Source organism: Acanthaster planci, linkage group LG06 (assembly GCF_054643075.1).
Source record: "Acanthaster planci isolate LZ-2023a linkage group LG06, COTS_SCS, whole genome shotgun sequence".
NCBI lineage: Eukaryota > Metazoa > Echinodermata > Asteroidea > Valvatida > Acanthasteridae > Acanthaster > Acanthaster planci.
The window spans coordinates 16,867,758-16,928,705 of record NC_141782.1 but is presented as its reverse complement, the minus strand read 5'-3'; the positions used below and the strand labels follow the sequence as shown (position 1 = coordinate 16,928,705).

The following is a 60,948-nucleotide window of genomic DNA, read 5'->3' as shown; positions in this document are numbered from 1 at the left end:
TTTCCTTTCAATTTTCGGGGGGTTGACCAATGAATTTTTGAGAAATTTTCACCAGAATCAGACCACCCCTAAAATGCAGAAAATGTCCCTGTCCAGAAAAGTAGCCATTTTGAAAAACCCTCCCTCAGCAAAATGGCTCAAATAGTGCCACTTTCAAACCCGATTGCATCCAAAGTGCTCAGAATTGGAAGTCCTGAGTCCGGCCCAGAGGTCCAGTCTCATATTTCTTCAATTCCTCAGTTCCATGGCTCTCAGGACCCTCTAATATAGAATATTTTGAGTCTATAACTTTTATTAATGAGCTCGGCAGACATATTTCTGGCCTAAATACGAGGGTGCACCCTTATTTGTGGCAAGTCAGATAACTGGGCTAAGTTCTTTTCCATGAAAAAAATTCACTCCTGTCATGGAAAATTCTTAATGTTAATTTTGCAAAACGTTCCATTGTCTCCGGCTTTGTAAGCCATATAGGCACTTTTTGCGGCTGTTCAAAAATCAAATCTCACGAGTTTTCCCTGAGTTCGTGTAAAATCCTGATGAGGAGGTGGTGTGTGATTCTGTTCCAAGAACAATGTTCTTGGGTCGTGTTCCCGCCGTTCGAGCGTGAGAACACGAAACCTGTGTCGACTCAAGCACAGGCCGCCACTGCAGAACTTGACCAAGTCCGACTTGACAGATAAGCCAACTTATCGGATCCTCGTCGTGAATATGTAGTTATTCGTAATTGAATTTGAACGACATGATCTTGCATAATGTATACAGAATTTTCACCAATCAAAGTAGTCAGACCTGTAGCCGTTCATTAAATGCAGACATAACGACGTAAAAACAAGTCCGGCAATATGATTGGCTGCTACCACTTTTGGTAGATAAGCCCATTGCTGTGCACAAACGGTTGGCAGACTCGTCGTCGAGTTCGGGCGGCCTGTTCTTGACACGGGTTTCTTATTCTCGCGTTCGAAAGGCGGGAACACGACTCAAGAACACTGTTCTCGGAACAGGACCACACACCATTTCCTCGTCTGGGTTTTATAGGAACACACAGAAAAAATCGTGAGATTTGATTTTTGAACAGCTGCAAAAAGTAGAGAGATGGCTTCCAAAGCTATAGTCAATGTAGACAATAGGAAGTTTTGCAAAATTAACATTAATTATTTTCCGAAACACAGAAATGAATGTTCCTGTTTATATAGTGAAGTCGGGATTTCTGAACTGAACTCTCGTAATAAGTGGACACAAGAGGGCGCGAAGCAAGAAACGGTCTCCACATATGAAATCAAAGTATAACAGATCCCGACTTGAGTCGACTCTAACATTCGTAGAATGGCTCAAGACTTGAAAATAGCTGCCCTTAATATGTTGTATTAAGGGCCCAGATAAAACTTAGGAAAAAATCAATAGAAACGAATTTAAAACAATTTAAAACAGATTAACTTAAGTTAATAATGGAGAAAAATAAACCAGAAACTGAATAGCAGTCGCTTTTTGAAGGAAGGAAAAGGAAGTACCCTAAGTTCGCCTTTACCCCTCCCCCAGAATACCCCACTCTAAACTCTATTCACTTTTGCAGTGGTGAATCCCCGACCTCTGGTCTGTATTTCACGAGAAAAAAGGGTGTGTCACGATATACGGGTGGTTGACCTCCATCTCTCATAAAATTAATGGGGGCGCTATGATCCACAACCGTGCGTGACTCTACGTGTTGGAATTTGAACCCGCTCCACCCATACTAATCCCAAACACATTACATTGTCACTTAAACTACTTAATAAGTTATGTTTATAATAAGGTCCTTTTTCGTTTCACCAGTTCTGAGGATCTATTCGTGAACGGTGAAGTACAAATGCTCTTCCATGGGAAGAATTCTGTATCAATTCTTTTTTTGCACGAGCCACGCAATTGACCTGCAACTGGTCTCATATATCAATTTGACATTTTTGGTGTCTCAAAGTGTGTATCAACTACTACAGGGCACCAGTGATTCAGTTCATCGAACAGGTGTGTGTCGTGCCTGTACGTACATGTACGTAAATGTATACATATGCGTGCGTGATACGGGTGACTGATTATGTTGACGTCGGATTCCCGAGAAGCGGTCGGTGTAGTGTCTGTTTTGTGCACTGTCTTGCCTGCATGTATCCTACTTCGCTACGGATGACTTCCGGAATTCTTGAGGTTAAAGCTGAATGTTAGTGCAGCCACGTCTCAAATAACATCATCACTTGTCATGTAGCGACGTGCCAAATTGCGTCCGTATCGCACTGGGTCTTTTTACAATAATATTTGGCTGTATAATTTCGTGAGAGACCACGGCGTTAAGCCTAAACGCCAAATCTGATCACCAAGGATTCCGAGTGGAGGGGACGGAAAGATTTCGGCTGCCGAGATGTTGGAGAACGGTGGCTCGGAAAATAAGGACACCGGTCCACGAAGAAAGGTACTGTTTGTTTATCTGATTGTGTCCACTGTGACTTACTTGCCTCCTCTTACAGTGTTTTACGGCAGCCACCACCAACTACGGTAGGCCTATGGCCCACAGTGATTTGTAAACAATGAGTTGTCAAACTGTACTTTGATTTTTACATGGTGAAATATTGTACGTGGCTGAGATATCCTTTAACATGCAACCCTTCAGTACCAGATTACTGTTGCTGTTGCAAAGATTGTTGCATATCTCCTGTGTTGTTACTACCATATTTTCATTTAGAAAAAGAACATATTTGGGATACATAGTTACTTTAACATGTAATGTATGCCACATGTACACACTAATTGGTCTTTCAGGTTTCCACATACTCTTTTCAACGAGATAATTTCATAGTGCCTGCTTATTACACACATGTACATGTACACATGTACGTACATACTGCGCATACATGAACACTGGTACATGTGTATGTACCATACATTTGCTGGTACCAATATGTACTCTTTGCAGGTAATAATATTGCATTGGGCACATATCAATTACATGAAGCACCTGTTCATTTGCACATCACTAAAGTTAAACGCACCATGAAAAATTCTTCTGTCATTTGCGTCCATTACCACTGCTTTGACCAAAGTAAAAATTCAGAGCCGCAAAGTGACAGATGGTAATTTTCATCACAGCGTTGGTAACTAAGGCACAGAAGGATCTGACAACATTGTTGTAGAGTTTGCTTTTCACCCTTTAGGTGGAAATTTATGACTTTAAAGGGCTTTCCACACGACAAATTTCGAGGTCAACGCAGGGTTGAAAACTGGCTACCATTCACACCTGACAATTTTCAACCTTGCGCCAACCCTGCGCAAGGGTTGGCGCGAGATTGATTTCACCCCGGGTTGAACTCAACCCTGCTCTGGACCAGGGTTGACAATTTTTCACCTGGGTTGAAAATTTTTTTCGTGCTCATTTCCGGGTTGAACTCACCCTGGTAAGTTCAGTTCTTACTAAAAAAGCATGAAACAACACCAGGTTGAAAGTTGGCTTGAAAAGTCAAATTTTCCATCCAGGGCAGTCATAGGTTCACCCAAGGTTGAGTTCATCTGAGTTGTGAGGTTATAGTGTGAAAAGGCCAGAAGAGAGGTTTGCTGGGTGCTGAGCCTGCTGGGGGGGGAGGGCACTTGGTACCCAGGGGTCCACAGAATGCTGTTTACATTTGTAAGCATAGTGAAGCTGGTCCTGATTGCTTACATTTATCCTAATCTGATCTCCCAGGTCCTTCAAAATCTACGAGTGCATTATGGGGATTTTTCAAAATGTTGGAAGACATACCGTATTTAGCCGACTATTTTTCATGTGGCTTGGTGCCCCTAAATTCCCTGGAAAGTCTAAAATGCCAGTTGGGTCTAGCAGAATGGGTTCGATAATACGTATTTGGAGGATGCAGGAAGATACAGTACACATACATGTACCTTGTTAAATTGCCGGGTACATGCATTCTTCTTGTAGGCTATGTTGGTGGTTCGACTTGTACACAAGTGCACACACCCACATTAACTCACTGCATGTCATGTTCAAAGTCCTCAATCACAAGAGTAAGTGTTGAACAGTTTGTGTGCGGCAAAGATTTATGTACCGGTAGAAGCTCATCATTCACAGGCATTCATTCACAGGCATTAGACATCAAGCATGATTTACTGCACTTGGACATGTACAATGTATGTAATTTAATCATCTACCGGTATTATCGTTTAAAACATGGGCACACCATGTACAGTGTGTAAATAGCATAGTGCCATCCATTTTCACAAGAAAAAAAATCATCAATCTAATAAAATGAATTTGCCTATCATGATCAAAGCTCAATAAGCTAGAGTGAACAGAAGAACCATAAACTCACCAATATATCCCATAGGACCTTATCTGGCTTCATCTGGCAAGGTCACTAATTACAAGTTTGCAGATTTCAAGGGTCCGGTTGTTTGACTTGTTGCAGTCCAATGAGAGTTATGCACATGGTATGAACAGGAACCTGCCGTCTCCGGTCATGCCGGTCCCTACTGAATAAGTGTGAACAATTACTGATATGTTTAAATGACAAACATTCTAAATTTATTCAGAAAATTCATTCAAATATTATGGGTTTTTTAAAATTTATTTTATTCCCACAAGTTAACATATCCGGTTTTATTGTCAGTCAAACAGTTCAGTTAAAAAAAACAGTTCTTGATCACCTGTTAGGGCCAAAGGGGGCTTGATATTTGAAGTAATCATGTGTTAATTTCTTTTATTGGGCATCTACATGGTATGTTATTGTAGTTTGTTGCCATTTTCTGATTCTAATGTACATTTCATCTGGCAAAGATATGTACACAATGCATTTGCTACATGCACAGGCACATGTATCCGTGTGCAGGAAACCAAATTGACGCATACTCATGGTACAGGTACATTGTAGCTATGAGATCAATCAATCAAGCAAGCAATTAAGGAAGCCATTGATTTTTGATTAATACAGGCTTCTGGTTTCATTTGCTGCACACATGTACATGTACCTGTGGTCTTTTACATGTGAAGCTGGTTGTACCCAAGAAGAGAGTAAATTTGCGGAACTCTTAGAAACAGAAGCGGATCTTTCTTTGTGTGTGCATTGTACACAAAGTTTGCAGTGCATACATGTGCATTTACCTTGTGCAAATAGCCCAGATGTGTGATAGCATTGACAGTTTGGGTCAGTTTCTATAATTTCTTGAATATTTTTGATATTAGACATGTTTCACTATCTGCCTTGGGGAAAAGTGACTTTTTTAAAGTACAGATCTGTACCGGTACCTTTCTGGGGTTTGTTAGTTTTCATTCCACTAACAGACAAGTTTGATTTTTATCACGTTGTGTCAGGTTGTGTCCGGCGGTTCTCCTTGGCGCTGTCATGTTTAATTTAGATTAGTTTTGCTGATCTTTGAAAGGACTGTTCGAGTCATTACTCTCCTAGTTCCGACAGATACAGAATTTAAATTTTATTTTTTTGTATTGACCGGTAGATTAAAGTACATGTACATACATGTACATTATATGCACAAGTACATGTACTTACATGTACAGTAGGTTTGGCATTTTGTTTAACGTGAAGAGTTGAGTATGTCCGTGTTTCTGCATAAAGTATTGAAGATGCAAATTAAATGTAATTTATTGTAGAAAAGTCTTTAACTAAAGATATGGGTTGAATGAATAGTAATAAAACTTCCATCATGAGACTGACTTTAAAAATTACCAAGTATGCACAAATGTGTATGACATCAGCTACATGTACAAGCAAAGTAGCAGTCTGTCCTGAGCCAGTGTCTGTCTCTAGTTTCCTTGGCCGAGAAGATTTCTATTCTCCTGGATGGGATGCCAATCCACAGTTTGATGCCAACTCCCCAGCTAATGCCAGTGCCTTTGTACTGTACAGGTACATACATGTATGTATCTTGTCAACTCATGGGTGGAAAGAGGCAAGTACTAGCATTGTGCTTGGTGAAGTGTCTTGCCCAAGGCTATAACACCCCAGCAGCTGGACTTAAACCCCTGACCCTTTAACCACTGGTGGCAGAAGCCACTGTCCCCCTTCCATCCCACTTTGAGAGGTGGTCCTGCCTCCACTTTTGGCATGTCCCATAATAGGGCTGGGTTAATGGATCGACCTACGTATTAATGGCTGATGCCTCATGCCTGATGATGGTCTCACAACTCCCCTCCCCCCCCATTGAAAATCTTTATGCCACTGCTGCCTCTAACCATCAGTCAAAAACTGTAATCACTGGGTCATATGCCCTTATATGTCATCAGCTTGATGTACCGTACTGTACCTGGTGCATTTAAGCTGTGAATGTCAAAAGGTATTTCTATAACTTGGTCTGTTGTCATAAGGACACTGAAGGATGAAGTGCCTTAGAAATGTTCACAGGATCTTTCCACTCATTATACCGGTATGTATAACGTGTACTCTAGATGTACGAGTGCTTAGCAAACTTCTTTTCATTTTTCATCTTCCCTGCTAGGGATGCGATCCTCTAGCACAAACTGTCAGAGGCAAACTGCAGAACAGGAGGCAAAAGCTGAATGGTCAGATCAACAAGGAGATGCGGATGAGGGCTGGGGCTGAAAACCTCTTCAGGTAGGTTTGGTTTCAAGGTGTTAAATCATGTCCCAGTCCAGTACCTCAAGGGAATTTAAAAGCAGAGAATGTTTCTTATATTTACTGTTTTGCTTTGCTCAGTGTGCATGATGAACCTGGCTTCATGCAGATTGCTGGTGGATGAGCAGGTGCTGAGATTTCTGATGTGCAGTAAAAAAGTTTTATCAGAGATGCATGTACAATTTTTGTACATGTACGGTTTCACTGTAACCAAATTGTGTCACTTAAATTACCTGACAATATCAAACATGTGATTTGCAATGAAAGAAAATTTCTAGCGTCACTGTGAAGCCCATGCCTGGACGGATGGATGGTAAATTGGAAACAGTGTTAATCTATTCTGAAATTCACCCTACCCTACCCGGTACACGTATGTACAGTAAGTCGATACTAGCGTTGCCTGTACCCATAGTTCCACTTTAAAAGATGTGATTGATTAAGAGGTAAATTTACACCGGCAGTGCATGTATACCGGTAGTACTCAACTTGAACACGTCAGTCAATCTGTTGTTTTCTAATCTAAGGACCTTTGAGCTAGCTGGTGAAATAAATCCAGAGGTGCATCTGATAATCAAGAATAGAATGCCATGGAAGCTTGCAGAGCAGATCAAACTGCAAGATAACTCACAACAAATGGTTACATGTGTATACACGTACATGTATGTACATGAACATGTACAGTATTTGCATGCCCAGTGGAAGCTGCGTGCTTCAGTAGAGGTGATGCACACAAGATTGCTTGTATCGATTTTTCTCATTTTGAGCTATAAAATGTAGTTGGACGTTCTCTGTGTGATTACTCAGTGCTGAGTGAAGTGTTTCCTACCTTCATGATTTTAACTGATTGGTTCGACTCAAAATGCATGGTGACAGTGCTAAAGCCTTGACGCTTCAGATTCTGTTATACAGCTCCCGTACATTTTAATTTTCACGAGTGCTGTTTTCGATATTGATGTTTGCACAGTTTTTACTAATGGTCTATAGAACAAATGAACGAAACCAAACTAAATGAGGATATGGCTATTTGAAATGGATGTGAAAATGTCCCAACTGAAGCTTTCTCTGAGAACATGCCTAGTTACCGGTTACTAGCATTACGTACAGTGTATTACATGTGTATTTTGTACATATGTAACTAATACTTTCACTAATACTAGTATAGAAAACCTCTATGTTCATGTACAAGTGAAATCTGTAATTCAACAAAACATACAAATCTGCATGTACTTGTACTAATAGGTATGGAAAGCCCTGCTTTTGGCTTCGAGTTGACCTTGAAATCTCTCTTTCAGGGTACTTTTTTTTTATTAAAAATAAAAAAATTGGCCCTGGCCCTTCAAGAACAAAATATTTCAAGTGCACAAAAAATTGCTTTGAATGAATCACTTTGTGAAATTTGGGGACTCCTGATAAGCATATATAAATAAGCATATATGTAAAAAATGGATTGAGCCTGTTGGCTTGTAAACAGTGTGGACTGTACGTGTATGGGTACGGTACATGTGTTCTTTTTATTTCTTCAGTTTATTTATTTTATTACACTTTCCACTGGCCGACAAAAATAATATTATTACAAAATATATATAGTATCAAAATTACATTTGTAAGCTTTTGTGCTGATATATTTGATAAAGTGCCTGGCATAAACAGCCACAGTGTACATTTGAAAAGATTGATAAAACCCACTTGCACTGAAAACACCTGCTACCTTTGGTTGACCCACCTCCATGGCAACCAAGGCTACTTACTACTTGGTTCTGAAAACACCTTTGGACTGTAAATTATGATTTTATGTTTTCTTCACCTAAGAAATAGGCTAAAATGGTTGTTGCAAGTTGGTGACGCATGCAGTAACAGTTAATGGAAGAGACTCAACCTGATAATTAATGTAGCGTTTTCAGGTTTCCATTGTGCGCCGGACCAAAAGTGAAAAAAATAGTACCATACCATACGTATTTGGCATTTCATATAACTTATAAGTCAGCTTTATGGGTCTGAGTTACTGGGAAGTTTTCCTTTTTTCGTTGACGTTTCAGTTTTACTCACATTCCTGTCAGGGATTGAGGGCACTTGCATTTATCAATGCTTCCTGTGTTTCATCACAGAGCCAGTGGTTTGTGGGTCAATAAACATTAGGTGGTAGTGCCATACATGAAGACAAACACAGGAGGAATGCCTACATGCCCAACATGACTGAGGGGCATTATACACTGCTTAGGGCCTATTCATTTACGGTTTGTGGTGAGACATTAGTCATTCACAAAGGAATTTTATTTTCGTGGAATCTGAGCGGAAGGAACCTGTCCTCACAGATTTTATGACAAGAAATATAAGAGACCATGCACATGTAAAAGTACAGTACATGTACATGTATTGGTACACATGTACATGTACTGTACATGTCACAAGTGCAAGGTACTAGAACAGACATGTTCTTTGGTGAATTTAGTACACTTGTACATGTATGTCTCTGCACAGTGGATGTACATAAATTTGTTGCTGTACTGCATACATACATGTACATACATGAATTACAGGGCATGCCTGCGTGGTTGAAAAAAAAATGAATTTTTGTTGTTCATATACATGTATTGTAGGCCTGTATACATGTACCGGTACGGGCACTTAATGATTGGTACATGTACATGTACATATCAAGCAGCATGGTGCTTTTGTGTGGGATGGTTATGGTTGGACCATAGAGCTACAATGGTTGGACATACCTGTACATGTGTTACCACCACCATAAAAATCGTGGTTGGTAAATGTAAAGTTACCCGGTTGATTTTCCCATTTCTGGAAGGTGTGGGGAGGAACAGTGCCCTGACTTTCCACAGAAAAATTAAGGATAATCTAATAAGACTATCTAAAGCCTGATGTACATGTACAGTGGACTTGCACCGGTATTTGGGAGTTTAAAATGGGAAATGTTGGACTTAAAAAAAAATTGACCGTACTTCTAAATTTATGTGTGTACCGGTACTTGGCTGGCTCCTGTGGATGAAAACTCATTTTACACTCAAGTAAATCTGTTCAGTTGTCCTGGAATTTATTGAGCCCCCCGCAACCGTTGTTCTCCTTGTATACGGTATTTTCTGCCACATATTTTTCATTGTCATCATGGACCCTCCCAATTGTTGGGCCTAAGGCAGACGTGAAATCACACAATAGCTCTGAGTATTGCTCCAAGTATTACTGAGAATCACCCAATGTCAGCCAAGGTCTCTGGCCCATAGACATATGCATTTGGCCAGGGCTGTGTGAAAGGATGTCCTTGATAATGCCAACCTGATAACAAGAGCTTTTTGTGATGTCATATAGCTCTTTGTTGATTTGATTTCCATGGGAATCAAAGAATAATAATTATTTGGTGTTATTAAAACTTGCACCCCCTCCTTTTTCAAGTTGAAGCCATGATGAACCAGAACCAGTAAGATTAAACTGGAAGGTCTGATTGTTGGCGTAAATGTACAGTACGTACATTGTAATCAGAAAAAGACGGTTGCAAAAAGTGTGTTCCCAAGGGAAGTTCTCATGACTGCACTGGGTTCGATGGTAGAGAGTGTGATTCTTCCCTGATTTAAATCAGTTCAGCTTCTATCTTAATTCATCATGAAAACCAATTAAATTTTCTTTAAGTGTCTTGCTTTTTCTGCCATATGGGTCTATATTCTCCTGTTTTCAGTCTTTCTTCATAGCATGCAGAAGTTAAAAGCCTTGACTGAAGCTCAAATAATTAGGCCTGTATTAATATGTTAATTTATCACATGTAGATCAACTAAAACACTAAATTTAGAAAATGTTTTCTTAAAAGTGCGTTCCTCAAAACAGCTTGTACATGTTCGACATTAAATGTTAAATTGACTCCAATACATACATTTAGAGCTTCAAATGTATTTCGCACTGCTTCCTTGCATTTGTCTGATTTGCACACATGCTTCTGCCTTCTGAAAATCTCGGATCTGCCTCTAGGGTTATTTTCTGCTGGGCCCAATGTACATGTAGATTTTACACTTGAACCTTGTGGCCAGACAGGAATGTGAGAAGTGCACATTTGTTTGGATTGCCAAGTTGAGAAGGTCTTGTGAGTAAATGGTCCTTGGTGAAAACTAGGCGCTTACAGACACCCTCCCTGTGTGACCTTTAGGCCTTTGTGACCTTGTATTCTTGTGAATAGAGAACAACTTTCCGATGCAGTACATGTACGTGAACCCCCAGAAGCCAAGGGTCAAGTTATAAATTTTATGAACCAAGCTACATGCAGGTGTTGTTTCCTGTACCAGGCCCCATCAGTCAGAAGCTCTCCTCTGGGATTCATTGTTGACTTCCCCAAATGCCTACAGTTACCTTCTTTGGATGATTTGTTTTAATTTGAAGCTTGTGGTACTGCGCATGTCTAAGGTGCTTACACTACATTGCAAATTTGGAAAGTTAACACTACATGGGAAAGTTAACTCAAGTTAACACTTTTGTGAAAACAATTAGCGTTCACGTTCGCATTTTGCAAGGCATTAAAATCTTTTCCCACTGGTGTGAAAAAGGTATGGAAATGTTTCCCGCTGTGGGAAATAGTTTTCACATTTCTTGAAAATGAATTCCCTGAGAAGAGATAAAGAGTTGAAGCATTTCACTTTCCCAGGCAAACTTTCAGTGTAGTGTACATGTATGCCTGAACATGTATGCCTGAACATGTATGCCTGAACATGTATGCCTGAACATGTATGCCTGAACATGTATGCCTGAACATGTGTGCCTGAACATGTATGCCTGTACATGTATGCCTGAACATGTACATTACACAACCTGTTCACATACAGTGTACCTACATGTGTATTGTGCACATTTGGTATGTTACAATCATCACCCATGTTTCAAAGGATGTGTATAGTGCTAACTTTCTCAAATTTGATTTGGTAAATACTGCACATCCATGTTTATACATGTATACTATAAGGCTTAGGTTCTTGATTTAGTTCTTAAAAATTTGTTAAGTTCCAGTTAACAGTTTCAATATGATTAGAATGTGAGTGTGTGTCATTGGGTACAAACCGGACAGCATGGTACCGGTACATGTATGTACAGGTGTTGGACCACCATGTGTTTTGTACAGCAGTTATTGTGGGAAAAAGAAATGTAGTGGGATTATTTGAAAGCTACGTGTATCACAGCTCAGTCCAGATTTTCCTAACAATAGAAATCACCACACAGGGCGGGCCTATTTAGAGCATAAATTAGTACAATGTACACAGTTTGTGTATACATACATGTACATGTACTAGGCCTTGAATGTGTTGTTTGCTGTATTGTTGGGGGCAGAAGTTACTAGCCATGCTTGTGAATTTCCAAAATGTTCCTGTTTGCTCAGATGGCAAGAGAAAACGCAGATTACGCTATTGATTCTGAAATGAAGACAGGGTAAAAAAGGGTTTCTCCCTGAAGTTTACGGTAGTTCAGTACTTGGTCATTGAGTTTTGGGGCTCTGAACTTGTATGGAAATTACTTCTGCAGACAAAAAGGAGCAGCACAGACAGTGTAATTGCTCCCGTTGAGTTGACCTCAATTTTGAGTCTCAAGTGTGCATGTGGGTCCTATATTTGTATCATAGTGCTGCTTATGTAATGCAGATCATGCAAACTTGCTCCGGAATTGTGGGGACAAACACGCAATGTTTCACCTATTTTGTGGGGACCGCACAATGTTGTGAGGACAGAGAAATGTCCCCACAACTTGCCTAATTTGCCTTACCAAAGAAACAGTCCCTGAAGCTGTTGAAAGCCGACCCAGAAATTCAAAGTTTATGTGTGTAGTGATATCAGGCCCATATGTGGGCTTTGTATACTGCATTATATGATGCATAGCCACCCACTGGGGTACGTACATGTACATGTATATGGGCTCACATGTACAGAACAAGTCTGTGTGAGGTGGAGCGTAATCCTATTTATAAATTTGGAGTGAGATGATCTTTATAAGCAATGCTTATTGTGCATGTACATTTACATGTGTGTGTGTTGATCTAAAAGTAAAAAGATTTATTGTTTCCCTCATGAGAACATGGAGCTAGGTATGTACATGTACAATGTACTGGTACTGCACCTGCATCTGCATCTACATGTACATGTAGGCCTATGTGGACCGGTATCAAACTAGATCCTGTAACTGGGATGTTATGCCGTTTTTACAGTTTTTGACTTTGACGGTCTTACTAGCACCGCAGTGAAAAAAAGCAGTTTTTCGGGCAATGTTGCTGTTGCAAATGCCTCTCGAAAAATATAGGTTTGAATATAAAGGTTCAAAAAAGTTAAAATACGTCATTGTTGAACCTATCATTACTTTTGACTCCTTGCTATGGCCCCTTGTTAATTCAGGGTCATCAGGATGAATGGAAAGAGCCCAGACAGTATAATTTTGATTTAGTTCTTGCTGATACGGGTACATATTCCTGTTTGTCTCATTTAACCAAATTTTCACTTTTGTCATGCCATTAACAGCACTTACCAGTAGGTATCCTGATTTTAATGGTAATTAATACAAATTTGCATATTTTATGAGCTAGTGATGTCATTCAAGGCAGAAACCTCACTGTGACATTTGTTTCTGTTGTAAAATTTGGCCAGATTTAGGATATGTTGCTTTCCTAAATTTTGTTTTCTTTGATGACGTGTTGTTGAGCCGAGGGGAGGGCAAGATTTACTCTCCAAATTTTTTCAGTGAGCAAATGTTGTGTTCACAATTTAAACAGAAAACAGGAGATGCTGTGTCTTCCCTTAATGACAATGCAGCAACAGCACCCTAATAATTGCCATGAAAAGCATCCGTGGAATTGTTTTAATTTTTTAAAAGTGATCTTTTCATTGAGAGAAACCAAAAACGAAATGTCAGTTCTCTTACATTTAAGAGGAGTTAAAAGTTGCACAAAATATGTTCCCAAGAAAAATTCAGCTGAAAGACCATTTATTAAAGATATAATTGTTCAGAAGACTTCACCCATCATGGACATGTACATGTAGGACATGAATTTCGAGGGCATATTATATAAACCTGCCATACTGTAGTTGCGTTGTGTTCACATACATGTACAGTGTACGCTGTACAATCCAAAAGTACTTGTCAGTGCTGTTTTCCTTGATGTTTGGATTGATTGAGCATTTCTTTTGTCATTTTTCTGTCTGGTACCTTTGCTTTAGATTGCTGTATACAGTGTCAAGCACCAGTGATTGCATGTACACATACATGTACCGGTATATGTCTCACGTACATGTGCTTGTTCCAGTATGTGAACTGTTACGTTTGGGAAAGTGAAAAGCAGTGTGCAGAAAAGTACATGTTACTGGATGTGTCAAGAAATTGACATTCCAAAATGAACAAAGTCACGAGCAAGCTGTGCATTGGACATCAAGCCTTTGTAGGCCAAACTTGCATGTGTGTTGTGCCAAAATGGGAACAGTACATTTTTAATCTACTCATGTATTTGCCTATGAACAGTGCACTGGTGTCTCCCAAATCTTGTTCCTTTCTTATAATAATCAGTTAGCAGTTGTATACAGGTATGGGTGCGTTGCTCAAAAGTTAAAAAATTCACATCTATCCAAATTGATTGCAGTAAACTTAAGAAAACATTAAACACATTTGATTGCATTCATGCGCATGTACGTGGGTGTACACTTCACATGAAGTACATATTGGCTTTTTCTAAAGGGCAGTGTTTCCTAAGCTGCATTGTGGCTGGTCTCAAGTTTAATCTTGTGAGCAAATGTTGTTCCCGTGTGGCATATTGTATTCGATTTCTAACCATCAACAGCACTTCAGTGTCCCTTGTGCATTGTTCATGTACCAATAGGTTTGACATTTGATGTAGGCATATTCTGAAGAAGTCCGTGTGTAATGTTATTTTGTCAGTGTTGGGCCCGTGGGCAGGATGGGTACACCATACTCGCTAGGATGATTTGGACATTTGCCTGCATCTTCCTTTTTCAAAAATTCATGTTAGCGTGGGACTGGATAGCAGGGGATGTCAGCTCTAAGTGACACTCGGGTGGATTAACGCTGTGTCAAAACCGCATGTTTTATTCAGTGGAAAGCTTCAGCTATCCCTCCTCGTAAGTCCCAGTCCTGGGGGATTGGGAATAAATGATGGAGCCATTTATCCAGCACTTTGAGGTTTATTCACGTATACATGAAAGCAGCATCTTACTTTGCCGATTTTCTTTGTGACTGGATTTTGTTTGACTAGATGAATATAAGAAGTAAAAACCGTCATCTAAATGTCAGTGATTTGTTTTGTGAACGTAATCCTCTATGGAAACTGTCCTGAATGTTCTTTTGCCTCACAGTACACGTGTGACGCTGTATTACAATGTACGTGAGCAGTAAGAAACATCCATGTAATGTGTGACACTGTCTTCATGCTAAGTGCTCATACAGGCATAGGGCCTATACACGTACATGTACATGTACCATATGTGTGTTTACGTTACATACCTAATGTGGATGGTCCTTTCCTCTTGTGTCGTTAAGAGAACTCAGTGAAATTAATAATTTTTCTCAGATCTTTTTAAGCTGGATTTTTGATGCTGGTTTCCAGAACTGTTTCTCTTTTCCTTTTTTTGAGTAACCCCGCCGACCTCAAAATGCCTCTTACTTACATAAGTGGACCTTGCTTAGTCCCGTACCAGTAAGGTTCACACAACCCGCATTGTCATGATTGTGTGGGCTGGTTTTGTTCTCATGTCAAAGCCAAGCAGAGACGACAAGGTTACCAAACCTGTACCCAGGCTCATTGAAAAGCAAAGCTTGGTGTTATTTCCTGGTGGTCTCACTGTGCACCCTTATCCTGAGTGTTTGGTAATTGTTATTTTTATCAAAATTATCATTACATGTGCTGTTAGTTTTTAGTTCAATGAAAACACCAGGGAGGGGGGAGGGATAGCTGTGTGTTCTTAATTCCCCCCTCCCCTCCCAGCTCTCTTTCAGGGCAAAAATTTTGGCGATACCATCTCCCCCTCCCATTTCCCCCAGTTTTGCTTTGGCATCAAAATTATTCACATCCAACATACCGTACATGTATACTGTCTGTGCTAGGTTTTAAATAGTAACACAGAGTCTAACGAGCTGAAACTCTAGCTTGGCTATGAACATATACATGTGCAAACAGAGACAAGTCTTTGTGGGCCTGATAGCAGACTTACAGTCAAGTGCACCCAAGCAAAGATTCAAATTACACGAAGCATTTTCTCCTCCCTCCTTTTCTCCACCTTTGCAGGGCGGCCAGCAATCGAAAGATCAAGGAGCAGGTGGCCATGGAGCTGAGCTTTGTCAACTCCAACCTGCAGCTGCTCAAAGAGGAGTTGGCGGAGATCAACAGCGAGGTAGAGGCCTACCAGAATGACACGCTGCTGCGGAGTGTGCCCCTCATCCCACTGGGCCTGAAGGAGACCAAAGAGATTGATGTCAAGTTGGTGTTTCAGGTATGTGTAAAAATACGCATAGTAAAATGTTAGAATGGCTTATACAGATACTCAAAGCAAAGGATGCACCTGCCATGCGCCTCATTGTCATTCAAGAATAGTCTGGAGAATTCCAATTGTCATGTTTATGTGAACTTAAAGAACTCAGTGTACCAGATTTTATTCAAATTTAACTCGCAAAAGGCTTATTGATCCTTATGTCCCTGAGTTCAAATTGTTGATTTGTTTCTGACCAGAATTTCTGTATGGATGTTCACATACCCTACATATTCACTTACCCTATGCCAAGCAAGCAGCATGCTAATTGTGGGCAGTGGTGGGACTGTTTTTCAACAGAATGTGCACAATACTGTAGTGAAGATGTGCATGTACATGTATGTATGTGGTTGGAGAGGCTTGTACATGTACATGTGCATTCAGAGGCCAGGCCTTCTATTCATGGACAGTTGTTGCTCAGAAGAACATTGGTTTGACTCTAAGGCCCCCCAAAAACCCACTTCGGTTTCTGGTCACGGGCTTGGTCCAAAAGTGGTGCAGTGACGCAGCTTCTTTTTTTTTTTTTCCTTAGAAGTGACGTACTTGCAAATATACTTTAGAGCTCATGGCCTTGTAACTTGGAGAAGAGTGAATTAGCAGCTTTGAATTAATAAAAAAGACCATAAAATATGACAAGGAAGAGGCAATGGTTTCAGTCATCTCACTCAAATAAGAGGCTTCTATTCTTAGCAAGATTGAGCTTGTTAAAATACAGTAGCACAACCATGGAAATATTAAATGTGAAAAATAAATGTTCAGCTCCAGTTTCTGGTTTTAAATGAAACTCTCATGAGGTGACATTCTTTGTACATAGTTTTCTGCTTTAGCTTAGAGGAAACAAGTTGCACGTCAAATAGCCTATGAAAAAAATAAATCAAAACACTTCAGCTCCAGAGTCCAAATGAAAATAAAATTCTCATGAGGGAAATGATGTTCTGTGCTCATTGTTTTCTGTTTCAGCTTATTCGAAACAAGTTGCATGTAAAATATTTGGGAAAAAATTCAGCTCAGAAAATAAAATCTCCTCTCACTCTAATCTACCTTTGTTCTTTGCAAGTGATGATGCATGAGTTGTTACATGTGTTGTCATAATGCGATGTCCATTGCCACTGCATGCGATGTACCGCCACTGCCTCACTGACACTGAAATAGACTGGCTCCTTATGGTTTGTTGCTTAACGAGCGTTTTCAATTAGTATATGTAAGCAGGACGTAAGACTGTTTCGTTTTTCTGGTTCACAGACGTGGGCCCAGGTCCGAATCAATTGGCTATGGCCAGAATTCTACCGAGTATTTGGCAGCATCCGCAACCAGTTCCCATTAATCATGCATAATATCAAGCCGCAGCCAACTGATTCGGACACGGCCTTCGTGTAAAGATACACGAATGATGTCATCTGTTAAGAGTGCCCGACTGAAATGTATGGAGGCCTAGGGGGATTCCTTCACCGTACATATTACTCAACCTCACCCATTAAAAACATTCTTTATTTTGCCAACGCGCTGGTCTACAGTGACGCACGCGGTGACCAGAAACCGGAGACTTTTTGGGGGGGCCTAAACCACCTGATCATTGGCATACTTCATCGTGTGCCCAGCGAAAGGTCGTAAGCGCGTGCGTGGAAGCATGATCACAGTAGAAAAAATGTCCCCAGTAAAAGGGCGTAAGAAACATACTCTCTTTATTTAGTAAAAACGGATAAAATTTACTACAAAATCAACAAAGGCTGTGCAAAAAGGCACCTTTGAACAACTTATCAAACGACTTGGGAAATTGTTTTGGAACTACATGTATGTGCAAAGAAATCTTTATATTTCATTAAAATGAAACAGTTGCATAAATACATCCTTTTGCCGGAAAAAAATTTTTTTTTTGGTGGCGATTATGCATCCCAGCAAAAGGTCATAAGTGCTTACAGCCTTCTTCCGGGCACACGACGACTTGCGCTGTGCCTTGTGTGTGCCTGCCAAATGATAAACAATATTACACCATTCAATATGTACATGTACATTGAGAAATATTGTGTCTTTTTATCAGTGCATATCGTTTTGACATTCCAAACGATTTAACAACACAACAGAAGCATGATGGCTAGGTGACTGCACTGTATTTTACAAGTTAATGATTTTCCAGCTGCTTACACTTGTTCGCTCGCTAGCGAGGTATTGATTTTCAGTTAATTTGTGGTGGGCTCAATTTTTTTTTTTTCCATGCGTGTTAGAAAGGTGAGGCTATTATTAACTTTCTGTGTACGTCAAGCCTGATACATGATATACATGTTTTGGCTAGACATGTTCCTAAATGGATTCGTGTGTTTTCCTCATGAGATTGCACCATGTACATGTACGAGTACATGTCATGTTCTCTGGAGTCACTTCAGTCATAGGCTGATTATTTTGTTAAAGTGTGCATGACATAAGACTTGATTTGGAATTGTTGGACCTCTCAGGGACTTTAAGTTTTCAATCTTTGGTTAACCTCAGAGCATAACTCAAGTTTCAGAAATGGTAAACATGCATAGTGATGGAAAATTGCAAACTGAAGTTATGTGTGTGTCCGTCCTTGGAACCAGTGCATTTGAAAAGGTACATGTGCACATTCATGTAACAAATACTGTACATAAAAAGTGTGAGGCAATTGTAAATCAAAATAACATACCCGGTAGTATGTTTTACAGGAAGTTTTTTTCATTTCACAACCTGGTTGGTGATTTCTACGGAGCCTTCTTATTGCCAACTTTTGATTTGTTTCAAATTGATGCATACATGTAACCAATACTGTTCACGTAAGCTGACCTCTTTTTTACAAACATAATTTATCAATAATTTATAATGGAATCTCATTTGTTTGTTGTGTCCTCTATTCTGTCAACTGGTCTTTACTGTAAACATACACGTAAGCATTACAGTCAATGTAGGTGTGCCAATATATGGGAGTATCTTGTTAGATTCTGTAAAGGACAATATATACAGTACGTGTACAGGTGTATTTAACAGTAAGTGTTAGTATCAGTTTTAAGGGTTGGTTGTTACAAAAATCAAGATCTTTATCGTAATGTTTAAAATCTTGTGATAATGTCCTGTAGATTCAGAACTTGTTACTCGGAGTCCCAGGGGATACTTGGATGGAAGAAATATGTGGTTAGAATCCAGCTAATCTCAGTAATTCCAAACAGTGGTTGTTTTCAAAACGTCCAAGACTCAAATAATGCCATGTTTTTAAGCAAAAGAAGTTTGTTATCTTGTGTGCTTTGTGTGTATTTTCTCCTCGGAAACAGTCCTATCTAATTCAACCCTAACCCTACCGGTAACCGTAACACCTTTCAGAGTTTTTCTTGGCACTGTGCTGAACCAGATAGAATCCAACAACAGAAAAAGTGTGAAGCCTGCTGAATCCTACAGAATCCTGTAGCTAGAGCAAAAGACCTTTTGTTCACTGCTTACATTCACAAAACTGGACAGAAAGTGACCTCTGTTGGATATCCTTGGGTTTTGCTTGGTTAGGGTTAACCTACCCGGCAGAAATTTTGTCTGTTTAGCATGGTGTTAATAGTTGTGATGATAGGAACAATATTTTCATGTCATTGTGAAATTTATATACACTGTACATGTAAAGCTGTTAAAGTAATGCAAGAAAAGTAGACATCAATCATTGCAAAGGTTTAAAAAGACTCTGGAAGTGTGTAATTTCCCCCCAACAGAATTTAACAATAGCATTGTGAGAACAGTACAGAAACACACACCGGTAATAGGCCATGTGTATGACGTCATATACGAGAACTTTGAGTGGATTGCCATCTGAATCGAAAAAGTCAAGCACACTCAAATGTCAAAATGTCCAAAACAAAAACCCTTGAAAAGCCATCCGCAGTCTTTCCTGTTCAAGATGACCCCATTTATTATTGAGTCTGCCACAGTTTTCATGTGCAGGCACAGCTTGGTAAATGTTCATCTTCCAACTCCAATAATCTCAAGAGGGCTTGACTTTTAAAAATAGCACCAGGTGGGCAGAGCTCTGGCCCATGGCTGTTTATTTATAGCTGAAATTATGCCCTGTCGGACTGTGCATAAAATCTAAAAGCATCCTCATTGATTTATAGATTCAGTCGGGTGTGGTGAAATTTGGATGTGTTTCATAGTGTCACAAGGTTTTTTTTTTGTAATTTTTCAGGGACAGGTGTTCCGAAATCTTGTATAAAAAATCTGAGTACAAGTACACTTAGCTTCCTCAGAATTTTTGCTTCCTGTGATTTTTCTTTTTGATCTTTCAACGCTGAAGTAGTGCAAGACCTTTACTTGTTTGAGAAAGACCAAGAAATTTGCTGTGCTTGTTTAAACGTAATCAAGAGCGAGATATTTGTGTTCATTTGTATTTATAAGGTACTGTGTGATACTGATCTGCATTGGCCCGTCCTGTTTTTTACACTGTTTACACAGGATTACATTCTGGAGCATTACAGCGAAGACGGTGCCGACTACGAACAGGAAATTCAAGAATTTATGGAGCTGAGACAGGTACTGCTGTGTGGCAAGTCTTACTGACTGCCCGAGACTAGACATTGATGCATAATCATATGTACGCGCCGCTGGCAAGGAATTCAGAGAGCACAATACAGCTTATTGTTATGCGCTGAATGAATTCCCTTCGCTGCCTGTGCACACACACGCACACATTTTATCAGCCTCTGTGCCTTTTCTTGGCCATTCAACTGAAAAGTTGATATATATGTTTGAGCAATGGCTTTGAAGAGCTCATGTTAGCAATTTTTTTTTTTTTTTCATTTGAGTCGTACTGCTGCTGTCTTACCTTTATTGTCAGTTGTTTCCCCCTCGTATATTGCGTCTCTTTGGAATCCCTTCTCATATCCACCTGTTTCTCTTCCACTAATTGTCTTTCACAATTTAAGCGAAATGTGAAAAGGTATCTTCAGTCCCCGTAAATTCTGTTTTGTCTTGCGACACGGAAGTGATGAATAAAGTTTGTGATCTTAAATCAGGGACCCGAACTCGCATCGGGTTGTCTGTGGACACCCTGCTGAATGCAACCAAATACAGCTGAGTAAATGAGAACCTTGTTGATTGTAACGGGATGCAACAAGATGCAACACGGTGTAATTTAGTGTCGTGCGCTGAATACACACGAGCCACTGTGCAGTTACACATCGCAACCTACATGTACATGTATGACAGTGGTGTTGACTGCAGATATGTTGACATTGTACATATATGCAACAGCCTTTGACCGTTCTTCTAGTTGATGGCATTTCCTGCATTTAGCGGGGGATAGGGTTTTGAACCTCCTCTTCCTGTGGTCTCTTGTTTGCGCCGAAACCTGGGGAGGATTAAAAGGGGGGATTTGGTTCCATGCAGTGCTCGCAGACCATGAACCTACTGGTACCTAGCGATCAGCGATCCTGTAAATATCGTTGGTGGAGTGCAATCGCCCTTTTGTGCTGGAAAACGTTAAATGCTAAAAGGGTAAACTACTCAGCAGTTCTGGGAGGAAATATCACACTTGGATGATTCCTTTTATGCAAGTGTTGACTTTCTGCAATGGCAAAGTACTGAGCAATTTATGGGCGCTGAGTTGAAAGGTTCAGATAGGTCAGGAAATGCACACACTGTACACTGATGTAAATATTCTGAAATTTTTCTTCTTCTTTTCTCTTTCTCTCTCTTTTTGCTTTCCACTTACCTTCAGGCCATGCGAACTCCCAAGAGGACCAGTGAAGGGGTGGATTTATTGTTTGAATACTACAACCAGCTTTACTTTGTAGAAAACAGGTTCTTCCCGCCAGACAGGCACACCAGCATATACCTGACATGGTGAGGCGGAGAAAAATGTCTAAAAAGAAATACGTCCCCCAAACTTTGTGCCAAGTGCCTCCTTTTCATTTCTATTTACTTCATTTCTTAGGTTGTCACACGTAAAAGACAGATTGTTCAGTGCATAGGGGTAATTCGAGAAAGGAGGGGTCCAAAAGTGGGACATTTTGGTGTCCCCGTTACATCTGATCTTTGTTATTTGACATGGAAATATCACCAGAATCCATTTTAAAAAATGACATGGAAATATCACCAGAATTGATTTCAAACTATTACTATTTGTTTGGCAGGTCATTTGCATTGATTCATCACTCTTGGAAATTAGAAAATAAGTTCTGAACTTACAAAATCATATGTCAGATGTGACAGGGACACGAAAGAAATGGACCCTTAATTTCAGGAATTACTCGTAGAAGATCTTAAAGCTGTGAGGTATGAAGAGGATTCAACTGTGGGGGGGTGGGGTCCTGGTGACCATGGGTGAAACATAGGAGCTACTGGGAATGCAGGAAGGCAGTGACCTGAAGCTGGGGGGTAGAGATGTAAATCCAGTTTGTTTAAACCTGGTTATGAACAACAGCAAAAATGTAATTTAAGAGCTATTCTGTTCGGAAAAGTGAAAGTCCCCAAATGTGATTTCTTTTCCGCTCTCCAATCTCATCTAGGTATGATGCCTTGACCGGCATTCCCTCAGTCCAGAGGTCCATCGCCTTCGAGAAGGGCAGCGTCCTCTTCAACATCTGCTCCCTCTACACCCAGATTGGTGCCCGGCAGGACCGCAGCACACCCGAGGGGATCCAGGAGGCCATTACCAACTTGCAGCTGGCCGCTGGCGGGTTCCGCTACCTGGCCGCCAACTTCAGCCACGCCCCCAGCATGGACATGAGCAAGCCGGTGCTGCTGATGCTGGACGCACTTATGATGGTACGGTGGTGTGGCGGTGTCGCCCGTCACTCTGTGCAGTGGCTTGGGCCCAATTTTGTTGGAGCCGCTTAGTCGGAAATATTGCCAGCCAGATTTGAATGCTAAGCAAAGAATAGCAGAGAACAAGTCATATAAGTAGTACAAATTGTATTACACTTTGGCTGGTAGCCTGTTTTTTTTTAAGCGAATTCTAACTTTTAGAACGTTAAGCTCTGAGAAATTGGCCTCTTCACCCTGAATTATGCTCAGTCCTTTTTTTCCTTAAATGTCCCAGGGGTATTTGCTATTAGTCAAGCTTTCATTTAAAGTCTTGATGCAGCTAGGAAGAATGCCAGTTTTTTGCAGCAAAAACCCGATTTGAGGCATTTTTATGTAAGATGTCGGGCAATTTTCAGGCCATAACCAAGTATATTTAGGTTTCTACAGCCTTATTTTCAGGCTCAGGAAAAGAACCTGACTGGTATGACTGAACTAGGACCTGCCCAACAAGAATTTATATTGTGTCAAAGAGTAGAGGTATCTCTGTAATGTTCAAAGGGGCAAGTCGTGTGTTGGTATGTACATGTCCACAAATATAACATGCCTGAAGCTTTGAACCTTGAAACAAGAAGCCACACCATTATTGATTGGTCAAAGTACCCATTTTATCAAGGAGAGATTGATTGAAAGTTAGAAACTTAAACAATGACATGAGAAATAATGATCTGGGAAGAATTCCATACTTACTGACATGAAGGATATGTGTCAGTAATGCTGACTATTGTCACATGCCCCATGGTGGTTTGAAATTTTTTAAGTTTAAAGGTTCTCGTGAAGTTTATAAGACTAGACCGGAATCCCTGACAGTTCAGCTGCTCTCACCCAGTACAGTTATTGGGAAAGTAAAATGATGGGTTTCCCTGCACTCTGTTGAATGCTCTCCGTTTGCATCCTTCCGACAGGGCCAAGTTCAGGAGTGCATCTTTGAGAGGAGGGTTCTTGGAGGTGTGGCTGAAAATGTCCAGACAAGTTTTGAAGTAGCACAGGAGGCTGCTGTTGTAAGTCCAGTGTTGGTTTATCTATGTGTGTGACCTACAGTGGGTTGTTTCCTCAATGACTGTCATCTTTGAGCTGACAGTCACCCTCTTTTGTCAAAGCTTTCACAGCTGTGGCCTGTGCTTTGTGTGCTGTTGCTGTTGACGTGTTTTGCTGTTGCTGCTGTTCTGTTTGCTGGCCTGCTGCTGATTTCACTTCAGAGCTGCTGACTCGGGTCATGTGACTTGGACTCGAGTCTCTATTTTTGTGACTTGTGACGTGACTTGTAAATACCAGCTTTGACTTGTGACTTGACTTGGACTTGCAAAAAATGACTTGTTACCAACCCACGTTAGACGCTACTTGACCCGCCGCATATATTTTTATAAGTCGTAACTTCATAAGTTGACGCCTGGTTCTTTTTGCTGATTACGGCTGGACAAAATAATGTGCAACTTGTACTTGGACAAAGAGACTTGTGACTTGACTTGTGTTTAGACCAAATAACTTGTGACTTGACTTGCCCTGTGACCAAAGGACCTGTGACTTGACTTGTGTTTAGACCAAATGACTTGTGCATTGACTTGCCCTGTGACCAAATGACTTGTGACTTGACTTGTCACTGGACCTAATGACTTGTGACTTGACTTGAACTTGCACATAATGACTTTTGACTTGACTTGGACTTGCAAAAAATGACTTGCTGCCACCTCTGTTTCACTTACTGCTGTAGCTGCGGTCTCCAACGCAGATTCTGCTGTTGCTTGCCCGTGGCATTGCATTCTTTCAAAATGTTTCCAGAGTCATGTAAAGTTGTTCACTCACAAGCCCAAACGACAGCATTTTCCTTATTGAGGAGTTGTAGATAACCAAACAGAAACGCTGTTGGTAGAAAAGGGCTGAAGAATTTACAGTTCAGAATTTGTGCTAAAAAAGTGCATTTTCCCCCCATGTGGTGAGCCATGTAGAGTTTTACTTTTGTTTTATTGTGATGATAAGCAAAAAGTCTTTAAAATGTATAGATGCAGATAAATTTGAGCATGATTTGTCTTTAAAAGACGCCGATGTCTGATTTTGATTGTGGCAGTTCGAAATACATGTCATTTACCAATTGAAAAGATTCAAGGAGTGAGAACGTTCTTTCTCTGACTTTGGCACATACCAGGTTTCAGAGGCTTACTCAAAGGTGCATCAGCTCATGATGCATCCTAAGGTGAAGGATTACATCCCCTATTCCTGGATCTCCATGGTGCTGGTCAAATCGCAACACTTCAAGGCGTCTTCACACTACTATGCAGCTATGGGCTACACAGATAAAGGTAAGATTTGGAGATTCATCATGGGGGAGAGGGGGAGTGGTCAGGATGGTGGGGAGGATGTCTCTTGACTCTAACTCTCAAGGGCCTTTTACGTTGAACATTGCCGGAGCCTCGAAATCAACAGGCGTGCAGGAAACCAATGGCTCAATTTGTGTTCTCAAAGTTTCAACGTACATGAAGCTTCATGGAAAGCAGTACTTGGCTGCACTTGCATAAGATCCAGCAACTTCTAAGTCATCGTGATGCATTTTGAATTACTTTGGATGGTCAGGGTAAATAAGTTGTGATCCACTGGTTAAGGTATTGTGTGGTTAATGTGACTGAGATTCACAGTAAAAATCGAATGTCAAATTCTGGCCAAAACAGAATCCACCTACGACCAGGCCATGCTGGAGCAAGTCTTCCCCACCGTCTACGACGAACACCGGAGCCTGCAGGTGCCACGCTCACAGCAGGAGCGGAAGCGGCTGAGCAAGGCCCACATCCGGCAGGCTCTGATGCTGCACGAGGAGGCACTGCGGGTGCACAACCTCTCCAAGATGCTGCGGAAGATTGACACACTGCAGGAGGTGCTTAGGCAGTCGCACGACCGCTCCATGAGCTGCTACACGGAGCTGGATGAGGAGGACGACTTCTTTGAGATGATGGACGTCCCTGACATCAAAGGTCAGCTCCTCAAATCCGTCTGTTCTATTCGGTGTTTTCCCATTTGTCAAATAAATCCAGTATGCAGTTCAGTGCTGCGCTAGGAGACATTAATGTATGTAATTTCAGTGTAACATTTTTCAGACAAATAAAAAAAGGCAGAAATGAGCACGGGTGGAAGACCCCAAAATGCGCATTTGACAGAAAATAATACAAGTAGTGAAACAGTTGAAAACGAAAACAAAGATGAAACTATTAAAACAGCTTGCTATTGTAGTGCTTCCCTGTGCTAGGATTTATTTAATTAATCACAAAAAAGTGTTGTTTCCCCAAATTCCAAATTAATTGATGTAACGTGTCAGCATGCTCATTAACTGTTGGGTCTCTTGACTCATTTGGGGTCACCACTCACATCCTAAAGTTACTGTTGTTTTTTAATAGAAGCTTGGGTGTTGTCAAGCATGGATCAGTGCAGTTCTTCCTTTTAGTGTTCATCCTTTTTGAATTGTTTCATTCCATAAAATCTCTGAACACAGTACACCCTTTCGCCAAATTTAGTTGACCATTCTCTGTGTTCCACCTACTGCAACAGGTGAAACTGAGCTGGTTCTGGAGCCAACTGCAATCGACTTCACAAGAGTAAAAGTCAATGATATCTTCCATAAACTCGTAAGTTTTGGTCCATCTAAGAATATCATCCTCCTTAAAATCTACTGGAGATTCATCCGTATGTCTCATGCCTGTCACATGCTTCTGTCCACATCTTATCCCATCAAAAGAGTAAAGGACAACTTTTAGTGTTCGAACTTTCTGTTCTTTTCTCCATAGGGTCCGCTCGCTATCTTTAATGCCGGGAACAACTGGTCGGCACCACGCATGGTGGACATCCAGCGGGGAGCAGAGGGATTTGGCTTCACGGTGCGAGGTGATTCACCAGTCATCATTGCGAGTGTGGACCGTGGCTATGTGGCTTCGGTAAGGTCGTCTTCTCAAACATCTGACCAAATTATGGAATAAGCGGGAACCAGTTGTCATAAGACATTGAGCACTAGTTAGCTAGAAGTTCCTCCGGGATCACGTTCTCCAGTCCTCAAGTTTCTGCTGGATTGGTGATCATGTCAGGCTTTGCTCAAATGTGTCACAGCCATTTGACACTAAGTGTCTTGAATGCCATCCAAATCCCAGAAACTTAATGGACTGCATCAGCAGGATTCCAATCTGTTCGCCACAATTGATGTTGGGGTAACCGATGTACAAATGATTTGTGCATTATAAGCAGCAGACAGCCAAATCGACCTTACCACATTCAAAGTGTGGCTGTGACGTTCAGATCATTTTTTAGATTGACCTCGTCCCGTAGTGTGGGTGAAGAAGTATAAATGAATGGCACACTCAAATGGATTGCAAACACAACTTGAATGTGCATGGTGTTTATTTTTAAGATTTGTGAATGTTTGTAACAGGCGAGTGGTGTAAAAGAAGGCGATTTCATTGTTGGGGTGAATGGCCAGAACGTCAAGTGGTCGAAGCATGGTGAGGTGGTTAAGCAGATCCTGAGCTCCCAGCGACTCCGCATTGAGCTGGTAACCCCATTGGGCAGCGAGATCTTGCACCCCCAGGACAAACGTCGGCTCAACTCCAGCGACTCGGCTGGCTCCAGCCAGACGGATATGAACGGATCGGTCATATCCGGGTCATCCACCAAGGATCGGCGCCAGCCGTCCCCCAAGAAGAGCGCCAGGGATGTTCCGGACGGTTCCAGGAGCCTGGGGCATGGCAAGAGCCCCAGCCGGACCAAGAGCCCCGGCCGGGCCAAAGGCCCTGAGACCGTCAACCACCTGGGCAGCAAGAGCCTTCCCCGGGGGGCTACTGTCAACGGGAACGGCAGCACGGGGACAGGGAAGAAGAAAGAACGGGGTAACAAGGGAAAGGCTTCATCCTCCCAGAAGGAAGGAGCCAAGAAAGCACGAGGGGTGTTGAACAGCAAAGCAGGTCTCTGGTAGTTGCTAGTAAAAAAAAGGGGCATAAATTGCTTCTGTGACCCCAAAACATGATTCCCAGAGGCACTGAAGACCAGGAGATCCCACAAAAAGCTAGACAATTGGGTCACCTACTTTACCTCACAAGTTTACTTTTTTAGATTAAATATCTATGCAGAATTTCCTTTTAACAAAGTTCTTTTTCTGTTTGATAGCTACTATTTTCACAGTTAATGTTTTAAAGTGATGGGATTGATGTTAAAGTCAAATATACTTAGTCCTAACTTATACTTGCAGTTAATTTGCCCCTGGAGTTTTTACAATTAGAGACCTTTAACACTGAACAGAGAGAGCAATTCCTCCTTAGTTGATATGAATCACATGTACTTCCAGTGTCTATGTCTCTCAACCAAGATGAGAGGACATATGTAAAACATGAGAGGTTTACATTTTTCTGCTACTGGATGCGCGCTGCGCATTCTTAGGAAATATTTGAAGGAGTGCCTCCTTGTTACAGAAGGGGGGCAAGTCTGAGTTAAGGACCAAAATGAAATTACAACTCATTCCAATTTTGGGCACAAGTGTTTCTTAAATTGTAATTTGTTTTCTAAACTCTGCAATCCAACTGCCCGGCAGATTTTAGCGAGTTTTTAAAATTACGTTTGTCTTTTTATGTGATATTCATTTTGTTGAACCTTGTTGGGAAGCAGGTTTGGGATTAATAAAATCCTGATGTGCTGTAAAAATTAAGAGCATAACTTCAACAATCAAAAAAAGACAATCCTAAACCGCGCATTTTCCAAAAGTTTTGATGTTCTGGGCAAGCTAACTTTAATACCAGTTACTCCATATCTTGTTTGACATTTCTTTCAATGCAGTAGCTGCACGGTGCTGTTATTTCACTTTCTTGTTTGGTGGATAATAATGCCAAGTTGAAACAGTGGAAACAATGCATATGAAAGGATGAATTTGTATGAACCAAAAGGTTTAGTTTGAACTACTTAGCAGGCTTTTTTTTTTCTGTACAGATTGTGGCCTCCCTCCATTTCTAATTTGGTTTCTTCCCAAATGCAGAGTTTTCCAGGCTCTCAAGCTTTTGTATTTCTGTCCAATTTTTTACTACCATTTCAGTCTGATTTTTTGGGAGGAAGGATTTGACATTTTCTGTACATTTGTAAGTTCTTCAGAGGCTGAGTTTTGGGTGGAATCCGTGTAGATATGGTTCCAGGTACCGTTAGATGAAATTTATAAAAAAAAAAAGAAATTTGGCTAATATATGCTTGAGGAAGGTGATGGTATGATATGATAAAAGCAGAGAAAGGGGGACAGTTTATTTTCCGCATAAAGGTATGTCTAGTTATGGATTTCATAAACGTAAACCCTTTGCTGACCAAACTCCTAAGTTAGACCATTTGATGTTGTTAGCTGGCTTAGAATGGGTCAGATAACTCTGTGGCTTTGTGGACACGTTTAAGTTCTGGTCACTTGTTGCCATGGTCTTTAAAGGGTTACAGAAAGTTTTAATATCAGACTGCAATGCACATAGTTTTCATTTGACATTCCAGTACTGGGCATCACCCCGTCCTAATCCTTGGTAACAAAAGCTGCTTTAATTAGCTTGTACAGTTGGCCTGGTTAGTTTCCTGTTTTCATACATGCCTTCTTGTGCATTACTTCTTGGGAATTACTCTGAATCAAACTTGGTTATTCCTAAAGTTCAAATTTTTTTTTGGGAAAGTTAAAGTAATAATATTGCAAGCCAAAATTCTCACCGTGAAAATTTCCGATTTTGATTGATGTATTCAGAACTTCAATTTTCAATTGTTTGGGGCTGATACTTTGGGCTGAACAGTAGATTAGTCGTAAAGAATTTTTTAAACATGAATTCAGTATTAAACTTGTACATAAGTTGGCACAAATTTTATAGATTATTTTTGACGCAATTTTTTGTAACAAACATTTTAGAGCAGAGAACAGTGAAAGCGTTCATTGCCTGCAAATTGCTGTTAAGAGTGTGGCATTGATGGCATGTGTAATTTGAAGCATTCTTGTAAAGTGATAAAAATATCCCTGAAAATCTTAAGTGTGAACTCGATGTTAATGGTTCTCTGAAGTCTGTCACAGATGCGGAATTGGGGAATATGCATACACTTTTCTGGGGTAATTCCAATTCAAAATTTAACTGTAACTGAAACACATGCACGCTGTTTTCTGTATTGTAAAGAATACTCATACTTATTGAGAAGACCGAGTCAGAAATATTTAGTTGAAAGAATGTGGTGGTAGACTGATCCAGGGAGTCCTGCCCACTGCCCATTTCTCTTCACTGCCACGCTGCATTTCCCAGCTACTCATGTGCATGTATGTCAGTTTGGAGTAAGTGTGAGTATGGTCCTGGCTTTTCATACTTGTCAGAATACCATGTGGTAAGGCCGAATGGATTGGTCTCCAGTACTCAAGTACACCATCTTTTGTCAGGTGGTTCAACACAAGTCACTCGACTGTATCCCTGAGCTTTTTGCTGTAGGCCTTCAGTCTACTACATGTACATGTAATCAGTGTTTGGAACTGGCACCAGTGGAACTGATATGCTCCATTTCTGTCACTTGTTTCCAAGCTGCTCTGTCGGTTTGCTGTTTTTTTCATTGCATGAATCTGGCTTGCGATTGTTACTGCCTGAGGAGTCTAGTGTCCAGACATGGATTTTGTGTGCTTTAACATCATAGCCATACATGTAGGTAGCCAGATCACTTTGATCATGAGAGCTTTGTTCAACATTCCTGGAGTGGTTTAATGCAGCTTTGTAAATGTGCATCCCTGGAAACAGATTAAGCTATTCACCATTTTTATACATTTTATGTTTAAGTGTTCTTTGAGGCTTCTTAAATGCTAAGTGATGTAGATGGTTTGCAACTGGTTAGTTTTGGGCTACACAGTTTATTTATATGGACTAGTCTTCACATACATTGGTTTCCATTGCCCTAATCATAGCGGAAATGGTCTTTCTGGCCATGTAGATGTTTTTGCCTGTTTGTTCATTGGAATGTGACTTTTTTCTCCAAGGAACTTTATTGCTGAGCAAAGTGTGGCAGAGAACCACCCAAACTGCTTGCATCATCAAGTGATATTTTGGCTGGTGACTGTTTCCAGTTTTTGTAGGAAGCAGCCTGGATTCATTCCTTCAGGGTCTCTTTAAGCTGTGTGGACATTTTTGCACATACGTAAACGGAAGTGTAAATGGAAAGTGTATGTGGGAGCTTCTACCAAGACTGGATATTTTGTGTAAAGCAAAGCTTCTCATAATGCACAAATACTCCAAAACAAAGCTGAAGTGGCTATCGCTTGATAACCCCCCCCCTTATTTTTCATTCTTCAAAGTCATCCAAAGTAAGAAATACCTGAAGAAAGCTTTGGTTGTTCCAGGCAGTGAAAGCTGTGGAGTTTGCAATGTTCATGCTTAATCTTGGTATGTATGTCCAGATAGCTGTATTCAGTTCTTCAGCCTGGTTTGGCAATGATGGTTCACATATACGTAGACGACCGTGGTGAAAAGAATTAGAAGCCACAAACTGCATGTGTCCCTAAATTTTAGACAGTTTGACATGAGTTTTAAGTAGGTTGCAACCATAGTCATGGCATCTGGCAACTCTCCATACAAATGGTCCGAGACAGACATTACATCAAGCTCCAGGCATTTCCCTACAGTGGGATTTCCCACTGTGTAAAAATATTGTCATTAAAAGGAGCCTGCCGCATTAGCATCTGGCAGTCCAGTTTATTCCATCAGTGCAAAGTGTAAAATTATTTTATACAGTATGTTTACATAATTTAACAGAATCGCACAGAGGCTTGTATTGGCAATGTAAAAATCGATTATGATGGCTTATCTGTGAACGTAAGATAAATTCACCTGTGTATTCACTTTATTTAACTGAAAAGTGTGACGGCCCAGTCATGATTTTCATTCAGTCGTTGAGAGGTATTCATCCAATATTCAATCCAATACTCAAGCACATGTACTGATAAATTTACAAACTAACAGTTACGAAACTGATACATGTAAATACAGGTAGCTACAAATCCAAAAGCGTCACCTGGGTTAATTCCTGTAATGTATTCTTTTGCGTAAAATGAATTTGCATTGGACTGAACAGGCTTTGATTTGGAGGTGTGCCAGGTATATATATTTATAGCAGAAAGCTGAAACAGAATGGGAAAAAAAGCCGTTGTGTTGTACATAATTGGTAAATGTTATTATTTTGATACAATAAATCATGCTTATTACACTGCATTCATAACTGCTTCCTGAAGTTACAGTTTGACCCTGAGTTTGTTTCTCTGTGGAAGGCAAGATCATCCACTAAAAAAAAAGCTTCTTGAACAATTCTGGCAATCTTCTGTTCAAAAGAGTATTTTCTTGGAAAAACAGCACATGTACTCCAACAGGCTCCTGGGAATTTCCGCAGAGAATTTTTCACTACTGGAGATCCCCCAATTTATCCAAGCGTGGTAATCCACCCTTGTTGGAAATTCAAATTGTATACAGAAAAATGTATATACAGGGCAGGCCTATTGATGTCAGGATTTGCACCCGAGCTGCTGGGGAAGATTCTTAAGAGCCCTTGACTTTCTTGCCCATTTGTTCGATCATGTCCCACATCTCTGGTGTTACCTGTTTCAGTGAAAGAAAAAAAGACACAGGGTGATTCTGTGCTTGGGAGACAAATTTAGGCGGGGATAGTTCCATTTGGTGACACATGAAAAGTTACATTCAAACACAGCTTCATGTCTTAGAACAGACTATTTCATCCGTCGCTCCATGAAAAATATCCTTTCCGCTGCCCAATTACCACATGCATTATTTGTAACCTCTTATTTTTCCCATACACCTTACCTGTTTCATTCTGTTAAATTCCCCTGCACTGAAGGGCAGTTCTCCCCCATCAAAGTCGACGCAGGAGCCGTTCATCCAGCTGGCATAGTCACTGACCATATATGCAGCCAGGTTGGCAATCTCCTCCACCTCTCCAAAGCGACCCAGGGGGATCCCCTGCCTCATGTGCTCGGCAAACTGGCCACTGGGATCCAGGCGGCCAAATGCACCCTGTGGAATTGGGGTCCAAAATACAGGCAAGGGAAACAGTAACCATACTTGATGACAAATTGAAGACAAACTCCCCAACCTTGCTTTGGCAGCAAGACAGTTGATGAGACCAGATCGATGGAATGAACAAGGTCTGCCATTTCCAAGTCACAGTCATAGTTTTGCCCACAAATGGCTGGTAAAACAGTGGCTGGCTTTTAAAATTCATAATTTCATTTAATGACTGACTGGTGGCTACTCTAATCTGACAGGCAGCCTCCATGGACACCTGAGAATTTCAGCCAGGCCTGCCGCCCAGTAAAGAGAGCCCAGAATTGTGAGGTGTTGCGTAATTTCCTTTGTACCCAGGGAATGCCAGTGGCGTCTTTTCAGACGCAGCTGGATTAGTGTGCAGCAGTACTGTATCACTCATCGATGGGGAGCTAAAGCACTTTTGTCCGCAGTGCTAATCCGCGGGCGCGCTATGCCGAAAACAGTGGTATACTGTTTCTAAACAATAATGGATGACCTCCGATAAATGCAAGCTGAAAAATGACGGCAATTCCCAGCAGTGCGTCTTTTGTCCCAAGTACGGTCTTTTGTTACAAGGCCCAGCTCTTTTGTCCGATTTCGGGCATCCCGGCTATACGTACAAACCCAAGGTACCCAAAACCGGGTTCCCCAGCAGTATATGGTTAAAGCATAAGACTAATTTACTAAGCGTTAGAAAATCCCATACACACTAAATGAAAGTATGATTCCCCTTGATAAAAAGTGATAGGCCAAATGTTCATTTGGGAGTAAAATCTGACACCAACCAAGGCTGAGGTTTCTGCAAACTTTGGCCACTCATGCCACTAGTAGGCAAGAACCGGATTGCCTTATAAAGGTGTTTACACCAAGGTACACCCAGGGTTTGGGGGATTTGGGGGGTGCATAAATACAGCAGAATCAGGCAACACTCGAGTGTGAGGTGGAAGCTGTGACTACTCAAAGTTTCTGGCTGATTTGGCCCAACTGAGGTTCACTTATAGTGGCTCACACTCCTTGTCAACATGTTCCATGTACGTTAAGCATGCACGCTTATACACTGAATCTAAAGTGTTCATTTTGGACCAATTCGTATCTGGAGATGGGAAGGTACTTGGCAACAGTCTGTCACTGCAACGGTGAGAACGACAACTGGGATTATTTTTGAATGAGTTCAAGCAACAATTCTGGTTATCACATTCATTAGTCTATAATGTTTTGGAACCAGGCTGAGGGGCCTGGTTGCATCACTGGTTATTAACTAAGTACAAAGCAAGCAATGACGTCAAACTCGTTGCACAAGATGGCACAGACTGTGAATGCAGGGCAAGTGGCAACCGACAGCAAAATGTGGTGATGATGTGATCATACAAATATGGTTGAGCTGGGGTCATTTGAATGGGACGCCATGGCACATGCACATGGGCCAACGGCAACTGACTAGACTACGCTTGTCACTCCAACTTACCCTTTAAATAGCTTCCAAAGGAGTAGCAATGCGATGATAAGACCTAAACGATCACCACAGCAAATCAAAGTCTCCCATGGACATGGGCTGATCTGCATTAACCAGTGACCACTGCTGCACCAGCATAACCTGTGATCAATGTCACAGCTTTGGAGACAAAGCAGCGATCAAGTGACAAGTGACTAGATTCCACCACGACACTGGTAAGGTTCCTGTGGATGTTCGCTGAAGTCGCAGCTTTCACACGAACAATGACATCCAAACATACGTTCATCATCATCCTCAACCGGAAAGCCCCATAACTACTAGACCGTATGCCTACACATGCATGCCTTACCTTTGTGTAAATGGGTCCTGGTGCGATAGCATTGAATCGAAGCCCATACCAGCCCCATTCAGAAGCCAATGACCTGAAATAGAAATTTAAATTGTACTTAGGGAACTGAAACACTTGAATCTCATAATTTAGAAAACTGAGAATGGGTCCATCTAAATTGGTTCGCCCCAGCCAAACTGGGTAAAGGGACAGCCTTGCGTACAGTTTATTTGTAAGCAGCACCGTGTATGAATGTATATGCAGGTAACCAAGCAACAGATCTCTTGCACCTGGTACTTGGTAACAGTTCCTTTAACATGGCAAGGAACCAATGACAGCATGTTGTATTACTTCCCCTAGCGCTTACGTGGACACCCACGTGACTTTTGCACTTACTCAGGCCCCGCCCCAGTAACCAACCCGCCTTCCTTATCAAAACAGGGGCAGAATTAAATCATTTATTAGGGTGCACTTAAATTAGAAGTCCATTTCAGTGAGGGTTCAATGTTATATCTCAAAGGCTGGAGCATCTGGAGGTAACGTGCTATAAATCTAGCCTCCATCAGTGATTCACTGAGCGTCCCATAATTCCATTGCAGGACAGCGTGAAACTCCAAGGTGAACTTACCGAGTGAGATTCTGCACTCCAGCTTTGGCTGCGGCGCTGGGTGTGACATACCCCGAGCCCAGATGCACATAAGTGGTGGTGATGGCCAGGAAATTGGCACCTGGGTGGGGAATACAATGACACTAGCAAATGAAGTGACAAGAATCATCAGTCAGATACATGCCTGTGCAGAGTTACCATTTCAAGAGTGGATGTTAAAGTGGTCAGAGTAGAGGTATTAACCCTAGAAGAGCAGGGTTATTTGGACCCATCTCACAACTGGGGGAGGGATCTGCCCCTCTAAGAACTCGGCTGTGCCTTGCTTGATTTATTTGTTAACGTGGCTTGCGTGCAAAGACACTCCTTATCATTACAAATTTAAAGTCTGAACTCAATCACAGATACAGTTTTGCTGTTACGGTCATTTGACGTTCATGGCTACATGTGTACCAGCCCGCGTACATTGAGCACCATAGTGGAAAAAGTCTTGGCAAAATGCGCGCTGTGCAAGAACGTTATGTCCAATTTTTATAAAATTGGTGTCAAAATGACCACAAAGAGTTACTCTAAAAACTCCTAAAGCAAACGCTCAACGCCTGAAAAATTTTAACTTGACAACAACCAAAAGCTGGAGAATGGCTACTCTACTAGAGGCAAGGGTAACATGGTAACAAGTGGGGAGGGAAAAGGGCAGCTTGAAATAAGAGGAAATGAAGGAGTTTAAAGACGTTATTTATGCTACACTTGAACTCAGACAGACGACAGATAGCGGGGGTTAAGAGGATGTAGGTATTATCCAAAGTGAGGCTGATTGTGGGTGGAAACTGGATGAATATACAATGAAATTTGCTTCCAAGACAGAGACTGGAAAGTACTGGTACATGGAAATGAATATTAAAATGAATAGTGAAGTGTGTGAAGCAATTATGCAGTTTGGAGGAACTAGAAAGACTACTGGGGTGCATTCCATGATTTACTAACTTAAACTACTATCACAAAACAAGTTACTAAATTAGTACTGATTTTTTTCAAAGCTGCACATATAGGGGACTCCAGCACGTCTGTCCAGAACCATACAGCCTCATCATCTGGTGTTTATCTCCAGTTTCCTTGGCCAGAAATGCCTAAGAGTATCCCCCCCCCCCGAGGGGATACCAGTCCATTGCAGACTGGTCTCTGGCTTATGCCAACATCCATTTGGGTGGAAAGAGGCACGCAAGGGAGAGGTGATTTACCCAAGTCCACAACCAATGGCCAGTGGCTGGATTCAAATCCCTGACCCTCTTAATGTCAGTCACAAGCCTTTAGCACAAGACCCCATTCCATTCAATCCATGTGACTCATACAGAGAGGGACTGACCTGAAAACTTTGACCGAAGTAGACAACATGTTAAAATGCAAAGAAATAAGAGTGACAGTGGGACAATGCTTGCCTTGCTTAGCTTTGATCAGTCTTTTCCCAATGTCCAGTGTTACATTGAAGGTGCCAGTCAGCACAATGTCAATCACAGCTTTGACGGCATTGTTTGACAAGCGCTCAGTGGGTGCGATGAAGTTCCCGGCAGCGTTGTTGATGACTACATTTGGCAGGCCTCCGGTTTTCTCCACAAACTGGTCGACGGCGGCACTAACAGCCGCAGCATCTCGGATGTCAGCTGACAGGGGGAAGACTGGGTTGCCCGTTTGTTTGGTAATCTCTTTGGCCGTCTCCTCAAGAACATCAAGTTTCCTGAAAAAAAAAAAAATTCTCTTATGCAGTCTTTGGGGAATATACAGATTTACAGTAAAACGTATAAGTCAGACAAAACTGGATTCAACCATTTTTTTCCCGAACAGTGCCCACGTACCACTGTCCTTTGTATACAGCACCAGAGCATTCAATTCAGAATGCTGCACACAAGCTTAGGGCATCCTTTTCTTATTCTATGGTTCTCATATCTTTTTCAACTGCACAACACATGCACGTCCCTTGTTTTAATATTGAGTCCTATGAGCATTTTTTCCTTCTAGTTGGGAACTAAGAAATATTCTTTTGAGTACACAATACAATACTTGAACTCATGAACTCAAGAATAATTTATGGAACTACCAAAAGTACATGTACATGCAGCTGCTAGCATAGCTTAGTAAAAAAGTTTCAATAACATTTTTTTTAAAGGAATAAAATGCACATGGAACAAAAACAAGACTGTTATTAAAAATGCTAAAATATCTCGCTACTTTGATGTTTGGGCTACGTCATATGGCTCATGTCCATTTTCAGTGCTGTTTTTGTACAGGTATTAAATCACACCTTACCTTTTTTTGGCAGAGTCTTCTTAGCAGGGTTGGCAGAAAAAAAAGGCTTTTTATTTTGAGGTCAGAAGCCAAAAATACGGTCTGTCGGAAATGAGAACCACAGAATAAAAAACGGGTGCCCTTATGCATGAAGACATGTCCCTTAAATGTATTGCCATTTAAACCTGTACTTCAGTCCACCTCGAGTCCATCGCAATCCATCACAAGTCCATCGTGAGTCCATTGGAAGTGCGGTCACAAATCAACTCATTAGCACCATCACAAACAACATAGGATAAACAAGGAAATGCTTTTGTCACTGTTCATTTATAGAGTTTGTGACCTGACATAAAAGCGGATGATGCGATGAACTTGTAATGGCAGGTAAAGAATTGTGACCGACTTGGCAACGAAGCTTCAAAGCACTCAACAAATGGGCATCCTGGGGTCCATTCATCCATTACATCAGTAACACCACCTGTCCACATCACAGTCTTATTTCCCACCTGCTCGTTATGGCCACCTGTGCACCGAGTGATGATAGCATGGTGGCCATTCCTTTCCCAAGACCCGTCCCTCCTCCGGTGATGAAGGCAGTCTTCCCTTTGAATGAATCAGAGGGCAGCATGGCATCTTTACGTGCTGCCAGGTTTGGGAACTTTGAGTCTGAGTGAGCTACAGATGTTAGATGGAGGTCTCGTCTGTAAATTGTGGCTGGTCTTGGTACGAGCTAGAGCAACGAATAAGAAAATTGAGAATTAGCCCAGTTAAATTTTGCTATTGTACTTTGAAAAATTGTTAATGTCACAGATTGACTTGGAGGACCAATCAACTGATGCATTTAGGACACAGTAACTCAGTTCAAAATCAAATCTTTATCCTTTTCTCTCCTTTTCAAGGGGTTAGGCATTGTTGAGGAAAGCACAGTTGGGCACGGCCGCAATGAGAATATTAAGACTTAACTGCTCATGGCTTACGTTTTGGTATTTTCAATACATGATCAATAAATGGCAAACGGATTGTTTGATGTATTTCATTTGAGATTTTTACACATGGGTAATTCCAGAAATTAGGGGTCCATTTTTTGTGTGTGTCCCTGTCACATCTGACACATGATTTTGTAAGTTCAGAAAACTTTTCTAATTTCCAAGAGTGATGAATTAATGCAAACTACCTGCCAAACAAATAGTAATAGTTGGAAATCAATTCCGGTGACATTTCCACATCAAATAACAAAGGTCAGATTGAACAGGGACGCGAAAATGTCAAACTTTAGGAATTACCGACATACTTTTGCTGTCTAGCAGTCAAGAATGACAAATCCAAAACCCCTCAGTTGGAAGTGCATACTTGACAATGAATCGGTACCAATCCACTTCTGCTGGTTTGCCAGCACAGCAACTGAACATGTACATGTACGCACGGTGAATGCTTTGGAGGACTTACACATTTTACCCGAACAAATCTCCATCTAGTACCATGCTTTCAATGTCAATGTGTAAATTTGTTTTCATGAGGTGGAATTAAGACCTAGTGCAATTTAGAACTAGATTTCCCTGATGAAACATCCTCCAGAGCCAAAGATCGCAGAAAGGAAAGTCAAACGTCCCGTAATTTAACTTGGATTTCGATCCTGCAGTTGCTTGAATTTAATTTAATGCTAAAAATGTGTTGTTCTTCCAGATTCAAGCCGTATTTAACTACAAACATTTCCTTATCAGAATTTTTTGACAAGAGGTCTCCAACCAAAAAGATCTGGGAGTCCAAATAAATGTACTCTCTCCATCTCAACATGTCCAAGACCCAGTGAAAAAGTCAGAAGATCAGAAGAGCGCTATGTTCCGACACTGTTAACTGGCATGACTGGTACTGATGAGGTGAAGGTTACAATGATTATACACTTCTTTGGTTCAACTTGCATTGGAATATATATCTCCTGATTGGAATCCAGAACTAGAAAGGATATTGAAGCTCTGCAAAAGGTGCCAAGACGTTCACGGCTGTGTAGTTGGCCTATAACAGAATTTTTAGACATGGAATCTTTGAAGGTGAGGATTAAAGCAGACTTAGTTGACAGGTACCAGTTTCTCTACAGCAGTTATAGATCTGATGTTGGTAAGTTTGTCTTTATCAGACATAAAGCATGCATAAAGTAGGCCTAAGGGGCCATTCTATATTGTTCACTAGGCATGCCATTGCCAGGCGTAGGGGAACTAGGCCTAGTAGTAGTAGATTAGAACGATTAGCTGTAGCCCAGGCTGGACGACGTCTTTATTACATTACGACTAACAACCTGGACTAAGTTAGCTCATGGAGGCAGGAAAACAGCCTCCTTCCTCCATGGTTAGCTGGACACTGACCTTTTCGAGAAAAAAAGTGGTCAACTGAGTATTGGAACAACCTGTCTGCACCATCATCTGTGGAATCCTTTTTTATATTGACCGTGTGTTGTGCTTATCAATCATGCTTAACTTTAAAAGGGGACCGTTTGTATCGAATGAAATGAAAATAAAAAAAGTCAGGAACGCAAAAAAATAACTATGGATCACTCTTACCAAGGCCTGCCTCGATTGTTTCCAGACAACTCTAACAAACATGATATTTTGGGTGGTATTAACACACGCCATGACAACAGAAGCAACGCGTGTACATGTGATTAATCCAGGTACTGTCGGCAGAAAACGCCCCCAGCGCTAGCAGGCAGAAAGCAGCAGCAGTGCGTCCTAGCCTGTCATGGTCCGGCGCTCCCACAATACATCTCACCTCATAACCTTACTCATTGAAGATAAGTCTCAAAACTAATTTATTTGAGGGTGCATTCCGTGTAATCGGTAGGTTTCAACGCGCGACCTCATTAACATTTTGTGATCCTTCAGGTCATTTACAATAATATTATGAATCGGAACCAATCAGATATTTTACAAAATATCCCAAAGTTTGGGACTTATGGCTTACAAACTCAGGGTATTTCTCAAGATCTACTTTGCGTCAGGGAGATGTTAATTTTAATTACGGGTTTGGCCCTTACCTGACGTACATGTATATATTTATAAACACTGTATACTCGGTGCTTGTCTGAAAGCTTGCGAAAACATTCACAAGCTTACTCGGGTGGGACTCGAACGCACGACCCCCTGCTTACTAGTGCAGACGTCTTAACCACTCGACCACCGAGCTTGACGGGGTTGGCTGGCCAGTCCGGGTCATGTGTAGCAGGTACCGCAGACTTTTCATGATGTACTTTGCGTTGGGGAGATTTTAATTTTAATTACCTGTCATTTTGTTCACAAAATCCTCCAACCTGTGGACCTGTTTTGCGTCGGAGGCGGGTGGCTAGATTGGCAGCTAAGCGCATAGTTTTACTATTATTTTTCGGGGATGTTGAATAAAAAAATCGCATTGTTAACCCTTATAAAAAAAATTGAAAATAAAACTGACGTTCCGACCATGATTTTGAATTTCTAGTGAAAATGGGAGGCCAACCTCTTCGTGAGAGTCAGCAGGTGGCGCTCTCCCTCCCTTTGTCTTTCTTTCTCCGACCGATTGTCACTGTTTTCTACGAGCGCGTACTTTATAGTGTAATCCAACCCGAAGGAACGTTGTCTCAGACCTATTAACTTGTGGTATTTCTAAACTTCGGGAATCGTGGAGCTGGATAAAAAACTTTTTCCCGACGCTGTATCTGTTTGAAGATCGTTATTTCATACAAACAAATTATTAATGAATGCAATCAGCATCAGGGATCAACAGTCGTTTTATTTTCTTTCTTTGTTATTGTGAAGTCACATCTTCAATAAAGTTGTATAAATCTCTTGATTATTTGAGCGACACATGATCCTATTGATTTATTCTCAAGAAATATTAATGAATATTCTACTGCGCCAAAACACTTGAAAGACTATTTATTGGATGTAAACAATTCGCTGCAAATTAGTTCTTCAATAATTGTGATTTTTTCCTTATGTCCGGACTAAATGTGGCCCCTCTGCTGTATGCAATTCATGGCTTTAATTTCATTTAATTACGTTGCAGATTTTTTTAAATTTTTTAATTCTTATCAGTCAAAAGTTTTCAGCCTGTGTTTTCAACACATGCAAAGTCAATTACTTCTGTTTGGATAAAACAGTACTGAGATATTAATTACTCTAAAGGAACTGGATTTTCTAGTCTACAGTAAAGAGTAGAATATTGTAATTAACAACTTTGAATAAATTTTTTATAAATATTCAACTTGAAAAAAGTATACAAGTAGGAAAAGTAAGAGCCTACTCCAATTAAAAGCTGTCCAAATCTCTGATTTAAATATGGTAAAGAGATTTTAATTTTGTCTTTTTGCTTTAATAAAAAAATGTGTAATTGAAATAATATGAACAATTAGTTAACATATTTTTGTTTTACTTTCCAATGCACTTCTGAAGCATTCTGAAATTTCTCGTGTCAAATTTTCCCATGTTGTAAAAATATGTAACTTCGAACTTTCGACATCTTTTAAATGATGCTTAACATTTTAAGAAAGATGTCCTGAAACACTTCACATCTAGGTAATCTAGGTTTAATACAGCTAGTGGCAGAGCCAGGAGATGGGGCGATTCCCTTCCCTTTTTCCAAGCTATTTAAACCAGCCTTCCAGCGGCCACAAGACCACGTTTGCTTGCTTCACTCATACCATTATTTTGAAGGAGTTCAACCTTTTTAAGAGAACAGGTGTTAATTAAAGAAAGGCTCGTTCATAGATATACCACTGGTGAATTGAATTATCCGCGAAGTAATAGATATGCAGATACATATCATGTATTAGGTGAGGTAAAAGAGATTAATGGACATTCTCCTTGCTAATATGCAAGCAAACAGTAAAAACATCTAAATATCACTCTTCGGCCAGCTCAATCTTTCATGCTAATTTGAAAGGCTCATTTCATTCAAATTCTGAAGTCTGCCAGAAACGTAAAACTAACAGTGTGAAAAGAGTGACGATGGATTTCTTCTTTTTAAAGCATAAACTAATTTTTAAGAAAAAAAGAGAGACTACGTTGCATGAAAAAAATGACATACCTTGGGACAAAACACAATCCTCACCCTCAGTTCTCAGCAGAAGGTAGTGAGAAATCTTCTGTGTTTATATTGTGTTAAAAAGTTACGTCATGCGTGTGCCGAAAATACCACGTTTGAAATGTTTACTCTTATTCAATTCGTTCGTCCTTTGCCTGCTTCGTCATTTATCACAGGCAAGCACGAGAGAAAACTATTACTTTTCCTCAGGATGCTCTAATATAGTAGCCATCACTTCAAATAAAGAACTGGACTTGGTCTTGAACCTGCAATAAATGTCCGCTAGATCCTTGTCCAGTTCCCATTGAGGCAGCTTCAAATTGGGTTGCCACCTTCTCGGTTTGAGTGACAGTTTCGTCCGCCGTTCCTGACTTTTCAGGTCCTTTCTGAGGAACACCTCCACCCGGTCCTGTCTGTCCCTTAACACCTCCAACTCGCGAAACACTTTGTGGAAATCGTCAAAGTCACAAGGTGGCTCCGAGGTGAACTTTTTCGTCTGTCGCCGAAGAAACACTGAGAGTGAGGCCACTGCCTCGGCTTTGGTTTGTCCTGCCACTGAGAGAGGAACTGGTCCTCTGCAGATACGGGCATATTGACGTAATGCCCTCTCAACCCGGAATCTTTGACTTGTTGACTGGCTCAGCATTTTCTGGAAGTCTCTGACCACACCGATTACCTGAAACTGGGAGATTATCTTATCCAGGTTTTCTCTTATCTCTTGCGCTTTTTCAAACTCGTCTTTAAGCAGGTAGCGGTTTGTGTTAGCTTCGTCTTCGTCGTCATCATGGCAGATCAGTGACCATTCCCCTTCCGCAGCAAGCGTCCACTGTTCTTTTTGTTTAGCTTCCAACCTCTCAAGATCCTCCTGGTCTTTCGCGATCATCGGATCTTCACATATCCTCACTCCTCCTGTCAACTGATCAGCCATGTGTCCCCGCCCTTCCTCATCAACTGTAGAATTATTGCACTCTGTGTCATCACAGCCTTCCATGCACAGTCTCTCTAACATCTCAAATTCATCTTCATTTTCCTCGCAATCATTGCTCCAGGTGTCGATGCATACTTTCTCTGCTATTTGGAGAGTGTTATTGTGGCCTTCGTATGGTTCATCCTGAAATCCCGTCACCCGGCGACCCCTTCGGGTGATTGGCCTAGTGTTCAAATACTCACGGGGTGATGGTGTAAAAGGAAAAGGCGTGTCAGGACATTTGTCGACCACCTTGGGTACGCGTTGGCTATCGTTCCGTGTCTGACATTTGTTGGTTTGGGACTCAGTCAACTCGAGATGCTGAGTCTCCATATCATTTCGGAACTTCGTAGTCGTCTTTTCGAAAGTCTGCAGTGCTTCGTTACTGTCACTCAATTTCTGCTTCCCTTGTCTTGAGGGGGTTCTGACTCTGCGGGAGGGCTTCGCCTCGTACAGAAGGAATCCGTCAATGGTTCTCCCGCGTTTACGCCCACTTCGGGCGTTGCTTTGTCTTGGAAGGGTGACACTTTGGGGCCTTACTTGCTGCCAAGTTTCTTCTGAAGACTGTTTGCTTCTGCCATCAGTGCTGGCAGAAACGTTGCCATAAATGTCGTTGGTAAGTTCAGCTTCTCCTAAACTGTCAACGGCATCTCCTTGGTGATTGGGACGCTTGGTGTTCCCGTACTTCTCTTTTTGAAGAGGTTTTTGCCCGTTCCTTGTAGCTTCCTGGTTTGTAGGTAAGTCCAAGCAAGATTCCTCATCTTCCAAATCAAACACGAGTAATTCACTTGTAGTAGGAGCAACACCACAGTTTTGCTTCGGGGGACACTGTCTGGGAGTCGGGACTACTTTAGCTGTGCGACGGTTGCCTCTTCCACGGAGGCATCTCGGCAAAAATGACCAAGATCCGCTGCGAGATTCTCTAGCAGAAAACTGACTGCCAACCGTTCCTTCCTGTGAAATATGGAGGTCAAAGAAATAAAATACTTCAGTACCATTATCCTTTTGATTTGCCGCAATTTTTAAGTGAATAAGTGAGGAAAGAGTATACCAAATAATTCAAAGCCTTTAAGATTGCAATTTCAGAAAGTGTCTTCGTGGTGTATGTTTAAAGGCAAGAAGTATTGTTAGTAATGTAGTTTACTTTATTTTGTTTTAAATTTCAAGGACATCGTGATATTGGCAATGGTAGTGCATTTGACAGAAACACATTAACGATAATGTCAATCTCACTGGAGAACTGGCCTGTCAATAGAATAACTGGAAACAGTAAACAAGGGATTCGATTAAAATTAGGCCAACATGTGTTTATAGTCTCGAAATCGTTCTGTTTTGGACTGTCCCAGAAATTTCTTCAATTTGATTAGCTGTTTTATAATCAATCACAAGATGCTTACCTGTACTTTCTCTTGGAATGGCTTCATGTAACGTGGGGCCTTGCCTTTGACCCCAAAGATACGTTGCCGCAGTGATAGATGGTTTTCCTGAAAGGGTGGGTCAATCCTCTCAGTTCCATTTTTGCTTGAGAGCACCTGTAAAATGTCAGAGGCAGAAATAAGCGTAATAGAGACAATAAAGACAGAAAATACAAATGCAGAAAACGCTGTTGGCTTGGGTGAGTTTGTACGTGTGTTAAAATGTAGTACGGGCTCATTCCTCCGTGCATAAGACACGTCCTACGCTGGGCAATTTTTGTTGATTAATAGCATAGGCCTATTTGAATGTTTAGAAAATGGTCAAAATCAGAAAATTATAAGCCATGTATTCCCTCCAATTTTGACCTCGGGGATGGCTATTGAAATATCCCCCCAACTTTTCCTAGTGAGAAGAAAATTCAGGCGAACTACACGTGAAGAATTTTCGGACTTCCCTTAATAGCACCGGAGAACAATCAACAGAGCCCATATTTTATGCTGATGTAATGCAAGATTCTGCAGGCATAATGCATACAGATTTTCATCTGTATCACGAACATCGCCCCCTATATCGTGTCATAGGGTGCTTTTCTTATTTCCACCCCCTATCCCCACCCCCACAGATTTACGTCATGGTTCAACACCCCTTCACACAGAAATGACAAGCCTTCTGTACTCTGTACTCATCGTTACTATGGTTTCCCTATTCTTTCTCCAAACGACATGTATACTGAAGAAGCAATATATGGGACAGGCTTGGCATTCATTTGCAGTCTAGATTTTTTTTATCCCAATCATGATGATAATTATAATCGATCAATACGCATCATAGTACAGAAATGCTTACCTGAACTTTGGTGCTGGACTTATGTGAGTTCTTGGTCAAGTGTTTCTGCAACCAGCCATTCAGTAGTCGGCTGGGTCCCAGAGTCTAGAAGAAAGGAGAATGAACAGATTTCGGATTTCAGACATCTGTTGATTATGCAAAGACCTAAAACAAATCTTAATATTCAAACAAATGTCTCTTAAAACTTAAACATCACTGTAAGACTTATTTTATTTCCTGAGTACCTTGCTAAGCAAAATTGGGTGTTTTGATAGGGATTTAAGACACAGACGTTACTTTTTAAAGAAATTATCCAAGGTAACACAACCTAATAGTTAGGCTTATGCTGTGCATCAAATAAAACAAAGATTGTCACTTACTCGGAGAAGATTGGACATGGTTGCCAGATTTGAGACTTTCCTGAATAGGACACTCTATATACTCGAAGAATATTTCACTTTGAGATCTAAAAAGGTATCGGAATCGATGTTTACTCTCTGGTAACAAACACGAAATCTAGTGTTACATTATTCAAGCTACTTATGCTTTATGGCTTGTTATACTGATAAATAAATAAAACACGTAACAAACGTATCTAACGCGTGCGTTGATTGGGCGTTCTTATTTCGCGCGTAAATTAGATTTTGACGTCACAGAAGTAGTTTTTTTGCCTAGTACACGCAGACACCACTGATTACAAGCTCCCAGTGGGTGAACACTCACGCTGCGTTATTTTCCGGTTCCAGTAGTTCCGTGAAACCATGAAAGTTAAGTCTGTGGGAAACACACGTCCACAGAAAACCAAAATAATGCAAAATCCACGGAAATAGCGCCGCCTATACGGACCCATGCAAAATCCAAAGAACAGAAATGGCACCACATTAGCGGCCCTCAGGAACAGGGTGGCTTATGACCCCTACACTCAACATAATTCTCTGTTAGTGAGTTCTAAGAGCTGTGGAATTGAAGAAATATGAGCCTGAACCTCTGACCTGGAATTATGGCTTCCCCTTCTAAGCAATTTGGATGCAATAAGATTCAAAAGTGGCATTATTTTGCCGTTTTGTAGAGGGATGCTTTTTCAAAGGACCACTTTTCCGAGTCAGGGAAGTATCCTTCGTTTTAGCGGTGGTCTGCTTTGGGTGAGAATTTCTAAAAAAAAAAACAACATTCACCGGCCAAAGGAAAGTAAAGACGACATGTTGGTCATCATTTTCTGTGTAGCGTGAATCCCCTGTGAGAGTTAGGGGCGTTTTGAATTTTTTTATGTTTTATGGAGTTATGGGACTTTATTTACGGGGGTGCACCCTATCGTGTGTTTCACTGGGAATTCAAGACTATGGCCACAAATTATTTTTTGTCAGTTTCAAAGGGTTGGCCACGATTTTTCTGTTCGCCCTTCAATGAAAATACCCCCAAATAGTAGTTAAACCATGCGCCCAGGTCTGAATGTAGCCGCCCGTCTCTACGCAGTATAGGACCACAAGTTGGCGGCTATTGTGAACGAAATACACCAAGTTGAAAGCCACAAGTCCCAAATTCGTGACCTGTAGAAATACCTAAATATGATCCGTCTCAATTATGGCACCTCACATTGTAAATAATCCGCGGGATCAAAAACTATTAATGAGCTCTTCTGTATATACAATGTAGTGCAACCTCGACAGCAGTTCGTCTGGAGATAGCGCCCTCTAACAGTGATGGCTCGTGATCAACGGAATAAGCCACAGGAATAATAATTTCTGAGCCAAGACTACTATTTTTGCACGATTAATTACATTACTGCCGCATGCGAATCAAGTTGCTGCGGTCAGGAGCCCATGGGAGGTAGCCGCAGTGGCTTCTACCTGAGGGCTGTTATAGTAGCGTTACTTGCTAATATTGCAACCCATATATTTATCAAGTAATTTTATTTTAACTTTAACTTTTTTAGAGGCGTTAATGGTTGTCATAGAAATACCATTATTAAAAAGTCCTCTCAAACAGTAGAAAATTACCACATGTTATTTACATATGCTGGCCTTTCATTTTTAACTTTACTTTAACTATAAACACGCTTGTTTGGGCACAAAAAATTCTCGAACAGACATTAAGAAAAGCACCTATTCAGCTTTCCAAAAACTCCTGAAACGTATCTCTACCTTTCCATTGAAAACTTTTGCAGTATTATTTGTTTCTTCGCTTTTTAATGGCCGGACGATAGGCGGCAACGAGACAGACAGACTGCTATTTACGACTGCAATTAAGCGGTAGATTGCTCTAACCAACCTACCCTGCTGGCCTGGCTGTGAAAATGTGTGTTACTTAGTATCGCCCCCGAGTCCGTTGAGCCTTAATGGAGCGCAACAGACGGCTGAAGGCGGTCCTGCTGTTACTGACACTCCAGCCAACTAGTTATTGCTGGAGGATTGTGTTGCAAAGCAGGGCGGTTCTCCCCACTCAGCTTACCCCGATTGAATGTAATGCAGTTTGGGGATCGGTAGGGTACTAAGTTTACCCCCAAAAAATCCATAATATGACGCCAATCTGATTTGAGTTGCGCCTAAGGTGAGGCTGTTGCCACTGGCAACCGGATTCATGTTGTGATCGTATACGTTGCTAGCTGTGGAGACGTTCAAAACAAACAAACAAACAAACAAACAAACAAACACCCCAACACCCCAACACCCCAACAAACAAACAAACAAACAAACAAACAAACAAACACTAAACTGATGAATTACCTGTTACCGCGCGATTGAATAAGAAGTATGTACTCGCAAGCTTTCATTGATGAAATTAGTGGTTGTTACGTCGAGGTTTTTAAACACCTTTTCTGCGAATATTATGTTCGACTCGATAGACTGATGTGGGAGATTGAAAAGATATCCGTTTAGCAAGATCTGCTGGTATAGGAATACGTAGGAATTAAAACCCCATTTTAATATGCGGCTCTATAGTTGCCATAGTTGGCGCAATTGGCAATAGCTGTATACTTCTGGCGCTAAACCAATACTAATTATTATTATTATTATAATAAAGTTGGTGTTTCCTTTGCAACATGGTGTTATTGCTTTTGCAATAAACTTGAATCACGAGAACCAGAGGCAGTTAGTTCCAATGCAAATTTTGTTCGGTAGTTTTCAATCACTCATACAATATTCATTTCCTTTTCATTCTCAAGTAGCAGGCCACGGTGAGGCGAATTGTACTTATGTTTTTTTTTTCGCGAGTCGTACTTGAATCTCTTGCAGCCCATTTTAACCTGGCTCCAGGCATTTGAGGATTTTGGTGCGAAATAATTATGATGGCAAATTCCACAACTGTCTAACAGCAATTGTAACCGTCCTGTTCTGAACAATTGAGAACTTCATTTCGGACGTTGAAGAAAACCTTCTTGTCATCCTCGTAAACAATGGTAATACGTTTTTGCCTGCAGGGCATAAAGCTGTCATGAAGCAGAGACATGGCATGAGCCTAAGGATATTGTTCTCCAAAATAAAAAGCCATGTGGGTGAGAAACAAGAAAATGTCCTGGGCGATATCCGACTGAACGTAGCAATGGTGTTGAGGGTTTTACTCATATATTATAGCAATGGCATGAACGATGTTTCTGTGTGAGAAAGTATAAATAATAAACTTGGTTGTACTGTGTAAATGATTAAACGGTCTACATGATGATGAACTGCCGTTCCCCGATTCCCCCGCACACCCACACCCACTTACATTTACGTGCCTAGTGTTGACATTCCTTTGTTTTCATGCAGTTCAAAAAACAGAAAATACTCAGTTTTCTTGAACTTGGAACACGAGTTTCAGCTGAATTTTTGTAGAATGTTTCCTTGACTTTCCTCTTCCTTTCACGACGGATAATCCTAACCCCAACCCCAACACCTCCAAACTTCTTATTCACTAGAAAGGGAAACGTCCTGTGGACGTGGGTAAGTCCACAAAACTTCTTTCTTTCCTGCACGGAGTTCACAAGTCCACGCTAAGTATGTAAGGTTAGCGCACAAATTCCCGGGGCCCCCAGTTGCATCCTTCCCCCCACACACCCCCGCACAAAGATGTCGTCATTTCCTTTCCTTTCCCAACCAAAAAGAGTTCAAATTTTGAAAGTTAAAATTTTGACACGCTTCTGCGAGTGCGCAGAAGACTGTATTTCCGGTCATATAATGAAACGAAAATAAGAAAAAACGTTTGGGGAAATATGTATACCCAGCAAGAAATGAGACTGAGGGGTACCCCCCCAACATGTCCAATCCCTATACACATTCCAGACTATTGTTACTTAACACATCCCCCCAAGATGTCTGAAAGGAATTCCCCAGATTCCTGCGAGACAATGACCAACACAAAACAGGGGGGGGGGGTTCTCTCCGTCTCATACCTTGCTGCATATGGAAATATGACTCAACACACCATAGAAAGCTGGTGCTCCCCCGTCAGATGCCAATGCTCCTCCCCCCCGAAACCCCCAGCAGTGAAATCCTTTCTATGCCATAGCTCCTGGCATGTTGCATCATGAGGCTATAGCGTGGGTGATGTCTGACCTAAAAATACATCAAGCGTCGTCAAAAACCTTAACGTCAGGGAACCAGACTACCAGGAAAGACACTGCTCGGTTAAAGATTTTCTGCTTAAAACGTGCAAATCCAAAACGTGCACGTTGAAAGAAAAGGTGAGACACGGTTGGTCACTGGCCTACTGCCGTGTTCGATTTGGTTTTGGTTTTGTTTTTGGTTGTAGTTTGGTTTGGTTTGACTGATTTGGTTAATTTGGTTTGGTTTAGTCAAGTTGGTTTGGTTTGGTTTGGGTGGGGTTGGGTTGGGTTGGGCGGGATTGGGTTGGGTTGGGTAGAGTGGGGTTGGGTTAGCGTTGGTTTGGTTTGGTTTGTGTTTTTTCCACAAATGACTACACTTTTCCATATGAATTCGGAAATTCATATTAGCATAAAAATTAGTTTGAGGTCGAACTGCCAAGTCTGTAGCGGTACAAGCCCCTCTCGTGGCAACCAGAGAGAAGGAGAAAACACAGCAAAGCAACACAACGATCTTTCTCCAAGGTAGCTGGCCATTTCCAAATGACTTTCCATCAGGCCATATTATTTCCTAGTTGTCCTTTCGCTTCCTATCTTCACCAGAACGTGCACCAGTGCATCCGCAATACAACTTGGCAAATCGCCACCCCAGGGGACGTTTCCCCTTAAATTGAAGAATAATTTTATTTCCTTTTCCGAGTTGGGCAAAATGTGCAAGTTGAATGACCGGGCGAAGGGGATGTAACCAATGGCAGACGCGAGATAAAGTCGGTTGTGAGTCATCTAGAATGACAAATTGTGATATTTTCTATGTAAGGATTTGAAGCGTAACTGACCGAGAACACTCTTTCAAAACGTCTGTGAGCTGTGACACGTTTTGTAAACTCATATTGACGTTGAAGGTTTTGGCGCATTTTGTTTATTATAATTACTCAGTTTTAAAAGTCTTACATGTACATTTTAGCAAAAGTGGCATTTTATTTGGCATATTTCAGTTTCACGTATAAACTCTTGACAATAAGCTAAGACAAACCTGCTTTCGTTTGTGATGGAAGTCAGTTAGATTTTTGTACATAGTTTTAGTATTTTTCCGCTATGCGTTGACATGTCCCCAATTCTTGATTTTAAATGCGGCGCGAACATTCATGCCCGTTGGGTTTTTTCAACAGTCAGCGTAATCAATGATATGCAGAAGTGGAAATCAATGCCAAAAAAGGACAAACCGGGAACTTTTTAAACACTGTGATGCATGTGGGGAAATCTGCCAAGAGATTACAGGCTCAATATTTACGGATATTGACAACAGTATCCGAAAAACAACGAAATCGGCCATACACATAAATAGTTTTGGAACCTGGAGGAATTTCTTCAATTTTGGTCACGTGACCGGGGCGACAACCGAAGGTTAAGATTCTCCAAGTAGTCGGAATCTTTTGGTCTGGGAACCTGACCAAACATCAGGCCACACAAGTCTCTTTTTACCCATCTCTCAGGGGTTCGTCATGGCAGCCCTCAACACTCACTTCACATCATGCCATCAAAATCTTCGACAAGGAAGGGCTCTTCTCAAGACAAGACGATCAAATAAAAACGTATGGTCCCCGTGATTGCTCGACAGCATCCTCTCGCAAGGTTTACGCACATCGCACTCCGAGCCCCTTCATGGGTCAACACACTGCAAATCTCTCCGGCCTAATTTTCCGGTCTTTAAGAGAGCGCACCGCTGGTGAGACGATCGCCGGATCCTCTCTATTTGCCCGAGCTGTGGTGCGATTGAACGTTTGTGATATTGGAATTCCAATGATTTACCTGAGGTGTGAGCTAGAGGATAAATACCGGCAAGTTCAACTTGATAGGCGCCAGTCCAGTGCAATGATCTTCTGTTGTCTTTCTTAATGAATTTTTATCATCCATAGCAAGGGCATGTGTTCTTGCCAGTTGAAATCTTTCAAGTGATTTAGGATCGTGTCGGTGGAGAAAGAAATGTGTCTATTTTTAATGGAAGGGACTGCAGTTATTATTAATCTTACAGAGCTGTTGGTAAGAAATTACGAGGTCCCATTACGTATTTTTTTTTACCTAAATGCATGTGTGATATCGGATAAGCAAATTCTTCGATAGACTTTAGAGGGATTTATTTTGCGCCGAGTTCTCTGTTTATTAGTTTTTAAGAATTAAGTCCGTAAAGTACCTATGTAATGCACCTTTTAAACTTCAGCCCTTTTTGTGACCCAATTGCCTCACTTTTCTCTCATTCTGTGTTTTATTGATTGGCAAAAGCATGAAACAAATACATTAGAAGATAAAAACAAAAATCTTGAAAGAAAATTAATCCAAGTGGAAAATATGGGGAAAATGTCAAAGACGTTTAACACATGGGGAAAACAGATCAGCCATAGAGAGATACAGATAAGCGATCACCAAAAGTGAAATGATTGTATGAATTTATAACAAAACTAGAATTCAAATTTCCATTTCTTACAATGGAGACTGAAGGTTTGATTTTTCATAGTAACCTTATATTCCATGTCATACTAATTTTGTAAGAATAATCTTAACATATATAAAGGAGGGAATTTGAGTTTGAAAAACAAAAGCCAACAATTTGTCTTTGAAACACCAAATAGGAATTAAAATTTCCCAACTTGAATAGGGTCTTTGAGGTTCCCATTGATAAAACAGAAGAGGTCTGACAAGATCAGTGAAATACGTTCACATGAATCTAAGTTTATTTACCACAAAAAAGCACAGGTTGGGGAGTCTTTTCTTCCCATTTTAAAAGGAAAATTATTCAAAGAAATGGCCCCATGAAACATCTTGAAATGAAAAAACTCCGAGTTGGGTTTCAATTGCACATTTAAACTTCGTGAGTGGATCACCTCAAAATCTTTATTCTTTAAATTCGTTCTGAAGTGAATTTATCAATTATTATGCTGTAAGTCTGATTAGGAATTTTCTTCGACGTAACAAGGTTATTCTTTGAAACAGTTGTTATCTCATCACCCACCCCCCATTTGTTTATCACAAAACCAGTCATGAAGGATACAATCCCAACTGTCCCACTTTTATTTATAATTTGTCCTTTCTACAGCCAAGTTGGTGCCTTGGAGTGTTTTAATTGTAATGTGAATCTGAACTTCTTTCTTGAGCAGTGCTGTGGTGTCATTTTATGAAAGAACCTCAATGTTATTCGTCCATTCTAGCACCACATAAAATGCCATAATTTAGCCATTTCCTTCTCCTGAATTTTCTTTTCGTCTGTGCTTCATCGATCTCTCAACGTAAGACAGCAAACTTAGATAGCCAATTCCTTTTGTTTGGCACCTTCGAGTAGGAGGGACAGGCCCATATTTCTTTGTTGAACCGCGTCTAGTATCAAGATGTGGGCTACGTGGACCTATCGTGTCGAGAGTAACAGACACTGAGATGCCATCTGGTTTGGAATGGGTTGGGTCGGGTCAGTTCAGGTTGTATTTGGTTTGGCTTGCTTTCGGGTTGGGTTGGTTTGGGTTGGATTGGGAGGGGTGGGGTGAGGTTGGTTGGGTTGATTGGGTTGGGCTGGGTCGGTTCGGGTTGGGTTTGGTTTGGCTTGCTCTGGTTGGGTAGGGTTGGGAGGGGTAGGTTGGGTTGTGGTGGGGGTAGGGTTGGGTTGGGTTGGTTGGGTTCAGTTTGGCTTGCACCAGTGAATTTCACAGCATCGGAACAAATGCACATATCCTTCTTAACCAATATTATTTTTGGAGGTGGCTGAGACAGAGCTGTAACGAGTCACTGAATTTTGTGAATAAGTCGAGTCATGATGTAAAGAAGTCGAGTCGAGTCACAATGTTTAGTCCAGTCGATTGAAGTATCTAGCTGGAGTCAATTCACGTCATAAAATTAATAATGGAGCACAATACATTGAATAAACATAAGAAAGGGAGCCATTTTGGCGTTTTTAATTCATATCAGGGCTTCTGTGGTCACACTATATTTACTTCCAATGAAAATAAGGGAGTGGCACAATTTAAACCACGGAAAACTGTATACTCAAACGTCTGTAAGTACATCCATTATTCTGAACTTCAGAAATACCCAATCTGAAGGTAACATTTCTGCGAGTCGCGCCCAATGCGGTCTGTTGTACCATGCAGGACGTATAACAGACGGGTGCTAAACATACACATGTATATATCATACATAGGATACCGTATTGGTGACATGACGAAAACATTAACTGACATAGTAAGTCATTGTAATAAAGTTTGCTTTTATTTGGTAGACTCGAGTCTTAGCTTTCACTCGAGTTGAATCTTCTGATGAGGGACTGGAGTAGAGTCATTTGCCCACAGTGAAGTCCTTTACTCGTTGGGACTGGAGTCATGTCGACTCGCTAAAAGTTGTGACTCAAGTCGGACTCAACTAAAGTCATTAACTCGAGTCGAGTCACTGACTGAGTTGTCACAACTCAGGGATGGCGGACACCAATCAAAACGTTTCGTAATTAACTTTCAGGTAGATATTCAAGAGTCCTCAAATATAGTCCCTCCTAATCAATTCGTAACAATATGGCCCTCCGCCATATTTCTAAACACTACTGTCCAGCATGAGGTCTACGGGCAGAGGCATAACCCCCTCTGATAGGTCATCCCCACTTCACCCCCACTCACCGACACAGATGTGTGACACAGCAGGGAAAAGCCGTCGGTACCACTGGAGCATCCTTTATATTCTATCTCGATAGAAAAAAATATGGAGAGACAGCCCAGTTTAGGCGCTAAAAGCTCTCTTCACGAGTGGAAGCGACGAGCGAAAGCGTGGAGCAAAAATTACACATTGTTAAGATGACAAACGAGAGGCAAATGCCAGGTCGTGTATTGTGAACAGAGATGAAAGGCAGATTACTTTAAAATTGCGCAGCCTGCACGCCACTTAAAAATTGAAAAGCTGCATTTGCAACACAATGACTTGATGTTAAAAATAGGGCCATTTTATTCGTATTTCAAGACAAATGCATCTAGCGAGGTTCTGTATTCCCGATGGAATCCGCATTGCACAGTCGCTAGTCATAATAATGATAATGAGCCAGTATTCGAAATGACGATATTGTGTCAAATTACTGGGACTCTGTTTACATGCAACTGTCTATACACAATTTATAGTCTCGTGGGTACCTGGAACAACTCGCTCTTGGCAACACAACGAGCAATAATTTTAATGGGGAGTTTTTGCTCAATGTGGTACTTTTTGGGAAAGATAGCTCGAAGCGAATATAAAGAAAGCGTGTTTGTGAATAAATCCTGAGCATTACGCCCACTTGTACTTGGCATGCATCCTGCCAAATTAAAGTTGTAGTTAGGCCTACTGGCAGCTCCATCCATGCCGCTGTCATTCTATGATAGGCAAGGCTTCCTGTTTGGATCTCTGTAATCTTCTCCTGTAGCTTCGGCACACCGTGCATGTCGGGCGGCAGCCAACACACATAGTTAAATAAGAGACTAGACCAACACAGCACGCGCCTCCCTACTCAGACCAAGAGCCCGTGCTCAGATCCTTTGCCGGTCAGTATAGCGACCGCGTGCAGAGGCAGTTGCTAACCACCTGCCTTTGTTCAAGATGCCCATGACGATGCGATGATGATGCGATGCATCACCGTTGTCTGTACTATGCATGTGTGTGCGAAAGAGGAGTACCCGTGGACATATCGTGCATACGCACAGCGGCTAATTAAAAGGGAAAGTCCGAAAGGTAATAGTTCAGTCTTTCAGCCAGGCACGCGCTCCATCAAGCGCTGTGTGCGAATCGCACAAAACGACGTCTTCACGATAAACCAAGGAGTGTAAGGCAGCAGGTGCTGAACAAGACACTCTCGATATACCATCCAGAGCCTCGGGTCGCCTTGGAACGCGCTGCGACGCTATCACCGAACGAAGATCTACATGCCCGTGGCAAAGCCAGCAAATTAGTACTGGCTGCACTTTTCTGTGTGCGACAGAATTGAAAACCGGTCCTTGCAACTTTCTGGACAAGATACAGCCGTAGTTGATGAGTAGTGAGATTTGGACTTCGTCGCGGAAATGGATGTGGAAACTGCGTTCGTATGGACTATCGATGCTCGTGATAGCTATCAACAGCGGACATTGTCATTTTGTTTTGGGTTCACCTTTTCATGAAAGTCGACGCAGGTGCACTTAGGTTAACTGGCAGAGTTCCTACTTCAGAATATGCAGTAAAGCAATGCATCTGCGTCAATACTTTCCCTACAGCGTTTCTTTGTGAAGTGAGAGAAATACTGGTATGTCATTTTCGAGAGGACATAACACAGAATTTCCGTCATTGTGACAATAACAACACTAGACCTTACAACCAGCCGCGCCAAGCGTCGTCCATGTGTCTAGCTTGCTCGTCGTCATCGCGAGATTCCTGGATAAGTTTCCAGTGACATCCCAATCACATTGGTCGCGGATTTGCAATTCTGCGCCTACCTCACGCGAGAGGGAGGGCAAGTGATTATAACGTGCCCCGGGGAAAGGATCGAGATTTCAAAACAAGTTGGTCCGAGGGAGCACAGGTACACCGCGGTGGTTGGTTGCTCAGTGTTGTACGGTTCAAGAGGAGTCAACCACGTGCTCTGCGTACAGTATAGTCATCTGAAGAAGTTCTTGCGCTCCTTTGGTTCATGGCCTGTACGTTTAACGTGTACAGCTGAGGTTGTCCGATTAGTATTAGCCATTATTAGACACTGACAAACTATGGAACCGACCGTGTATCGCTTTTTCGAACCACATTTAGTATTGTTTGTCTGTGTGGTGGCCGGATGTGCGGTACCAAGTCATTCTTTGGAATCAGACGTCTCCAGCGGACAAGGTAAGTGAGAGAAATAAGCAATGATGCAGGGCTTTACTTTCGGTTGCATCAAGCTGCAAACTAGGATCGACTGAGAATATACCAGGCAAGATATGGGACGGAGGGGTACCCCCCTTACCTGTCCAATCACTATACACACTCTAGACTATTGTTACCTAACACATCCCTCCTATGTAGAAGTCTGTAAAGAATTCCTGAGATTCCGATCAAACAATGACCAACACAAAGGCGGGGGGGTTCTCTCCGTCCCATATCTTGCTTCAAATGACTGAGAAGTCCTTTGAGCACTCTCATAAGGACGTTATTTGATTGCGGAGTGTTTAATTAACTAATACGGGCGATCCGTAATAGTGTGCCACCAAGACTTTGCAACGCGTTGGCCAATCACAACGCGCGAAATCTGTCGACCCTTTCCAAACGCGCATTCGGTCGACAAATTTCGCTCATTGTGATTGGCCAACACGTTGCAAACTCTTGGAGGCGCACTATTGTGAAACGGTCGTATTTGAAATCCTTGAATCCTGTTGAATGCCTCACTTTCACCCTGTTTATCTGATGTGTATTACACGAACCAGCAGAGTTCAAGCTTAATGTGAATGTACCTTTTCACTTTGAAGGTACCGATATACAATTGTCTTCTTTTCCGCAGTGCCCATCTTTCCAGACTCTTCTTTTCGTAGCCCTCACTGTGAGCGGCCGTTTGTGTTATATAGGCGACTTGGTTTTTTTTTCTCGAGTATTCAGACTTGCTCAGATTTGACAGCTAAGCTATAAACACTTAAACTAACACCCTAGGTATAGAGTAGTGTTTATTGAAGTAACATCACTTCCTTTGCAGGGTATTTTGTGTATGTAACATTTATCATCATATATCCTATCATTCCAGATAAAAGGAGTTTGTACTTCTTAAATTTATAATGAAAAATTGCAATGGTCACTCCTCCCGTCATATTCTTCAGCGTGCTGATGATACTGAACTAAACCTTGCAATGTTTTGTTCTTCTTGTTGGATTATTATGCATCTTCTTCGAATCTTGCCAGCCCAGTATCGTCTATTAGAAATACAGAGATAGTGCTGATTCGAACGGAGCTTCTGTAGTTCATGTCACCAGCATTTCACATGTTTCAACACCCCACTTGGAAACCGGAATTTTATGACAACGGTATATCCAAACTGGGTCAAATTGTTTTCCATGTTTCCTAAAGAAAATACTTTACAAAATCAGAGAGGAAGAAATGCAATGCTTTGATACTGAGCAAAAACTAATGCAGAGGAAAGGACGGGATTTCGCCCAGGCCCTCCTGACAATCGAAAGTGGTCTACTCGTATTTTATACAAAAAGTGGATTTTGTGATATTTGATCCAGTGAAGGAAGACTTCACTACACCCCGGGTACTTTCTTATGTTGGTCTGTCCTTAATCGTGTGTCTCAAACTATCAATCTCTTTTGTATAGGCTACCTGTCCACACTTCATTTCATTTTCCGAGATGATGCTGTTAACACCCACCCATCTGTCTACTCTCCTCATCAATTCCTTTCCAGCCCACTACTGTCCTTTCACCATAGTAACATGTTGCTATTATCCCTACGATATTGCATTAATATTTAAGTGGTCACCAGATTCGATAATATGATAGCATGTCCGTTTCGATGGTGCAGAGCTCCGGCATCTTTTGAAATAATGCTGTAAATTATAGCCACCTTCGTTTAGAGTGTATCCCACCAGGAAATGTACAAACAAAAATATCGCACATTTAAAACATGAAATGTCAACTGGCGGTATTCAAAACTTATATGTTCCTATGCTTTTAACTTCAACGTTTGTGCTTGTGGCAATCTATAGATTATGCTCAGGTATTTGCAGAAGAATTCGAAATCGGGTTACTGCCACTTTTCAGGGAAAAAAAATTATACACCTCAGTATGTTTCAGTGCACAGCGCTGTCAGCAACTCCACGACTAAAAATCATTATTGTAAACGCGAAATGTAAGATCAGACAAGAAAGTCGCGCAAAATCCCACTTGAGTGTGAGCGTTCACCGGGAAATTTATCTCTGCACAGTAAAGCATATACAGGCCGTGGATTGAGAAGATGGAATGTTTTTTATAAAAACGACTGTCCTTTTTCATCAATAAAAGAATCCCATCCCCCGAAAGAGCAAGTGAGATGAAATATAAAGCACCACTAGGCCCAAAGTTTCACCATTAAAACCTTGTAACTTAGTGTATAAATCCCGTCAGTTGACATTTTATGTTTGAAAAGGACAAACGATACACGATTTCGGGGGTGCACTGTATATATATTTGAAGCATAAGCTGGAGTGTGAGAAAATGTATTTACCCATTCTAGCTGTTGTGACGCGAGAGTAACCCTATCGACGTTAATTTGTCCTTGTTCAGAGTTTTTGGTTCAATCTTTTTCCCAAAATACGGGCAAAAGCTTGTCCATCGCCCAGACCTGCTTTGGGAATAACTGCACTTCACCATGGCAAAGATTATATCGGCATTAAAAAAAAGCTTGTCAGACGGGATAATTTCACGTAAAATGAAGCATTTCGGGTATTCTCGTCCTAAAAATGTTAGCAGAAAATATCAGCTGCTTTTTTTGTCGTGGCAAAAATGACGACAGGTTCATTGGGATTGACTGGTTTTCGTTTTTGCTCAACAAACTTTTTTGAACTGGGGGAAAATGTGTTCGGCAAAATTTCGATTTTGTTTGAAGCAATTTTTTTCAGTCTATTTCAATTTACCATTATTGCTTTGAAGTGTTGTTGTGAGCATACATATTTTGGCCATAAGCTACATTTTAAACCTTCAACTGTGGCAAGGATCGTGAGTATTTAGTCGGACGGGATCCATAACAAACGACAGCTTAAGTGAACTTATATCTTTTGGGCGTTTAATCGGGACAGGTCGAGGAATCACCCGTACGGTGCTTGATTGAGACTGACAGTGCTTTCATAGCTACAGAGCACATCAGCGCTGACCAATGTCCAGGGTTAAAATAAGATAACTGTATTTATGCGCGAGAGAAAAAAAACAGACTCGATACAGCGACATTGCGCGAGGCACCACCGTCCCTCCTCTCGACACGGTAATTTGCTACATTGGAAAAAGAACGTGCTTGCGATCGGCCGATCCCACGCAGTTTCTCGCATCGTGGTTCACGGTGTACACAACACGAGGTCTTTTCAATTCGCGTCCTGCTCTCCCCGATCAATTTCGTGGGCTTGCATTGACGGCCTCACCATTCATATATTTCCTTCAATTCTCCATATCTTGGGGAAAACGGTACCAATTACTCAAATTTCAGGGACTTAGCTATTCCCAAGTAATCCATCCCATCGCAAACGCCTCTCAAAAACCTTTTTTTTTGTTCTAAACACAAGTCGATAAGTGTAGTCTGCAGCAATTTTGATTGATTTTGTTTTCCCCTTGAGCGCGCTCAGAATTCGATTCCATTATGAAAGATATTTCTCTCTGTCAAATCTTATGCCTATGTTTTTCACTTCAGTTATATAGAAAATGGTTTTCATACCATCGGGCGTCGTTTTCTTGTGACATTTACGATCGCTCGTGAACCTTTTAGAAAATCCGTTAGTCGACATACGGGCATCCGCTAGTCGGATGCACATGCTCCTGTGTGCCGGTGTATGCCAAGAATTCGACATCGATTTTGCAATTTTTTTCGGCCAATTGGTCACTTACGTTCTATATTTAAGATGTTTTGTT

The 60,948-nt window shown here is 41.3% G+C and overlaps 4 protein-coding genes across 4 annotated transcripts in view; 2 read left to right on the top strand and 2 right to left on the bottom strand.

Annotated features, from left to right (window-relative positions):
* The first annotated feature begins 1,770 nt into the window (after nucleotides 1–1,770).
* Nucleotides 1,771–32,103, top strand: rhpn1 (rhophilin Rho GTPase binding protein 1). Its single transcript, XM_022240416.2, has 12 exons — nucleotides 1,771–2,437; nucleotides 6,466–6,581; nucleotides 15,865–16,069; nucleotides 20,543–20,620; nucleotides 21,807–21,931; nucleotides 22,597–22,855; nucleotides 23,797–23,892; nucleotides 25,035–25,188; nucleotides 25,555–25,854; nucleotides 26,426–26,502; nucleotides 26,662–26,808; nucleotides 27,297–32,103. Exons 1-12 carry the CDS (start codon nucleotides 2,387–2,389, stop codon nucleotides 27,834–27,836), a joined length of 2,148 nt encoding a protein of 715 aa, XP_022096108.2. The 5' UTR covers nucleotides 1,771–2,386; the 3' UTR covers nucleotides 27,837–32,103.
* Nucleotides 31,568–40,293, bottom strand: LOC110982170 (2,4-dienoyl-CoA reductase [(3E)-enoyl-CoA-producing], mitochondrial-like). The gene is made up of 7 exons (XM_022240417.2): nucleotides 40,149–40,293; nucleotides 38,100–38,323; nucleotides 36,750–37,045; nucleotides 35,338–35,437; nucleotides 34,731–34,803; nucleotides 32,707–32,916; nucleotides 31,568–32,484 (listed from the first exon to the last, which is right to left on the bottom strand). The coding sequence occupies exons 1-7, from the start codon at nucleotides 40,218–40,220 to the stop codon at nucleotides 32,425–32,427; spliced, it is 1,035 nt and encodes a 344-aa protein (XP_022096109.2). The 5' UTR covers nucleotides 40,221–40,293; the 3' UTR covers nucleotides 31,568–32,424.
* Nucleotides 40,294–41,329: 1,036 nt separating this feature from the next.
* Nucleotides 41,330–46,401, bottom strand: LOC147798892 (uncharacterized). Its single transcript, XM_087138037.1, has 4 exons — nucleotides 46,231–46,401; nucleotides 45,872–45,955; nucleotides 45,007–45,141; nucleotides 41,330–44,563 (listed from the first exon to the last, which is right to left on the bottom strand). Exons 1-4 carry the CDS (start codon nucleotides 46,246–46,248, stop codon nucleotides 42,839–42,841), a joined length of 1,962 nt encoding a protein of 653 aa, XP_086994163.1. The 5' UTR covers nucleotides 46,249–46,401; the 3' UTR covers nucleotides 41,330–42,838.
* A 9,169-nt stretch (nucleotides 46,402–55,570) lies between these two features.
* Nucleotides 55,571–60,948, top strand: part of LOC110982203 (scavenger receptor cysteine-rich domain-containing protein DMBT1-like) — a 38,963-nt gene continuing 33,585 nt past the window's right edge. The window contains exon 1 of the mRNA XM_022240460.2: nucleotides 55,571–57,215. Within this exon, the coding sequence (XP_022096152.2) occupies nucleotides 57,101–57,215 (115 nt within the window). The 5' untranslated portion in view covers nucleotides 55,571–57,100. The remainder of the gene's footprint in view (nucleotides 57,216–60,948) is intronic.

Bases quoted from the DNA above. Each gene is read 5' to 3' on its own strand.
- rhpn1 (XM_022240416.2), top strand. From the start codon at position 2,387: ATGTTGGAGAACGGTGGCTCGGAAAATAAGGACACCGGTCCACGAAGA. The intron at 2,438-6,465 runs GTACTGTTTGTT...CTTCCCTGCTAG, and splicing joins ACACCGGTCCACGAAGAAAG to GGATGCGATCCTCTAGCACA. The intron at 21,932-22,596 runs GTGAGGCGGAGA...AATCTCATCTAG, and splicing joins ACCAGCATATACCTGACATG to GTATGATGCCTTGACCGGCA.
- LOC110982170 (XM_022240417.2), bottom strand. From the start codon at position 40,220: ATGGCGTGTGTTAATACCACCCAAAATATCATGTTTGTTAGAGTTGTC. The intron at 38,324-40,148 runs GTAAGAGTGATC...TCGTTGCTCTAG, and splicing joins AACAATCGAGGCAGGCCTTG to CTCGTACCAAGACCAGCCAC. The intron at 32,917-34,730 runs GTAAGGCATGCA...CCAATTCCACAG, and splicing joins CAGGACCCATTTACACAAAG to GGTGCATTTGGCCGCCTGGA.
- LOC147798892 (XM_087138037.1), bottom strand. The intron at 45,142-45,871 runs GTAAGCATTTCT...GACATTTTACAG, and splicing joins AGTCCAGCACCAAAGTTCAG to GTGCTCTCAAGCAAAAATGG. The intron at 44,564-45,006 runs GTAAGCATCTTG...CATATTTCACAG, and splicing joins CATTCCAAGAGAAAGTACAG to GAAGGAACGGTTGGCAGTCA.